This window comes from Oncorhynchus mykiss, chromosome 6, assembly GCF_013265735.2.
Source record: "Oncorhynchus mykiss isolate Arlee chromosome 6, USDA_OmykA_1.1, whole genome shotgun sequence".
Classification (NCBI taxonomy): Eukaryota; Metazoa; Chordata; class Actinopteri; order Salmoniformes; family Salmonidae; genus Oncorhynchus; species Oncorhynchus mykiss.
Window position 1 is genome coordinate 37160171 of NC_048570.1, and position 72089 is coordinate 37232259.

A 72089-nucleotide genomic window follows, 5' to 3' on the forward strand; every position below is an offset into this window, starting at 1 on the left:
TTTGATAGATCAGTGCAATACAAACAACAAAGTTGTTTTGTTCAATGGTTCATCTTACCATTTCTCTCATCCTGGTCTCATAGACACTAAAATTAGTATGATATGTAACGTTTTGTATGGTTCAGTGGAGGCTGGTGGGATGAGCTATAGGAGGATGAGCTCATTGCAATGGCTGGAATGGTATACATGAAACGGAGTCTAACATGTTGTTTCCATATGTTTGATACCGTTCCATTAATTCCATTCCAGTCATTACAACCAGCCTGTCCTCCTATAGCTCCTCCCACAATACTCCACTGGTATGGTTACATAAGACAAAAGGTTAATTAAGGCAAAAATAACGCAAATGTCTAGCAAACCAAAAGTTGCGTTTTCGAATCTCATCATGGACAACGTAAGCATTTGAGCTAATTAGTAACTTTGCAACTACATCCTACTTTCAAATACTTAGCATGTTAGCTAACCCTTCTCCTAACCTTAACCCTTTAACCTAACTCCTAAACCGTAACCCTATAACCTAACTCCTAACCTTAACCCTAACCACTCACCCATAGCCTAGCAAACATTAGCCACCTAGCTAATGTTTGAATTAGCTACCTAGCCACCTAGCTAATGATAGCCACAACAAATTGGAAATCGTAACATATCATACATATTGCAAATTCTTAATATATTGTATGAATTGCAATGGGTAACTTATAACAATTGTAATTCATAACATATCACACGAAATGGATAATAGAAGTCCACAAATGAATACATACATACGAACATACATACGTAACATATTATGCTAAATGGAGTGTCTCGTATAGAATAATTCGAAATGCTCTGAGACCAAGTTGCAGCATTTCTCCCTCCAGCAGCTTGTAAACCACTTCAGCTGCAATAGTTGGATATGTTCAATTGCTTTCATGTGCTGTTTAGCGTGACAGATGTATTCAAAACAAAATGTACAACAGAGACCAACACAGACCACACAAGCCAAGCCATGTGCAGTAGCAGTAAATGAGCAAGTGTTTGTAACGTTGCAGCATGGCAGCGGTAGGCAACTAGATTCAGCCGTGGGACAATTTTTGCCGAAGCGTATGGTTGGAGGCCCGGAACCTAATAATAATAATCTGTATGCTGCAAATTGACCACAACTAAGCCCCAAAAGAGGTTGTATTTGAAAATAGCATTCATTTCATACCTTAATTGTGGGGGGAAATCACTTGTGGACAGGTTTTGGCCCGTGGCTCACCTGTTGCCGACCCCTGCAGTATGAGTTCATCTGGTATGCTTAACAATGACATTTCAAAGAAACAACAAAGTTATACAGAGAACCAACCAAACATAACTGTACTATGTACAAGGAGGTCCACACAAGAGATTAACTGATCCTTCAGCACTGTATCAGAGAGCATTGTGTGTGGCACCCTATTCCCTATGAGCCCTGGTCAAAAGAAATGCACTATATAGGGAATAGGGTGCCATTTGGGGCGCAACTGTGACTGTGGTAAACTACAAGCAGTGTGTGAGCTGCTGTCCAGCAGTACTGCTGTAATCTTTGCTAACCCAGAAGTAAAATCTCACGTGATTTGGTCAGCTGCTTTATAAACTTCTGTGTTCGTGCGTGTTCGAAATGGAGAGTTCCGGCAAAAACAGTCTCCACCCTCGCAAAAGCAAGCTCTCTGTCTTTGCCCAATCCTGATATGTCCAAATGACCAGTGACGAAAAACTGGAACTGATGCTGCTCGGCTCCCACCCATCCCATTCAGTCATGGCAGATTCTCTCGATCTAAACGCATCAAAGCAGTAGCCACTCAGATCACTGTAGCAGAGATAAGCACATCTCATGGTGCGTTGCACCAGCCAGAATCCATCATGTAGATGGTAGGCTCATACATACAGGTAAGTGAAAAACACATCACATCATTAAGGCAAAGGAGAGATCTGCTCGTTTTACCCTGTGTGTGTATGTGTGTCTGTTTGTGTGCATTTGTGTGCATGGATGTGTCTGTATGTGCCTATGTCTTTGTGTGTGCTTCTTTCTGTATGTGTGTGTACAGCTGTTCTGTCTCATTCCATTCCGTCTCTCTCCCCTTGTGGGTAATTAGTGTGATTGGAGAGAGATGGCGTTGATGAGGACATTCACCCAGTTGAGTAGACAGCATGGCGCCAGCTCTCTCCCAACCCACGGGAACAAGGCCAGCCTATTGTCTCCATCACTGCAGTGATCAAAACCAACACTGCTTTCTGAAATAAGCAACCATACATCCTGCAACATTGTCAATTAACAAATATTTTTTGAATGAGGTTGAGTACACATTCAGCTGCCTCTCTTTGGCATAATCTTCTCTTGAACCTGCCATCTGAAATGTAAAAACATTCTATTGAATTTAGACATTGAGTGTTTGGTCTATTTTTGGTTTCAGTATTCATTTCAACTGTATGGGAGCTACCAACCTTTTGGTTTAGGAGGGATGCCTTTTTGGCTAAACTAGTGTCTGCCTGAGAGGGTTTGTTTGGAGAGAAAAATAGGCTATCTGGTTCCCCATGTTAAATGAATCAGTTGCAAGGCGTGTTTCTTGAGGAGAAATGCAATGTCTGAGTGAATCCTGTCCTCCTCCTTACAGACTGTATCCACTGAGACGTGTCTCACTCACTCACTCACTCACTCACTCACACACACACACACACACACACACACACACACACACACACACACACACACACACACACACACACACACACACACACACACACACACACACACACACACACACACACACAATTAACTCTGAATGAATCTTAGACGTCTACCAGACACAGTAACATAGGAGTGGCAAGGCAGAAAGAATAGGTATCTAATTACAACGGGATAGGTAGGTATTCTACACCTCTAATGATTTACGTTTTTGAATTCAGTACTCCCCAGATTCAGATTCAAAACAACATCCTGGTACTTTGCCAACCAGGAAAGGTAGAGGAGGACCGATAAAATCAAACACTCTCTGTGGTGAACAGAAGCTAGCGGTATCAAAGGAGCAGATTCTGTTGGTTTCTGAAGCCATTGTGGTATGTTGAATTTATTGTCTTCCTAGAAATTTGGCTCTAGGGTTTTAATCGTTTGGGCAATAAGCTTAGCCCATTTCTGAAAGCTAATACTCTCCGGAACATGCATGACAGAAGACTGTGTTAGCCCACATAGGCATATGTTCAGGAAGTTAACGTAAAGGATGAATGCAGTACTGTATCTACCATATTGACACTGAATATAAATATAGAATATGGAATTAAATTGAAATTTAATTTTAAAACTTAATGCAATATTCATTCAATTCCGTTTCAAATCATCAAATACAATTTGAATTGATGAATTCAATTATTCAATAAGGCATTACAAATGCAAAAATATTGATCTAAAATGTTAATACAAACGTAAAATTGGGGAATTTAAATACATGTGTGTGAACAGCTGTGGGTGTCTTTGGGTCTGTGTGAGAATGTGTGATTATGTGTGTGCTGAACATCATACATACATAAGTGTACTCGCTAGGTTTCAGATGGTTGCATGGCAAAGGGCACCCTCTGGTCAAAATGCACTATCTAGGCAATAGGGTTCCATCTGAGACCCAGAGGTTTTATACAGAGATAATTGCCTCAAAGCTGCCTCCCTTCCTCCCTCCCTCAGCGCCATTATGCTAAGTATCCAAACCCATGTTCCCTTCGCTAGTTACAAGAACTAACAAAAGCCTCGCAGTGCAGTTTCTCTTTGTTCATGTAATCACACTACACTTCTCCACTGTCGGATGTCCTGCGAAGTACACAGCTGACTAGCACTCTGTTCAGGTCTATCCCACATTATTCCACTGAAGTCATGCTGAAAAGGCCACCAGCTAAACACACATCAGCCCCAGTAGTCTAATTTAGTTTCCCAGTAGTCTAGTTTCCCATGGAGTGCTGGCTTGTTAACCCCGGGCTTCGTTTCAGGGTCTTAGGCTATGCAACCGGAATACCAAGCTTATCATAAACATGTTCATGAGAACTGACTGTGCTCCCAGCAATCACACACTAATGCATCATTCAGAAGTACTGGTGGTAATATGAACATTAGAAGCAACTGATAATATGCTAGGTAAGTTTTAGGTAGATTCTGTTAATTGAAGCTTTGTGGACAGTGTAAAGGTTCTAGGGTTCAGTTAGGGCTGGGTCCTGTATTAAGATTGTTTTCTGTATTGATCAAGTCTTGTGACCCAGTCTTGAACCCAGCCTTTAGCTCTGCGGGCTATAGACGGGTTGGCTGTTTAGCAACAAAACCGACACGTGTGCAACTAATGGGGCAAAACAGACAGGGTTGGTTTCTGACAACATGTAAACTACATTTTGTCTCCAATGTTTATTGAAAACATAAATAAAGTTGCACAATGAGTACATGTTGTCTCTCAAATACATCCTTACATTTCTTGGTTAGCTAGCAGGCGAATTTGAGCCATTTTAGCATAGACGTGACAGCAGTCAAAAACCTCAAAAAAGAAGGTAAAACTGGCTGAAACGAGCCACTCACGATTCCCCACTTGTCATTGTTGCTAGCTACCTGGCCATCCAGAATCCCAACAATACACGGCTTTCTGCCCCATTGAAGCGTGCGCATCGTTTTCGTGACGTTCTCAGCTAACTCGTGTACAGCAGGTACCAGGTAGTGTGGGCTAGGTATGCCTTATGGCCTTAGTGTCTACTGACTCCTGTTTAGTTTGAATCAGGGCACACTGGAAAGCCCTCTGAAGGGGAACCAAACCAAGCCTTAGTCACAGGCGGTAGACTTGATGCCCAACATTCAATGAAAGGACATCATCCACATACATGGACGGAACCCACACACCAACTCAAATGTACACTCACACACAAACACGTTCACGGCCACACACACACAAACACACATGCACACGGTCCCCATTGGCAGATATTGTGAGAGAGTGTTCAGCGGTGCTTGACTCTACTCTCCCCTCCCTACTCAGGCAGGTTGTTGTAGAAGCTGGAGGTCTCCGAAACGGTCTTGGAGATGCTGCGGGACGAAGAGCCATTGGAAGTCAGGTCCAGAGAGGAGCGCCTGGGTGCCGCCGCACACAACCCCACGCCCCCTACGCCAACCCCCCGCGCCCCGGCCTCACACCCGGCCCCAGATAGGGCCCCGAACCTGGGAGGCTCCAAGTCGTCGACCACGTGCGGCACGGCGGACACAGCGGTCTCCATGCGACTGGTCTTATACATGCTGGTCTGGGTCTGTAGGTAACGTGTGGACTTGAGCTCCAGACCCTCGTAAGAGCCAGCGGGAACACAGGGACAGCATCGGAACGCCTGCTTGAAGCCAGCTCGGAACCTAGGGAAGGACAGAGAGACAGATAGCACAGGACAGACAAACAGACAGACAGACAGACAGACAGACAGACAGACAGACAGACAGACAGACAGACAGACGAGAGACCAGGAGGACAGATTTTATTTTAAAGGGGAATGTGAAAAAGCTGAGGATATAGTAAGAAGAAGAGGAAAGAGTTTGATGGAAAATGAGTGGAGGCAGATGCGGAGAGGAGAGGGATGCTGCAGAATGTTTCATGACTTAGACCCTGGCAGTTCTCTAGCAGTGTAACTAACTCTCACATTTTTGTTTTGTACTTTAATGACACTCAGCCATAACCTAGTGTGAAATAGGCATCTTTCAGAGACACTAGACAGCCGGCAGGTGGTTGATAGGAAAACCAATGGGAGGTTGGTTCTTCATAAAATGTACCACCACAGTGAATTAAACATATTTACAATTGCAAGAAATGTAAGATACAGGATTCAAAATTGCCATTTGAATTAAGTATGCTACAGTACTGTAAATTACAGCACATTACACTGTTTTCACATTTGGCAATACACTGGTGCTCTCGTGCATGCTTCAGTGTTGCTTGCCTCGAAGCGAGCATAAAAGGCATTTAGCTCGTCTGTTAGGCTCTTGTCACTGGGCAGCTCACGTTTGGGTTACCCTTTGTAGTCCATAATAGTTTTCAAGCCCTGCCACATCCGACGAGCGTCAGAGCCATTGTAGTAGGATTTAATCTCATGTGTGATCAAAGCTGTGATCATTGAAGACATCTTTCACAATGTAATCAAATGAAAGACACGAAATAAACAATGTTTAGATGCCACTAGTTTGCATCAAGCCTGTCTTGAGCATTTGGCCATAGGTTCTCCTTGAAATTGCAGTAAATATCTTCATTGTTCATGCACTTAGGGAAAAACCTTTTGGCATGGCGAATCCAAACCTGACATAGGTCTGGATTGAAATCTTTGTGTGCCTCAGCGAATACTACAGTAAAGTCTGCAAAAACACTACAGTGAATATTATAGTATTCCTCCCACAGTACACACTATATTATTTTTTCATGTGGGCTTGTCAATATCAGATAAAATAAAAATCATAATAGTCATCATCATAGTATTACGCATCAAGCATATCATACTTTTATGTTTCTACTTTACAGACATACATATTCATGATCTAGCTCTCAAAATCTGCAGTAGACAAGCCAGTTTACATCTATAGGTGTTACCAAATGTGTAAGTGATCATCAGTCAAATGAAGTAATAGTAAAATGTTTTCAAAATAGAAGAGAATCATATCAAAAGTAATGTGAGCATTGCATTGTGAAAGGCAATTACTTTATATGAAAATGTATTGCAACGTCAAACATATATTTCTAGATGAAACACTGATTAAGTTTGGTGAAAAAAGTTTGGTGTGTTTAGAGTTTTGAAACAACTGCCTTTTTGATGATCTGTTTTGAGTTTTGTACCACACAATTGTGAAAATTGCACCAAAGCGATAAAAAAACTGAAACAAGTCACATTATAGCAAGCTGTTGTTGTTCATGCAGGAATTCGTTTTGTTTTTTCATTTTGCCTTCACCACACAAGTAAAGGTTATGAGTAATATGTGATGAATGTTCCTCAACATATAAATAATGCAGTGAATAAATAATCTACCTAATAAAAAACAGGTAAGAGAATTGTAAACCATTTTGATTTACCCATTGTGTGTGTGTGTGTGCCTGCATGCGTGCCTAGGTGCCTGTGTGTGTTCCTCTGTAGTGTACCTACCTGTCGTTGAGACAGCAGTAGATGATTGGGTTGTACATGGTGGAGCTCATGGCCAGCCACATGACAGCCAGGTAGACTTGTTGGATGTAGAGCGTCTCAAACAGGAGGGGGAAGAACAGATGGAGCAGGAAGTACACGTGGTAGGGCAGCCAGCAGATAGCAAACGTGCACACCACCACGATCATCATCTTCACCACCTATCACAGACAGAGTCACAGATCAACCGCAGGATTGGGGTTCATTCAAATTCTAATGACAGAGATCCTATTAAATTAGTTCTGTAATTCCGAGTTCGGTTCAGTCATTTCATGAGGCATTTCCATGGTATACATGGCACTTCTCCATTGTTGAATCAAAATGTAATTTTAGATTGTGGGGTCAAGACAACAGGAAATAAAGTGGAATAGGGTATGTGTGAGAGACATAAGAAAGTTCTCCCTGGCTGGACTTGGAGGTGATGAAGCCAAGTTCAAGTTTTTCTCCCAAATTACACCATGTTCTCTATAAAGTGCGCTGCCTTTGACAAGGGCTCATACAATTGTGCTTTTTTCGAACATTGGGCAAACTATCAGAGTTGGGATGCCTCTGTAAATGCAGCCATAGATATACAGCTAGCCCCATAAACTCCACATACTCTTACTGATACTTGGGTCATTTTGATGTACAGTAGCTAGCAGAGCATGTACACAATAGGTTACCATGGTGTAAACCCATGCATACTTACTGTACTCAATTCTGACATAATCTAATCTTTCCCAGAGCCCCACAGTAAATATTTACCCTACAATACCCCTGATTTGTTAGTGTACAGATATATGATCTTCATTTGAGCCAGTTTGCTACAGCAGGAAAATAATCCTGCAGCAACAGGACATGTGAATTATTATGTGGATTATAATTAATGGACATACAAATTAAAAACTCAAATACACTACAAGTTTAAAATGTCCTGCAACAGGGTGATCAATGAAGATCCTACTGTACCTTGCATCCATGATATAATACTATGGTCAACGCTATTTCTTTAAACCTAGTGTTACTGTATGGTACCTTGTGGTTAGGGTTAGGTTAGGGTTAGTGTTAGGGTTAGGGTGAGCTGGGCTGGTGTAACCCAGGGTTACTGTGCTGTACCTTTAATTATAGTGTGCTGCACCTTTTATTATAGTGTGCTGCACCTTTTATTATGGTGTGCTGCACCTTTTATTATGGTGTGCTGTACCTTTTAATTATAGTGTGCTGTACCTTTTATTATAGTGTGCTGCACCTTTTATTATAGTGTGCTGCACCTTTTATTATGGTGTGCTGCACCTTTTATTATGGTGTGCTGCACCTTTTATTATAGTGTGCTGTACCTTTTATTATAGTGTGCTGCACCTTTTGTTATAGTGTGCTGCACCTTTTATTATAGTGTGCTGTACCTTTTATTATAGTGTGCTGTACCTTTTATTATAGTGTGCTGCACCTTTTATTATAGTGTGCTGTACCTTTTATTATAGTGTGCTGTACCTTTTATTATAGTGTGCTGCACCTTTTATTATAGTGTCCTGCAACTTTTATTATAGTCTGCTGTACCTTTTATTATAGTGTGCTGCACCTTTTATTATAGTGTGCTGTACCTTTTATTATAGTGTGCGGCACCTTTTATTAAAGTGTCCTGCAACTTTTATTATAGTCTGCTGTACCTTTTATTATAGTGTGCTGTACCTTTTATTATAGTGTGCTGTACCTTTTATTATAGTGTGCTGTACCTTTTATTATAGTGTGCTGTACCTTTTATTATAGTGTGCTGCACCTTTTATTATGGTGTGCTGTACCTTTTATTATAGTGTGCTGTACCTTTTATTATAGTGTCCTGCAACTTTTATTATAGTCTGCTGTACCTTTTATTATAGTGTGCTGTACCTTTTATTATAGTGTGCTGTACCTTTTATTATAGTGTCCTGCAACTTTTATTATAGTCTGCTGTACCTTTTATTATAGTGTGCTGTACCTTTTATTATAGTGTACTGCACCTTTTATTATAGTGTGCTGTACCTTGCGTTTGGCAGTGAGCTGCTCTTTGTAGCGATCAGAGGAGTCTCCAGGTATGTTACTGGCCCAGAGAGTGAGGCCCACCACCAGATAGGCACAGCCCATCACCAGTAGAGGCAGGAAGTAGATCAGCACTGTCACGCACATGTAGTACCTACAGGGCACGACAGGGAGGGGAAGACAAGATCAGCATGCAGCACTGCTACAATTGTACCTACAGGAAAGGGGAAGAAGATCGGCACAGTCACACACACATACAGATAACCTCATATAAATATCTTGGAATTTTAATTGATGACGGCCTCTCTTTTAAATGGCATATTCAACAACTTACAAAACAATTGAAGCTGAATTTGGGATTTTATTTTAGGAATAAGGACTGTTTTTCTTTTGAAGCCAGAAGGAGGCTAGTATCAGCTACATGTATGCCTTTACTAGACTATGGGGATATGTTATATACAGTGGGGCAAATAAGTATTTAGTCAGCCACCAATTGTGCAAGTTCTCCCACTTAAATAGATGAGAGAGGCCTGTAATTTTCATCATAGGTACACTTCAACTATGACAGACAAAATTACATTTTTTTCTCCAGAAAATCACATTGTAGGATTTTTAATGAATTGATTTGCAAATTATGGTGGAAAATAAGTATTTGGTCACCTACAAACAAGCAAGAAGTAACTTATTCTTTAAGAGGCTCCTCTGTCCTCCACTAGTTACCTGTATTAATGGCACCTGTTTGAACTTGTTATCAGTATAAAAGACACCTGTCCACAACCTCAAACAGTCACACTCCAAACTCCACTATGGCCAAGACCAAAGAGCTGTCTAAGGACACCAGAAACAAAATTGTAGACCTGCACCAGGCTGGGAAGACTGAATCTGCAATAGGTAAGCAGCTTGGTTTGAAGAAATCAACTGTTGGAGCAATTATTAGGAAATGGAAGATATACAAGACCACTGATAATCTCCCTTGATCTGGGGCTCCACGCAAGATCTCATCCCGTGGGGTCAAAATTATCACAAGAACGGTGAGCAAAAATCCCAGAACCACACGGGGGGACCTAGTGAATGACCTGCAGAAAGCTGGGACCAAAGAAACAAAGCCTACCATCAGTAACACACTACGCCGCAAGGGACTCCTTGCAGTGCAAGACGTGTCCCCCTGCTTAAGCCAGTACATGTCCAGGCCCGTCTGAAGTTTGCTAGAGAGCATTTGGATGATCCAGAAGAAGATTGGGAGAATGTCATATGGTCAGATGAAACCAAAATATAACTTTTTGGTAAAAGCTCTACTCGTCGTGTTTGGAGGACAAAGAATGCTGAGTTGCATCCAAAGAACACCATACCTACTGTGAAGCATGGGGGTGGAAATATCATGCTTTGGGGCTGTTTTTCTGCAAAGGGACCAGGACGACTGATCCGTGTAAAAGAAAGAATGAATGGGGCCATGTATCGTGAGATTTTGAGTGAAAACATTGAAGATTGAAGATGAAACGCATTGAAGATTGAAGATGAAGATGGCATTGAAGATGAAACGTGGCTGGGTCTTTCAGCATCACAATGATCCCAAACACACCGCCCGGGCAACGAAGGAGTGGCTTCGTAAGAAGCATTTCAAGGTCCTGGAGTGGCCTAGCCAGTCTCCAGATCTCAACCCCATAGAAAATCTTTGGAGGGAGTTGAAAGTCCGTGTTGCCCAGCAACAGCCCCAAAACATCACTGCTCTAGAGGACATCTGCATGGAGGAATGGGCCAAAATACCAGCAACAGTGTGTGAAAACCTTGTGAAGACTTACAGAAAACATTTGACCTCTGTCATTGCCAACAAAGGGTATATAACAAAGTATTGAGATAAACTTTTGTTATTGACCAAATACCCATTTTCCACCATAATCTGCAAATAAATTCATTAAAAATCCTACAACGTGATTTTCTTGATTTTTTTGCTAATTTTGTCTGTCATAGTTGAAGTGTACCTATGATGAAAATTACAGGCCTCTCTCATCTTTTTAAGTGGGAGAACTTGCACAATTGGTGGCTGACTAAATACTTTTTTGCCCCACTGTATGAATGCTTCCGCTCAGTGTTTGAGATCAATAGACACCCTTTACCATGGCACTTTGAGATTTATTTTAAACTGCAAAACCCTTACGCACAACTGCACTTTGTATACCAGGGTTGGCTGGCCTTCTCTAGTCACTCATAGACTCAGGCACTGGTATACTTTTATTTTCAAAGCCATTTTGGGTTCACTACCTTTTTATTTGGGCATTTTTATTGTTCAGAAATGTGGTGGGTACTCTCTTCGTTCACTGGACTTTATCCTGCTAACTGTTCCAAATGTCCGAACTGAATTTGGTAAAAGGGCTTTTATGTACTCTGCACCATCGTCTTGGAACGCCTTACAAAATACTTTTAAACTGGAAGAACTTGTCCATATTGGTATTTTTAAATCACTGATGAATGGTCTTGAGACTGATTCCCTGACCTGGCAATGTTTTTAATTTGCTGTTTTTGATTTTGTTATAATCTTGTGAATTCTATGGTTTTTACTAGATTACTGGTAATTTTTCATGTTGTTTGTCTGTAATTTTTGTAATGACTTGGTGCTGTCTATCTTGGCCAGCACGCTCTTGAAAAAGAGATTTTAAATCTCAATGAGCCCTTCCTGGTTAAATAAAGGTTCAATAAAAATAAAATAAAAAATAAAAACTGCCAAAATAATGGAAACACTTTACTAAATCATGAATAGAAAATATATTGAAAGCAGGTGCTTCCACACAGGTGTGGTTCCTGAGTTGATTCAGCAATTTGATGATTTGATGAGCATGATAGCGTTGTAAACCATATGCCATGGCCGTCTCAGTCACCAGATCTCAACCCAATTTAACACTTATGGGAGATCCTGGAGGGGTGCCTGAGACAGCGTTTTCCACCACTATCATTAAAACACTAAATTATAGAACTTATCATGGAAGAATCCCCCCAATAGAGTTTCCCAAACGTGGTGCATGTTCTTGTTTAGGCCCTAGCAATACAAAGCTGATTCAAATAATCAACAAACCATCACTCTTTGATTATTTCAATCAGATGTGTGGTGCTAGGGTGAAAACCAAAACGTGCACCCCTTTGGGAAACACTGATCTATGCCAAGGTGCATTGAAGCTGTTCTGGGTCATGATGGCCCAATGCCATATTAATACACTTTGTGTTGATGTTTCCTTTATTTTGGATGTTACTTGTAAACAACAGGGAGCTGGAAGAAAAGAGGAGACAGGGAGGACATCAGTGAACGATGAAATAAGAGTCAAAAAAAGGGATCAGGTAGGTGTGTGGGTTCGAATGGGATACTTATCAGGTCTTATCAGTATCTTTACGACAGGTGCAACAGTAATAGGGTATGAATAAGGGCCTCCTTATCGAGCAAACATGTCTAATACAACTATTCTGAGAACATTCTTCTATATTTACATGGCAAAGGAACTAACTCCCCCCATAATTAACTTTCCAATAATAAATAACAAATTAAGACAGCTCAGATTCAGTTAATATGAGTTAATGGCTTGGTTATCAGACACAGTAGCCGGTCTCTCCTCCCCAGAGACTTGTTTTTTATTTATTTTTAAACAATGAAAATTCTGACAATTATTATAATCAGATAGAATGCCCAGGAGGACAGAGACACAACACCAGACTTCAGGCCCTCATACCGGCCTACTGAGCAAAATGCAGGTGCACCAGAGGATCAAACCTGGCACACACAGTACACAAGGCATAAGAAATGAGTCCAAAGAGAGAGCAGCTGCAATTCAACCAATTGACTTGAAGGCTTATATTTTTTTTGCATCAATGGTTTTCCTCCCCAAAAGCTCTGTTGTACCTTTTTGTTCTTTAGTGATGCATGCAGTGCTTTAGTTTTTTGGAAATAAAAGGTAAGACGACTGTGGAAAGCATCTGTTTGTGTTTGCTGAGGAACCAAATATTCAAGATATACTTCCGAATTGTGTCAGTGAAGCCGTTTATCTACTTCCCTAGAGTCTGATAAACTCGTGGACACCATTTTTTTTGTCTCTGTGTCCAGTATTAAGGAAGTTATAGGTAGTTTCGCGAATCAATGCTAACTAGCATTATCTCAATGACTGGAAGTCTACAGGAACAGCTAGCATGCTAGCTGTTCCAGTCAACAATAGTTAGCAATTACGCTAACGCAACATAGCAACTTCCTCAGAGAGAGACATAAAAATGGTATCCACGAATTTATCTGACTCTGGGGAAGTAGAAAAAGGGCACTGCCAACATCCTGAAATATCCCTTTAATGGCATTCACAGTCTGTTACCAGTGATTATTACAGTGAAATGTTTGGGAACTGCATGAGAGAGTACATGCAGCAAATTGGTAATGGGTGGGCTCCTGTACAGACTTCCACTGACTTTTTTTGTCTGAGATGTGTGAAATTAACGGTCACAGCTCCCTAATACTGTCACGGTGAGTGAATGAGGACCCAAAAGCGAATTAACTTAACAGAGCTTCTTTAATAACCAAACATCGGTAGGTTCAGACAGACCGGCAGATTCCGACAGGACAGGACAAGGTTACAGCAAACATGACGATAGTCTGGTTCAGGCATGAAACACAACAAACAAGAATCCGACAAGGACAGGAACAGAAACAGAGAGAGATATAGGGACCTAATCAGAGGGAAAAAGGGAACAGGTGGGAAACGGGGTGAATGGGTAGTCAGAGGAGACAAGGAACAGCTGGGGGAAAGCGGGGGAGAAAAGGTAACCTAATACGACCAGCAGAGGGAGAAAGGAAAAGGACAGAAAGACACAACATGACAATACATGACAAATACTTGCTTTTTGTAAATAATATGATAGGAGGAGGGAAATGAATTAAATGCAAAGGAGAACACAGAGGAGCAACATCGCGAGACTGCTGGTAACACGTGTGAAACAGACCAAGCAGACCAGGGCAGGGTTTGAGAAGTATATGAGAGAAGTTAAACAATCTTCCTTACTTGTTCATTTTCTTGGTTCGAGCAAATGTCTTAGTAAACAACCTTGTTAAAGAGATAAACTGATGTCATTTTAGTCAAAAACAACTTTATATCGAAGAAGTGCCTTTGATTTGATGGCCTGACCACACGCAGTTCGGCGCGAGACAACCGTTAGACCCGAAGATGTGTTTCTGCACATGAGCTTAGCAAGCCAATGACGCCATGACATCGCCTACAAGTGTGATTGGGGATTTGTATTGGAGAAGGCGGAGAAGCCGTTTTCTGCCTATCTGCATACTGCACTGTCTTTGGAGAACAGGTAGGCAGTACTTCCTCAGATAAAGTCTTGTTTTATAGTAAAGAGAAATATAAAAGCAACATGTAAATTGTTGGTCCCTTGTTTCATGAGCTGAAATAAAAGATCCCTGAAAATGTCCATATGCACAAAAAGCTTGTTTCGCTCAAATTCTGTGAACACATTTGTTTGCTTCCCTGTTAGTGATGAAACTGTGGGTTTGCACAACCAAATCATTTTGGCAGAAACCGTCTCAGAGAAGCTCATCTACGTGCTTGTCGTCCTCACCAGGGTCTTCACCTGACTGCAGTTCGGCGTTGTAAACAACTTCGATTTCCACTGTACAGAGCAGATAGCGTGTATGGCGTTGTGTGGGTGAGCAGTTTGCTGATGTCAACGTTGTGAACAAAGTGCCCCATGGTGGCGGTGGGGTTATGGTATGGGCAGGCATAAGCTACGGAGCACGAACAAATTGCATTTTATCTTTGGCAATCTGAGTGCACAGAGAGACCAGGACACAATCCTGAGGCCCGTTGTCGTGCCATTCATCCGCCACCATCACCTTATGTTTCAGCATGAAAATGCACGGCTCTATGTCGCAAGGATCTGTACACAATTCCTGGAAGTTGAAAAGGTCCTAGTTCTTCCATGGCCTGAAAACTCACCAGACATGTCACCCATTTCCCACCAATATCCAGCAACTTCACACAGCCATTAAAGAGGAGTGGAACAACATTCCACAGGCCACAATCAACAGCCTGATCAACCTTATGTGAAGGAGACTCTATGCATGTTGCACTGATCCATAGATTAGGGCCTAATGAATTTATTTCAATTGACTGATTTTATTATATGAACTGTAGTTCAGTAAAATCTTTGAAATTGTTGCATGTTGCGTTTATATCTTTGTTCAGTGTATTTGTAACAACAGAGAAACCAATAACAACAGTGCCATATTTTCATCCCTCTCTCTCAACATGAAAGAATTCTCAAATCGCACCCTATGGTGCACTACATAGGGTGCACTACATAGGGAATAGGGTGCCATTTGCGACGCAATCTGAGGGACTTCCAAATACGGACACATAGAAAGAATGTGTATATCAGGCCAGCTTTTCCATTCTTACCTCCCTATGACTCTGTCAGCAAAGCATGTGTTTAATTTCTCTGACAGTTTTCAGGGTTGTTGTTGTCACTAGGATAACTATTTTCTTCAGGGGAATATTTCAAAAGGTAGCAGGGCTTGTCAGTGTGTTGTGTTTTGGCAGGCTGAGGATCTGACTGTTTGCAGGTCCTTATCAGGGTCACTTCACTTGGAGACTGTGAGTCAGACAGCATTTTAGTATTTTGCAACACCCATCACAAGCAGCTGAGGAGCTATCATATGTCGTTGACGCACTCATGCAGACACACTCGCCAGGCAGACCCATGCATTTGACACACATACATGCCATAGACATACACAGAGAAACACACACAAATGCATGCACACAAACTGGCAAACACGTACAGTTACACACATACACTAGTAGAAAAAAAAAGGTGCTATTTACAACCTAAAAGGTTTCTTCAGCTGTCCCAATTGGACAACACTTTGAAGAACCATTTTTGGTTCCAAGTAGAACCATATTGGTTCCAGGTAGAGCCCTTTTTGGTTCAATGTTGAACACAGGAGGTTGGTGGCACCTTAATTGGGAAGGACGGACTCGTGGTAAGGGTTGGAGCGAAATAAATGGAATGGTATTAAACACATGGTTTCCATGTGTTCGATGCCATTCCATTTGCTCCATTCCAGCATTTATTATGAGCAGTCCTCCCCTCAGCAGCCTCCTCTGATGTAGAACCCTTTCGACATGGATCCCAAAAGGGTTCTACCTGGGTTCTACCTGGAAGTGTACAGATGTAAGATCTTTTAGCCAGTTTGCTACAGCAGGAAAATAATCCTGCAGACACAGGAAATGTGAATTATTATGAGGCTTATAATTATTGGACATCTTTGTAGGGGTTGATACATATTTCATAAGGGAAAATTAAGTCTGAGATTACAAAGTGGAAATTAGAAACTTCAGAAGGTCTCCTGCAACAAGGTGATCAAATTAAGATCCTACAAATGAAGATGCTTAAACACACACACACACACACACACACACACACACACACACACACACACAAACACACACACACATGCACAGTTTGGTGGGAGTTTGTAGAAAAATGTACATTTGGTTATAAAAACTATTGTCCGTCTAAAGAACTGTCAGTACTTCCAGGAGAGCCTGTTGTGGGTATAAGGCAATTTACAAAAATCAGTGCGGCCTTGAGCAAACTTCCCCGGAATACGTAATGAGCCCGGTGGCTGCCTGCATCCTGCCTCTCCTCTCCCATCTTCTCATCTCCTCTCCTCCTCTCGTCCCCTCTCCTCTCTCTCTCCCCCATCCTCTCGTCTCCCTTAAGCCTCCTGCCCCCTGCCTCCTGCTCGCTGGGCTAGCAGAAAAGAGAAGTGAGTGTCTGTCACCTAACTGTCACAGCACAGTTATCAATAAACATCCTGCCAAATAAAGTGACACTGGGAGGAATGATACATCAACTTTACAGTTTACAGTTACACCCAGCACATCAAGGTCCAATAGCCCATCCAGAAAATATTCACCATATACAGTACTTGCTGCTCATTATTTTTCTGTCTTCTCTTCCTGCCTGACTGTCCAGCCAAGCTCTAGACTGCATCTCAACGTTTGTCTGTGTTCTGTTGCGCCATGTGTGGGCCGCTGTTGCTGTTCTTTTGACATTGCTGGGAGAAGAGAATGAAGCCTGGGCGTCTGCAGAGGGAGATGAATGTAGTGGCTGAGGTAACATGACACCCTGCACAATGCTGCTGGTTTACTGGCATAGGTCAAAGACAAGCTCTTTAGGTACCCAATTTAGGGGACAGGGGGAACAGAGAGAACGGGATGTGCTTGCGCAGGATGGTCTGTGTGTGTCACTTTGTGTGTGTCTTTTTCTCTTTCTCTATTACTCACCCTCTCTTCCTCTCTCTCTCTCAATGTATGTGTGTGTGTGTGGGGGGGGGGTCACTGTGTGTCTAACTATCTGTGTATGTGTGTGTGGGGGGGGGGGGGGGGGGGGGGGGGGGGTGGGAGGGGGTGTAACTGTGTGTCTATCGCTCTGTATATTAGTGTGTGTATAGAAAAGGTCTGTGCACAGCTGTGTATGCAGCTGTGCTCAAACCCGCACACGGGAGTGTGTGAAGGTCCAGCCTACTTGTCTGAGTGTGTGATCATACTGTTGGAAACTGAATCTTCGGTAAGTTTGTGACGTTGCTATTTATACCCTCCCCGTGGCCTTACTCCCTAATTCCTGCTCACTGAGAGGGGGCCATAGCGACGGTGGCAGAGGGGCAGCATACACACACACAACCACACACTCACACCATCCCACACATTGCTTGGACTGGAGGGTCAGCCATAATCAAATGTGTCAATTACAGCAGCGGACGGGCTGGCTGAATTACAACCACACCAAAGCTCCGCTCACTTAGCCCTCATGTGTCAGTGATTACAGTTTCATTGAAAAAGTAATAAGTGCCACAGCGATTCCTACATGAACATTCTAATTGCCATCGTGCTATTCATGACAAATGGTCACAATGTAGAAGTGTGGGAGCCTGGACAGCCAGACTGAATGACAATGGCATTTGGAGACAAAGAGAGCAACCCAAGAAATGCTGTAGTGTTGATGTGCTGAGAGCAGAGGGGCTGCTGTTGATCAGATCAGAGCTGGAGGCTGTGCGTTTATCAGCTCACTGGATGTCGGAAGGTAACGACTGGAGTCAAACAAATACATTAATGGCCACAGGGGTGGGGAGCACTTTCCCACTGTTAATAGTAAATGTGCCTTACGCGTGCTAGAATCATCCCTTGAATCTCCAGGTCTCAGGCCTCTCTCTTTGTCACTCTCTCTCTATCGCACTCTCTACAGTGTGGCCATCAGAGGATTTCAACCTCCAGCTGAAGCTGCCATACACCTTCATGGCTTTAACACACACACACACACACACACACACACACACACACACACACACACACACACACACACACACACACACACACACACACACACACACACACTGTAATACATTTTCACAGCAGTGGCGGTCGGTGACGTTTACAATTAGGGAGGACGATTTATTTTTGTTATGAGCATGGCCTTATTTCTATTACATTATATTGGATGACTGTCATTCATATTCCATTCACCCAGCTCAATGTTACATCGATGGGTTTAGGCTATGTGCTAAATGTTCCCTATACCCATCATGAGTTGCTACAACCTAGCCTATGAATGAACGTTTACAACGTAGATGCACAGGTCGAAATAATTTTTTTAGTAATCAAGGTGACAGACAGTGACACATTCAATACTGCCTTGCACACTCTTGCCTGCATCTAGCTCATCTAGGCTTTAATTATTAGTCCAACAGTTGCAAACAAGAGGTTCCATTGGACAAATTCAGGTATGTTTATCCCTGTTTTATTCCGTTTGCTTACATTTTAGAAAGGTTTTTAAACAAAATCGGCGGAATTAACACACCTCTTATCACACGCAAACACAGTTCACTTTAATAGCAGCCACATACAAACAGCATGATCATTTTGCTCGTTGTATAATTCCTTCTCGCATCTACTCGCTCTCCTCCTCTAACTTTTCCCCTTCGCTTATGGACTTCAGTGCACAACACATCATCTGTCTGTGGCCAGGCAAAAATAACTTTCCAAGACAAACCTTCATATCATAACCACTAACTGCTACACACAGCCTATATAATTGTCACCATATTAGCACATTACCATATAACGTCATAGTCAACATAACTACTAGAACTAATGCATTAGTAAACCCGCTACAATCACACAGTACAGTCAGCAAGCAGTTTAGCAGTTATACCGGCGGGACCTGGTGGCAATAAATTAATAAAACCAAAAGATTACCTTGACTTGGAAGAGTTCCAGTGTTGGATAGGCATAGCCAGCTAGCTAACATAGCATCCCTCTCTGTTTGAGCCGGGTGTTTGAGTAGGCTAAACTAGCAATTTGCATTCGCTAGCTTAGTGAAACTAAAAGTGAAAAAATAAATGCTACGAAATATCTCTCTCTCTCTCTTTCTTTCGCTCTCTCTCTTGCTTCTCCTTCATTTTTAAAGAAATGTAATTGTTCAAAACTATTGCCTTTCTCTGAGTCACTTACTCACCACATGTTATGCACTGCAGTGCTAGCTAGCTGTAGCTTATGCTTTCAGTACTAGATTCATTCTCTGATCATCTGATTTGATTGACAAAATGTCAGTAAATACTGCAAGAGCTCGGAGGATGTCCTCTGAAAGTTGACATAATTACTGTGTAAGTCTATGGAAGGGGGTGAGAACTATAAGTCTCCTCATTTTTCTATTGAAATCAACGTACCCAGAGGAGCAGGGAAACTAGCTGTCCTCGGGCTACACCATGGTGCTACGCTGCTGAGTGCTGTTGAGGCTGCTGTAGACCTTCATTGCAAAACAGTGTGTTTTAATCAATGATATGGTGATGTAAATATATTTAGCATAGTTTTATCTAATAAGGATAACTTTTAATATTTCACAATTTTTATTTGTGTGAAATTCACTGAGGAGGATGTGCCTCCCCTTCCTATTCTGAGGAGACTCCACTGCTTCACAGCTTTTAGTTTGCCGTACATTATGGGGTGAAGAGAACCAATGAGAGCGTTGGGAAGCGGTCCCGGTGACAGACTTGCTATTCTATTCCCCACCGTACAAATCAAATACAGCATACAATTATAGGCGTGAAGTGCTAATATTATAGGTGTGAAGTGCTAACATTAACTCCTTATATATATAGCACTTCACGCCTATAATTGTATTGTTCATTGAAAAAGGGAAAGGGGATACCTAGTGAGTACAACTGAACGCATTCAACTGAAATGTGTCTTCCTCATTTAACCCAACCCTCTGAATCGGGGTATGACAACCGTAATCTTTCCGTTCTATTTTGGTAACGTAAGGAAGGAAGCAATGTAGAGGAAAGGTTGGGCAGAATATCACTCAGTCAGACACGTGTCTGATGGTGTCACTTTCCTGCTTCATGTTCAACTGTGAAGCACAGCAAAACAGTGTGAAAGATGAGAGTTGAGAGCGGGGCGAATGGAAGAATGAATGCGAGAGGCTCAGATCCAATGATTAAGCAATAACATCTAAACTGCCAAAGCCCCCTACAATACAAATAATAATCTGTTCAATATCTGGCTACCCATATTCACCTGATACTGCAGCTCAGAATGTGTCTACTGGCTTCGCAATCACACCAATAAATAATTCTCAGTTCCCTTCCAACAATGTTTTGTTAAGGTTAGACACAGGGTATGTAGTCTGCATGCACTCTCAGTCCAGTCTGCGTCTCAAGTGGCACCCTCATTCCCTTTATGGTGCACGACTTTCGACCAGAGCTATATGGGCCCTAGTCAAAGGTAGTGGACTATAAAGGGAAAAGGGTGCCATTTGGGATGTTCTCTCAGTCCTTTCAGTTTGTTTATTGCTTTCGATGGATGGAGCTAAGAGGATAATATGAAATCTGCCCTGTGTTTGGACAGCTAGAAGATAATGGAATTGGGCTTTTTATGTTTAACCCAAGCTGCTCTTGAGTGGAGACACAATTCGAGGAATTTGGAATCGATAGTGAAGGTAAATAAAATATTTGATCTGTTAGGCAACAGAATAGTAAACAGCAGAATGTCTTGGTCTATCTTTTATATGCTCTGCTGAAGACATGCGGAAGTCGACACAGGGGGGGGCCTTAACTCTCCGCTGCTTTTGAAAACAGTCATCATTAGCATTGTATTTAAAACAGTCAAACTGCTGCTTTAATAAGCAGTGCGGGAATGGTAAAAGTTACATCGGCTTTAATAAATAGTGAGAGAAGAGTAAACTGTATAGTCATGTCTTCTACTGTTTACATCTGATATTTTCCCTGCACAGGTGTACTTGATAAAAAGCTTTTGGTGTTTTTTTTTCTTTCATCGAGAAACAGAAAAGAAACAAAGCATTTTTGTTCCATGCTGCTTTTATTTACTGGCTAGTGTATACCAGCGACCCTCATGCATTTGTTCTCCATTCAAAGTAATCAGGAGTGTTTAGTTTAGTGATTAGTGGAAATGCCCACGCACACACACACACAAACACACACTCTCGCTCTCTCTCTCTCTTTTTCTCTCTCTCACACATACACACACTTATAAAGGAAACTCACATAATTCTGTAGTCGAAGCCAGAGTATTCGGGCCACTCAATGTAGCAGATGATTCGTCCAGGCAGCTCTTCTGTCACTGAGTAGTAGTACTGAGGGAAGGCCAGGAGCAGAGCCAGCACCCAGATCACTCCAACGATCACCTTGGTCTCTGTGGACGACATACGCTGCTGCAAGGGGTGGATGATGGCCATGTACCTAGGAAAAGAGGAGAGAAAGGAGGGTCAAACACATGTTCAGGAAGATACAAGGGGAAGATCTACACACATACACACACACACACACAGTGGTGTAAAGTACTTCTTTAAAAATACCTTAAAGTACTATTTAAGCATTGTTTTCGGGGGAATCTGTACTTTACATTACTATTTATATTTTTGACTACTTTTACTTTCACTTCACTACATTTCTAAAGAAAATAATGTACTTTTTACTCCATACAATTTCCCTGACACCCAAAAGTACAAGTTAAAATTTGAATGCTTAGCAGTACAGGAAAAAGGTCCAATTCACACACTTATCAAGAGAATGCCCCTGGTCATCCCTACTGCCTCTGATCTGGTGGACTCAATAAACATAAATGCTTCCTTTGTAAATTATGTCTGAGTGCTGGAGTTGCCCCTGGCTGTCAAAAAAAGTTATAAAAAAGGTAATTGTGCCATCTGGCTTGTGAAATATAAGCAATTTGATGTATAGTATTTACTTTAACTTTTTACTTTTACTCAAGTATGACAATTGAGTACTTTTTCCAGCACTGTACTTACTTATAGACTTTTACTCTAGTACTATTTTAGTGGGTTACTTTCACTTTTACTTGAGTCATTTTAGATTAAGGTATCTTTACTATTACTCAATTATGACAATGAAGTATTTTTTCCACCTCTGCACACACACACACACACACACACACACACACACACACACACACACACACACACACACACACACACACACACACACACAAATTGACACTATTGATCAAACTAAAACACAAATGTTTTATTCTTCCCCTCTGAGCATCAGGGTCTACATCAATCAATGTGCATGTTGCAATCCTCCCCTGTCTCAATTTAGTTTGAGTCATAGACTGTATGCCTTTGAAAGAGTAAAAGCTTATCCTCATCTTCTTATAATTAAGGGTGACTCGAGGAGCCCTGGAGATTCTCAAGAAACACTGGAGTTCCACAAGGAACCGTTGCAGTCAATGGGTTTATATTTGAAACTTTGGTTAGTTAAGGGGTTATTTGAGGAACCGTCAATGTTTCAATGTAGCAAGAGTTTTTTGAGCACTTTGAATGTATTTTTCCGTTGAAATTTGTTATGCTGCCAGACTCAGAAGAAGATGGAAAATATGTGGTATTCGGGATGGCTTTAGGGGATAGCTTGCAACTTGTAAACAATGACCCAATTCCTATGAGTACTATTGTAACACTAATGTCGAATAATACATTATATACTGTAATACAGTTGAAGTCAGAAGTTTACATACACCTTAGCCAAATACATTTAAACTCAGTTTTTCACAATTCCTGACATTTAATCCTAGTAAATGTTCCCTGTCTTAGGTCAGATAGGATCACCATTTTATTTTAAGAATGTGAAATGTCAGAATAATAGTAGAGCGAATTATTTATTTCAGCTTTTATTTCTTGCATCACATTCCCAGTGGGTCAGACGTTTACATACACTCAATTAGTATTTGGTAGCATTGCCTTTAAATTGTTTAACTTGGGTCAAACGTTTCAGGTAGACTTCCACAAGCTTCCCACAAAAGTTGGGTGAATTCTGGCCCATTCCTCATGACAGAGCTGATGTAACTGAGTCAGGTTTGTAGGCCTCCTGGCTCGCACATGCTTTTTCAGTTCTGCCCACACATTGTCTATAGGATTTAGGTCAGGGCTTTGTGACGGCCACTCCAATACCTTGACTTTGTTGTCCTTAAGCCATTTTGCCACAACTTTGGAAGTATGCTTCATCATCATTGTTCATTTGGAAGACCCATTTGCGATCAAGCTTTAACTTCCTGACTGATGTTTTGAGATGTTGCTTCAATATATCCACATAATTTGCCTTCCTCAATATGCCATCTATTTTGTGAAGTGCACCAGTCCCTCCTGCAGCAAAGCAGCCCCGCCCCGCAACATGATGCTGCCACCCCCATGCTTCACGGTTGGGATGGCTTGCAAACCTCTCCCTTTTTCCTACAAACATAACGATGGTCATTATGGCCAAACAGTTCCATTTTTGTTTCATCAGACCAGAGGACATTTCTCCAAAAGGTACGATCTTTGTCCCCATGTGCAGTGGCAAAAAGTACAGTCTCGCTTTTTTTTATGCCGGTTTTGGAGCAGTGGCTTCTTCCTTGCTGAGCAGCCTTTCAGGTTATGTCGATATAGGACTCACTTTACTGTGGATATAGATACTTTGTACCTGTTTCCTCCAGCATCTTCACAAGGTCCATTGCTGTTGTTCTGGGATTGATTGGCACTTTTCGCACCAAAGTACATTCAACTCTAGGAGACAACGTGTCTCCTTCCTGAGCGGTATGACGGGTGTGTGGTCCAATGGTGTTTATACTTGCGTACTATTGCTTGTAAAGATGAATGTGGTGCCTTCAGGTGTTTGGAAATTGCTCCCAAGGATGAACCAGACTTATGGAGGTCTACATTTTTTTCTGAGATCAAGCAGAGGCACTGAGTTTGAAGGTATGCCTTGAAATACATCCACGGGAACACCTCCAATTGACTCAACTTATGTCAATTAGCCTATCAGAAGCTTCTAAAGCCATGACATCATTTTCTGGAATTTTCCAAGCTGTTTAAAGGTACAGTGAACGTAGTGTATGTAAACTTCTGACCCACTGGAATTGTGATACAGTGAATTATAAGTGAAATAATCTGTCTGTAAACAATTGTTGGAAAAATGACTTGTGTCACGCACAAAGTTGATGTCCTAACCGACTTGACAAAACTATAGCTCGTTAACAAGACATTTGTGGAGTGGTTGAAAAACAAGTTTTAATGACTCCAACCTAAGTGTACATACAGTTGAAGTCAGAAGTTAACATACACTTAGATTGGAGTCATTAAAACTTGTTTTTCAACCACTCCACAAATTAATTTGAGCAAGTCTTTATTCATATGAAAAATCAGATTTATAGAATTTTCCATGTGGTCTATGTTAAAGGGCACTTAATTTAATATAACAGACTTTTAAAATTCAATATTTGTCCACACTTTCTTCCAGGGGTTGGAACTGAATTATTTTCCATGTTTGATTCTGAACAGAACCATTATTTTTTTCATTCCGTTCCACTGTTCCGACCAAAACAATAACATTCTGAACTGGTTCAAACAATCAAAAAAGTAACGGTTTATCATTCCTTTCTGTTCCTTTTTAAACCTCTGAAATATATTTTTTTACATTTAGCTCAAAATTAACTTACTTCACCAATCAGTGCGGATAGAGCAGCTTGCTGTGGAGCGGGTAAGCGATTGAATCTGTATAAGAAAGTCGATAACTGCATGGTTTAATCATAATGAAAGACAAAACAAACACTGTGCTGCCAGTCAGTGTAGGGCGTGAGATGCAGCTGAAATTTTGAGGGTGAGAGAGAACGAGAGAGGATGGAGGAAGCTTACCTTGAAGTGCTGGGGCATTTTGTTATGACATGCATTATCTGAATTAGGCCCACAGAATTATACATACGGAGGAGCGGCTTCTATGGAGGAATTTTTAATGTCTTTGAACTTCTGAGTCGGTTTAATGTTGGACCAGAGCAAATGACATGCTTGTGTGTGCAGAGCAGCACTAGAATTAAAAATGTCTTACATTTTTGTAGTTAATAAATCCAATGTGAAATCCTATCCTTAACTAGCATTTTAAAAGTAAATCCATTCTTCTCTATGTAGCCCTTTCCTGCAGTCAAATTACCTAGTGGCTTCATGGGGGGAATGTTATTCATATGTTTCATAATTTCATAATTAATCAACGTTATATTATTTGTTATATTTGAGCTTTCTTTAATGTATATAAAGTGTAACATTGGGATGCAAACTCAAAATGCAATACATTTCAATTATATATTTGACATGGTGCAGGTGTCGTCTTTTTTAAGCCCATAAGCATGTGTGTGAGGCGTATACTTTTGTTTCAAAGTAGATTTGTTTAACACTACCAAGAAACACTGTGTGATCCTGATTTAGCCCATTGCAGTAAAAGGTCTCTCCCTAATTTCTGAATTATGCTTGTAACATAGTCAGTAGTCTACAGTATCCTATGCTTCAGAAGGGAGGGGCAGGCAGTCTACACACACAAACAGGCAGACGCTGGAAAAAGTTTCTAAGTGACACAGTGAGGGCTTGCATGGGTGCTTTGTTGTGATTTTTGTGGGACTGGAAATAAATGCCTTGAACGTAAAATAATGTTATTAACCAGTTCCCATGCTTTTAACATAACGTTCTGCTCCAGAACAGTATGGATCACTTTCGTTTTCAGTTCGGGTTCTGTTCCTCAAAAATGTTCGTTATTTTCCCGTTTTCGGTTCTGTTCCCTGAACCGGTTCCAACCTTTTTTATTTCTACTTCAAATATCAAAGGCACATATTTAGTGGAATAACCCTTTAGTCCTAGTCCCAAATTACATCCTATTCCCTATATAGGACCAGTGACTGTTCAAAAGTAGTGCACTATATGGCATAGGTTGCAATTTGGCATGCAACCCCAAGCAAGTCCCATTCCATCAATAGACTACTGACCTAACGATATCTAACACTGTGACAGGATCGTGTCAAGCAGCACTTGAGAGTTCAATGTCTTTAACTTTCAGATTTAATCAACATCGTAATCCACCTAATAGCCCCATTTAATCTTCTATTTGGACATTCTCCCAATAATCTTTAATTTCAAACGTTCTCTGTAGTCCAACACAACTATCTGTCACATCTTGACTATCTGCTATACCTGGCTCATTCCATGAGCACATGGCTCTTGGAATCTCCTATCTTGTTTCAAGTGATACTCACATTGCTGCTTTTCCATGGTATGGGTTTAGTTTAGCTGTGTTTCTGACAACACTCTTTGAAAAGCATATAGAGGCCTGGCTTACAGGGCCACCTGCATACAAATGCATAGATGTACATACTGTATGTTCACATGAACACACAGCAAACCCCTGTATTTCTCTTTATTTTGTATAACCTTACAACGACAGCATGGATTCACAGTTTTGGGAATCCTTTAGTCATTTTTTAAACTAGAAATTCAGTCTGTTTTCTGGATCTACTGTTTTCCCGGAGTGTCGGCGGCAACCCTCTTTGTCTCACTTTCTTTCAAACCTGTTTTACACCGCACTTACTTTCTCGGTTTTCAACCTGGCTTTGTTGCGAATGTCTCTGGGCAATAGCAAACCCCACTGGAAGATGGTATAAATCAGGTATGGGCAACTGGGGCCCGCGGCCCCTCTTTTGAAGAACCTCGGTTAAATCCCCCCCCCCCCCCCCACACAAAAAAAAACTCAGTCGGAGTCTCATTTTACTGTTGCGAGTTAGAATAGTAGAATACACAAGGTGCAATTTCAAAATTTGTTTTTGCATAAGCAGTTTTTCTTTTGTCATGTCAGTCGCTGATAGTCACTCAATTAGCCCATGTCAGCTAACATTTTTTTAGATTGGTAAATTAGTCAAGCCAGCTATCTAAACTCATAGTAATAATTTTCGAATTACCACCCAGGGGCCCCCATTGATTTTGTTAGTCACTCTCACTCAGATATAATATGAAAAACTGCAAACATGTCTCTCCACCCTGTGGCAAAATGTATAGAATTGCAACAGTGGCCCCTCATGATGAGTTCAGATTTTGTGGCCCACACCCCCATCACAGTTGCCTGTCCCTGGTATAAATGAATGAGAGAGGCAAGGGTCTAATGATCCAGCAATGACATCTAAAACACCAAAACCACTTGATACATAAGGAATAACCCAATAAAGACAACAGGCAGATGCTCTGTCCGGGTGCTCTCTTGCTCTATAAGTCTTTAAGGTATAGGCTCCTTCTACAGAGGTGCCAACACAATATTTAACCTTCCCGCGTGCAGTGTTTTTTCTGTTTTGAATTGTTTTGGTTTGAAGGCTGAAATTTGATCAGGAATCTATTTCCCAGCTCATTGTGCTCTCCGGGGGTACTGTTGTTTTGCTGAAGATTACATAAAATCCCCATCAACATTTGGGAGGAAATGAGCCCGGTGGCAGACCTGGGTTGAAATACTATTTGAAATCTTTCAAATACGTTGAGTGTTTGTTGTTGCCTGTCTGGGGTTCCAAATAGGTGGGGTTTACAGTATTGGGACTATACAGTGGTCAATTAAGCGGCATGGTCAATTAAGCACAGATAAAGTAATTGAAATGATTTCAAATAGTATTTGAACCCAGGTCTGACGGGTGAGAGAGGTAATGCTGATTGATAGAGAAGACTTCTATTCCTGCCGGAGACATATACTATATATATATATATATATATATATATATATATATATATATATATGCAGCAGTCCAACGTTGCCAAGCATTGTGTGTGCGTTTGTTTGTGTGCCCTACCCTGCGTTCATTGCTCCAGCAGTCAGCACTTCCCGCTGGACACCAGCCATAGACAACCTAAATCTAATGCTACCCACAGCCCACATCCCACAGCCCACAACCCACAACCTAAACCACTGAAGACAGAGATTTGAAGCAATATATCCTTAATTATTATAATCCAATAGACATACACTACCGTTCAAAAGTTTGGGGTCACTTAGAAATGTCCTTGTTTTGAAAGAAAGGCACATTTTTTGTCCATTAAAATAACAATAAATTGATCAGAAATACAGTGTAGACATTGTTAATGTTGTAAATGACTATTTTAGCTGGAAACTGCAGTTTTTTTAATGGAATATTTACATAGGCGTACAGAGGCCCATTATCAGCAACCATCACTCCTGTGTCCAATGGCACATTGTGTTAGCTAGTGGGCTTTATAATTTAGTTTATAAGTTTATAATTTTAAAAGGCTAATTGATCATTACAAAACTCTTTTTCAATTATGTTAGCACAGCTGAAAACTGGTGTTCTGATTAAAGAAGCAATAATACTCTAGACTAGACTTCTCTAGACTAGTTGAGTATCTGGAGCATCAGCATTTGTTGGTTCGATTACAGGCTCAAAATAGCTAGAAACAAACTTTTTTTTCCTGAAACTCATCAGTCTATTCTTGTTCTGAGAAATGAAGGCTATTCCATGCGAGAAATTGCCAAGAAACTGAAGATCTCGTACAACGCCGTGTACTACTCCCTTCACAGAAAAGCACAAATTGGCTCTAACCAGAATAGAAAGAGGAGTGGGAGGCCCCGGTGCACAACTGAGCAAGAGGACAAGTACATTTGAGTGTCTAGTTTGAGAAACAGATCCCTTACAAGTCCTCAACTGGCAGCTTCATTAAATAGTACCTGCAAAACACCAGTCTCAATGTCAACAGTGAAGAGGCGACTCCGGGATGCTAGCCTTCCTATAGAACATTTGTGGGTAGAACTGAAAAAGCGTGTGCGAGCAAGGAGACCTACAAACCTGACTCAGTTATACCAGCTCTGCCAGGAGGAATGGGCCAAAATTCACCCAACTTATTGTGGGAAGCTTGTGGAAGGCTACCTGAAACGTTTGACCCAAGTTAAACAATTTAAAGGCAATGCTACCAAATACTAATTGAGTGTATGTAAACGTCTGACCCACTGGGAATGTGATGAAAGAAATAAAAGCTGAAATAAATCATTCTCTCTACTATTATTCTGACATTTCACATTTTTAAAATATAGTGGTGATCCTAACTGACCTAAGACAGGGAACATTTACTAGGATTAAATGTCAGGAATTGTGAAAAACTGAGTTTAAATGTATTTGGCTAAGGTGTATGTAAATTTCCGACTTCAAGTGTATGTGTGTGTGTGTGTGCCCACGTATGTTATGTGAGTGTGTCTCCGGACAGATCAGCTGTAGACCTACAGTAAATATAGGCTTTATTTATCAACTCTGTATTGGCGTGTGTGACTGTGTGTGTGCAGATCTCTTATAGGTGAAAGGTGGGAGACGGGGTGTGATGGCCTAACATGACACAGTGCAAATAAATCCAAAGTGAATAGACGGTGTGCCAGAGTCTGGTCTGGATATAGCGCTGCCGTGTTGACCCCAGACTAAATACGTTTGACCCCCAGCAGTGGGGGTTCATTTCCCGCGTACTCCATACATCTCTTTCTTCACAACCCTCTATAACTCTCTCTTTTACTCCCTCACAACTAAATACAGAATTTTGTTGTGCTTTTTTATAAGAAGCAATCAGATGAAGATAGGAGAGAAATATACAGAGATTGGCTGAATCGCTGTGACATCCCCTGAGAGTCAGGAAGAAATTAGAGAAAATTGAATGAACAAAAACAGACACAGTAGTCTTGCTGTCACAGCTGGGAGAGAACGGCATGGCTGCATTAAGATGCTCTGTACTGCAGCAGCACAACGCTGCCAAGCACACACACACAGGCATACACACAGTGTCACACACATGCATGCTCTCTCTCTTTATCGCTCTCTCTCTCACACACACACACACGCACACATACACACACACATACACACACACATACACATAGCGTCACCCCACACGCACACACACAAACACACACACAAACATTGACACGAGGAGGGGGGGGGGGGGGGGGTGACAGAGTCACTACAGGCTTGGTTTTGCGTCTGCCTTGCTGTGAATATGTGTACAGCATAGCATGGGAGTAACATGGAGGTGATGCCTCAAAGCATGAGATGCTGGAACTATGAGAGAGGGAATTAAGTGGAGACGCTCATCACAATCACCTGGCACGTAGCACACTCTACTGCTTTTCTATAGGGCATTAGAGAGACATTTCCCATACAAGGGGAATACATGGAAAGACGCATCATTTGATCTATATAATTGAAGGCATAAACACCTGTTGTTTGTGGTGTTTTTCCTCCATATGTTACACATTAGAGTCTCTGCGCCATGATTATTTCGCTCCCTCTGTTTACTGGAAATGTAGAATAAAAAAAGGATGGACCTTACCAATTACATCTTGCGTACACGATCACTGCTCATTGAGTATGTCAAAAGAATGTGATCATGAGGAGACAGGATTCAATAGGCAGGTTTATAAGAGTGGTTAGATAATGATGAGTGGAGAGATGACTAGAGGCTTAACCCGTTGATAAGTATGGGGTTGAATCAGATCAGTATGTGTTGTTTGAAGTATGTCTTTTAGCGCCTCACAGGATGCCTGTTCTCCCTGCTCTCCCTGCGCTCCCTACTCCAGGTTATCTCAAGGGTAATTAAATATCAAAACAATGCAAAGGTCAAGTACATGCAGACTCTGCTGGGAGAAAAGCAGAGCTATGCATGCATTACAGGTTATTACCTCTGGAGTACCAAGTCAGGGGGTAAGAGGAGAAATCAGACAGCAGCTTTCACATGAGAATGGCTTTATCTCACTAACAGAAACAAAGGTTAATAAGAATAGCATTGTGGGGGTGAGTCTGCTTAAAACAACAGCCTGGATATAAACACAAGAGTGAGGTCACACGCACGCACACACACACACACACACACACACACACACACACACACACACACACACACACACACACACACACACACACACACACGTTATTTATTGATTGGTTTGATGGTGGAGCAGCAACAGCAGCATCACCCCAGAACCAATTAAGTTGAATGAATACATTAGCTATATAACATGTCTATGTAGCCTTGGTAGAAATGTTCTTATCTTAAATGGGCAATCTGCAGTTCAAAGAACAACAAATTGGGCGCCCAGCCAGTGTTTTGGTAAACAGCTGAGGGATAGGGCTGGAGGAATGTAACCACTCTTAAATTCATAGACAGACCTATTTATTCAAGGACTGACCATCGACGATATCAACATTAGGGTAAAGTTTTAACAAGGTTTTGAGGATATACAATGTTTGTTTACAGCTACATTGTGTACAAACAACGGAGTAAAACGAACATATATTTTGACAGTAAGCGACAGTAAGCGATATTCTTCAAGAATCAATGGGTATATATAAGGAAAAAAATTCATCTATCAATTGCTGATTGCCGCTTTGAACCTGTACACTTAAAATCTCAACGGACACAGCCAGAAGAGGACTGGCCACCCCTCAAAGTCTGGTTCCTCTCTAGGTTCCTTCCTAGGTTCCTTTAATTTCATTGATATTACATATTTATTACAAATACATTTGTGACAGGATCCAATTGCATTATTGTTCTGTTTTGCTTATTGTGACCATAGGCAAACATTCTAGCCTATATCCATTGAAACGTCCCCCCAAAACTGAACTCACCTGTCCACCGCTATCGCAGTCATAGAGTAGATACTAGCGAAGACAGCAGCGACGGGGAAGAAGTTGTGAAAGCGGCAGTACATCAGCCCGAAGTACCACTCATTGTGGACGGAATAGACGAAGTTGATAACGGTATTGAAGGCTGACATAGACGCCTCTGCAAACGCCAGGTTCAACAGAAAATAGTTGGTCACAGTTCTCATTCGTTTATGCGCCATAATGATCCATATTACTACGACGTTCCCCACCAGAGACACAGTAACCATGCAACTGTAGGCGAAAGCCCATAGAACAATTCTCCAAACTGGTTGCACAAACTGGTTTCCGTCTAGATCAGTTCCATTGAGCCCTGAAGCGTTGGTCCAATTGCTTAGCAATGTCAAATCAGTCGTGGTGAACAAGGGATCCATTTTGGTGTTATCTTTTTTTTGTGACAAAAATAATGTTGGTCCATGCAATACCTATGACATGTACACTTAACCACTAACAACTGATTGAGTAAATGGTTAGAGATAATCTTGGTGTGTGTTGATGTCTTTCAATTTAAACTTTCTTCATCATTGCCATTCTTCTGATTCATTTGGCACTGCTAAATTAGAATGGTAAAATAATGGAATGATTACTGAAGGCGCAGCTCACACACAGAAAATTGAGAATTGTCGAAGTTATTAAAAATTGAATTTGGATAATACGATGAATATGTATTTAAGTTGACTCCACTCCGTGTGAAATTGAGATGGTCCTTGGTGTGTGGCTCTTCTCCACCGCAGCAAAAAGACATGGGGAACAGCGTCCTCGTCTCCAACGCTGTACTCTGTACTCCGTACCCTATACTCTTGGCTCAGAGAGGTGCTCTCTCTCTCCTCTCACACAATCGACGTGCGCCAACGGGAGCGCAGCCAAGAGCGCGCATACGCGAATATCATAGATGTTCTGCAATAGTGTGTGGTAACTTGAAACGTCCATGGACTGGACAACTTGTTCAGCAAGACCAGCATACTTAAAGTAATTAATGATTGTCCAAATGTAGACAATAGAGAAGTATTTAGCCGTCGAATAAAAGGACTGGTCGGTTTCTGCTATAGCAGATAAGGACTCCTGTAGTGAATGGTGGGTGTATTTCAATGGTGTAATTTATTATAGGCTCTTTACCTAACCATTTCCAATAGCTCACATTTTCTGACAGCATTCTACAAACATTATACAGTTGAATTCCGAAGTTTACATACACTTAGGTTGGAGTCATTAAAACTTGTTTTTCAACCACTCCACAAATTTCTTGTTAACAAACTATAGTTTTGTCAAGTCGGCTACTTTGTGCATGACACAAGTCATTTTCCAGCAATTGTATACAGACAGATTATTTCACTTAGAATTCACTGTATCACCATTCCAGTGGGTCGGAAATGTACATACACTAAGTTGACTGTGCCTTAAAACAGCTTGGAAAATTCCAGAAAAGGATGTCATTGCTTTAGAAGCTTCTGATAGGCTAATTGACATAATTTGAGTCAATTGGAGGTGTACCTGTGGATGTATTTCAAGGCCTACCTTCAAACTCAGTGCCTCTTTGCTTTACATCATGTGAAAATCAAAAGAAATCAGCCAAGACCTCAGAAAAAAATTGGAGACCTTCACAAGTCTGGTTCATCCTTGGGAGCAATTTCCAAACGCATGAAGGTACCACATTCATCTGTACAAACAATAGTACACAAGTATAAACACTATGGGACCACGCAGCTGTCATACCGCTCGGGAAAGAGATGCGCTCTGTCTCCTAGAGATGAACGTAATTTGGTGCGAAAAGTGAAAAGTGCAAATCAATCCCAGAACAATGGCAAAGGACCTTGTGAAGATGCTGGAGGAAACAGGTACAAAAGTATCTATATCCACAGTAAAAACGAGTCCTATATCGACATAACTTGAAAGGGTGCTCAGCAAGGAAGAAGCCACTGCTCCAAAACCGCCATAAAAAGCCAGACTACGGTTTGCAACTGCACATGGGGACAAAGATGGTACTTTTTGGAGAAATGTCCTTTGGTCTGATGAAACAAAAATAGAACAGTTTGGCCATAATGATCATCGTTATGTTTGGAGGAAAAGGGGGAGGCTTGCAAGCCGAAGAACCCCATCCCAACCGTGAAGCACAGGGGCGGCAGCATCATGTTGTGGGGGGGGGTGACAAAAATGGGAAGGGGAGATGCAGTTTAGAGAGAGACTAAAATGATTGTTGCTCTGTTTTCCTCAGTTTCCCCCAAATTGGTGTAAAAGCTTCACATATTTTTATACTGAGGTGGACACCTTTGTGAAAGGATACATTTGGGTCGTTTTAGAGGCCTCTGGGAACTGACATGATGGGCTTCTGTATCATAAGCCATAAAGGGATATGTCAAAGTAAAACATGAATTTCCTAAGAATTGAAAGACAGCATGGGATACACAATTTAACAAGAAGTTGTATTACTCTCTTTGATCCTTATCACAACTGACTATCTGCTACATGTTTCTACTCACTGTCCCCATCTAGTGGTACTTTCTGCCACAGCCACCTACTGCTCTGTGGTGAACTCTGCGCTATAATGGTCATAGCTAAATATCCGAATGAATGTTGTAGCCAAGGAATAGGGGACGGATGGAGAGAGAGAGAACGAGAGAGACTACTGAATGCAAGACTGCTGAATATAGACTGTCAGGGACACATTATTGATTGTTAGCGAGAGCAGCTATAGGAGAAAAGGGAGGAAGCCCTTGTCTGGTGCCGAACTGGACATTTGTATTCCTTTCGCAGTGTTTATGTGGCTGACAGGAGAGATCATATTATGTGCTTGCCACAGGCAGGGTTGGATTGGTTCATTTTCTAAATGTAATCCGTTACAGTTACTAGTTACCTGCCCAAAGTTATAATCAGTAGTGTAACTTTTGAATTACCCAAACTCAGTAACTTAATCTGATTACTTTCAGTAACCTTTGGATTACTTCCCCTTTAAGATGCATTAGAAAAATACAAAAAGGATCAATCGCATTTGGTGTGTCATCATAGTGGTCTCTGAGTTAATGTCATTGAGAAAACAGAAAGGTGTCTATGTATTTTTTTCACAAACATCCTTTCTGAATTTAAAAGTAATCAAAGAAGTAATCATCATTTTTTTCAAGTATCTTTCATCTGATTACAATATTGTTCCAGGTAACGTAACTGGCTACAGGTAAAGTTTTTTTGTAATCAGATTAAATGTAACCGATTACATGTAAAAGCTGAAAAATGAGAGGTTGCAGTAGGATTTGCTAATGACTCTTTACGCTGTTTACATCTCTCCTTTGTGTTCCAGCAGTTAAATTGAAGCCACAGTGCCCTTTTGTAACAAGACCGCCAGATATCGTTTGGATAACTAATGTTGGGTGGCAGAAGTAGAGGCTTCAATGCCATCTTGCTGGTCTCATTTTTGCTCCATCAGTGAGTGTTTTCAGGATGACACCCAGGCTTTTGGACTGAAGGCCAAGAGTTGGTCATGCAATATTTCCCCACTGTCTGCCATACCAGGATAGTTCAGTGCTGCCTTGGCCAGAGCCTTACCTCCCAGCAAACAGAAGAAAGGAACGTTGTTGTTTGCCAATGTTGGTGGCCACTTGATGATCTGTGCCAAGAGTCAACCGTCAGCATCTGATACACCTCCATTATCTTTTATGTTCAATAGTTTAGTGTCATGACTCATGCGGCAATATGTTATTCTCAGAGTCACCTGAATTTTCCTGGATGCTGAAACAAAAAAGATCATCTTTTCACAGTAGCATGCCATGTTATTAGACATTTGTGTATTGAGATTAAATGTGTTGGGATGTTCTGTGCCAGGGAGTATTTTCTGACTGAAAATTAAGTGTGAGTGCTGCCCTTTGCAGAGCTAATATTGACAGTAATTCACAGTTCAACATGTCAATTGTGAACAACTTGCTTCTACATTTTTGCAATTCTCAGTGGAGTTCATGCCTATACCGCTGGTAGTAGTGATTTACTAGAGGTATTTATTGGCTCTTAAACCATGGATAAATGGCTTTTTTCATGTCTGTGTTGCTGGTTTGATACCATGGACAAATAACTTTGTAGCGTATTTGTGTTATCGTGTTATCGTATTACAGATTGCCTTGCTAGCTATTAAAAGGTGTGAAAAGTCTTGATGGATCTTTTCATTTTAAATTGAAGGTAAATGAGGCTCTGGTCTCTATTGCGTCAAAGACAATGCAACCTGGAAGAGAGGGGGCGGGGGGAGGAAGAGAGAGAGGGAGAGAGAAAGAGAGAAAGAGAGACTATTTATTTACTGTCAGAGAGAGCAGCCTATCCGGTATCAAGACAAGACCCAGATGCAGACCGTGTTGAAGTAACAATGCTTATTACAGCGACAGGGGCAAAGGTACAGGACGGCAGGCAGCCAGCGTGGTCAGGCATGTGGGTACAGGGTCAAGGCAGGCAAGGGTGAAAAACCAGGAGGACAAGAAAAGAGAGACTGGGGAAAAGCAGGCGCTGGCACAAAACCGCTGGTTGGCTTGACAAACTGGCAACAGACAGGCAGAGAACACAGGTATAAATACACAGGGGATAATGGGGGAGATGGGCGGCACCTGGAGGGGGGGTGAAGACAATCACAAAGACAGGTGAAACAGATCAGGGTGTGACGCAGCCAGGAAGTAAGGGAGGAAGCACAGTGTCAATGTGGCTGACAGGAGAGGTCATATTACCTAAGGGAAATGTGCATAAAAGCTGGAACTGATGCACACCACTAATAAAGATGGCAGGAATAATAAATACATCTGACAAAAGAGTCACCATCATTACAAACCACGTATGAACATCAGGCTGACCCTGACTGAGGATAGTCCAGGTATACAACCACTACATTAAAGTAGTTTCATCAACAACAGCTTTTGATCTATCATCCACTTTATGAGGGAGAACCGGTAATTAACCAGGTCAGGCCCAGAGATATATTGTTCTGTGTCATTTTCTGTGTCTGAGTGCATCATAATATAATAAAGTATATGCAATTTAGCTGATGCTTTTATCCAAAGCGACTTACAGTCAGTCATGCATTCATAATATTTTTGTGTGGCCCCAGCATTACTCAAATCCATGACCCTGGTGTTACAAGCGCCATGCTCTACCAACTGAGCCACAAAGGACAAATATATATTTTTTGCATATTATTAAAAATATATATATTTGATTTTTTATTAATTTAACCAGGTAGGCTAGTTGAGAACAAGTTCTCATTTACAACATTTACAACTGCGACCTGGCCAAGATAAAGCAAAGCAGTGCAACACAAACAACAACACAGAGTTACACATGGAATAAACAAACATTCAGTCAATAATACAATAGAGAAAAAGTCTATATACAGTGTGTGCAAATTAGGTATGATAAGGGAGGTAAGCAATAAATAGGCCATAGTGGCGAAATAATTACAATTTAGCAATTAAACACTTGGGTGATAGATGTGCAAAAGATGAATGTTCAAATAGAGATACTGGGGTTCAAAGGAGCAAAAAAATGAAAAAATAAAATAAAATAACAGTATGGGGATGAGGAAGTTGGATGAGGAAGTTTTTGCAATTCGTTCCAGCAGAGAACTGGCAGCAGAGAACTGGAAAGGAAGGCGGCCAAAGTAGGAATTGGCTTTGGGGGTGACCAGTAAAATGGGTAGGTGCTGCTATGGTGACCAGTGAGCTGAGATAAGGCGGGGCTTTACTTAGCAAAGACTTATAGATGTCCTGGAGCCATTGGGTTTAGCAACGAATATGAAGCAAGGGCCAGCCAACGAGAGCATACGGGTCGCAGTAGTGGGCTGTGTATGGGGCTTTGGTGACAAAACGGATGGCACTGTGATAGACTGCATCCAATTTGCTGAGTAGAGTGTCGGAGGCTATTTTGTAAATGACATCGCTGAAGTCAAGGATCGGCAGGATAGTCAGTTTTACGAGGGCATATTTGGCAGCATGAGTGAAGGATGCTTTGAGGCGAAATAGGAAGCCGATTCTAGATTTAATTTTAGATTGGAGATGCTTAATGTGATGTCTGGAGGGAGAGTTTACAGTCTAACCAGACACCTAGGTATTTGTTGTTGTCCACATATTCTAAGTCAGAACCGTCCAGAGTAGTGATGCTGGACGGGCGGGCAGATGTGGAAAGCGATCGGTTGAAGAGCATGCATTTAGTTTTATTTGCATTTAAGAGCAGTTGGAGGCCACAAAAGGAGAGTTGTATGGCATTGAAGCTCATCTGGAGGTTAGTTAACACAGTGTCCAAAGAAGGGCCAGAAGTATACAGAATGGTGTCGTCTGCGTAGAGGTGGATCAGAGAATCACCAGCAGCAAGAGCAACATCATTGATGTATACAGAGAAAAGAGTCGTCCCGAGAATTGAACCCTGTGGCACCCCCATAGAGACTGCCAGAGGTCCGGACACACTGATCTCTGTCTGAGAAGTAGTTGGTGAACAAGGCGAGGCAGTCATTTGAGAAACCAAGGCTGTTGAGTCTGCCAATAAAACTGTGGTGATTGATAGAGTCGAAAGCCTTGGCCAGGTTGATGAATACAGCTGCACAGTATTGTCTCTTATTGATGGTGGTTATGATACCATTTATGACCTTGAGCGTGGCTGAGGTGCACCCATGACCAGCTCGGAAACCAGATTGCATAGCGGAGAAGGTATGGTGGGATTCGAAATGGTTGGTGATCTTTTTGTTAACTTGGCTATCGAAGAACTTAGAAAGGCAGGGTAGTATAGATATAGGTCTGTAGCAGTTTGGGTCTAGAGTGTCTCCCCCTTTGAAGATGGGGATGACCGCGGCAGCTTTCCAATCTTTGGGGGATCTCAGACGATACGAAAGAGAGGTTGAACAGGCTAGTAATAGGGATTGCAACAATTTCGGCTGATCATTTCAGAAAGAGAGGGTCCAGATTGTCTAGCCCTGCTGATTTGTAGGGGTCCAGATTTTGCAGATCTTTCAGAACATCATCTATCTGGATTTGGGTGAAGGAGAAATGGGGGAGGCTTCGGCAAGTTTCTGTGAGGGGTGCAGGGGTGTTAACCAGGGTTGGGGTGGCCAGGTGGAAAGCATGGCCAGACGTAGAAGAATGCTTATTGAGATTCTCAATTATTGTGGATTTATCGGAGGTGACAGTGTTTCCTTGTCTCAGTGCAGTGGGCAGCTGGGAGGAAGTGCTCTTATTCTCCATGGACTTTACAGTGTCCCAGAACCTTTTGGAGTTTGTGCTGCAGGATGGACATTTCTGTTTGAAAAAGCTAGCCTTTACTTTCCTAACTGCCTGTGTATATTGGTTCCCTGAAAAGTTGCATGTTGCGGGGGCTATTTGATGCTAATGCTGTATGCCACAGGATGTTTTTGTGCTGGTCAAGGGAAGTCAGGTCTGGAGTGAACCACGGGCTATATCTGTTCCTGGTTCTAATTTTTTTGAATGGATCATGCTTATTTAAGATTGTGAGGAAAGCACTTTTAAAGAATAACCAGGGATTTTCTACTGATTGAATGAGGTCAATATCCTTCCAGGATACCAGTTCGGTCAATTAGGAAGGCCTGCTCGCTGAAGTGTTTTAGGGAGCGTTTGACAGTGATGAGGGGTGGTCGTTTGACCGCAGACCCATTACGGATGCAAGCAATGAGGCAGTGATCGCTTAGATCCTGGTTGAAGACAGCAGAGGTGTATTTGGAGGGCAGGTAGGTTAGGATGATATCTATGAGGGTGCCTGTGTTTACGGATTTGGGGTTGTACCTGGTAGGTTCATTGATCATTTTGTGAGATTGAGGGTATCTAGCTTAGATTGTAGGATGGCCGGGGTGTTAAGCATGTCCCAGTTTAGGTCACCTAACAGCACGAGCTCTGAAGATAGATTGGGGGTAATCAATTCACATATGGTGTCCAGGGCACAACTGGGGGCAGAAGGTGGTCTATAGCAAGCGGCAACGGTGAGATATGTTGGTGTTTCTGGAAAGGTGGATTTTTAAAAGTAGAAGCTCAAATTGTTTGGGCACAGACCTGGATGGTAAGACAGAACTCTGCAGGCTATCTCTGCAGTAGATTGCAACTCTGCCCCCTTTGGCAGTTCTATCTTGTCTGAAAATGTTATAGTTAGGGATGGAAATTTCAGGGTTTTTGGTGGCCTTCCTAAGCCAGGATTCAGACACAGCTAGGACATCCGGGTCAGCACAGTGTGCTAAAGCAGTGAATAAAACAGAACTTAGGGAGAAGGCTTCTAATGTTAACATGCATGAAACCAAGGCTTTTATGGTTACAGAAGTCAACAAATGAGAGGGCTTGGGGATTGGGAGTGGAGCTAGGCACTGCAGGGCCTGGATTAACCTCTACATCACCAGGAGCAGAGGAGTAGGATAAGGGTACGACTAAGGGCTATAAGAACTGGTCGTCTAGTACGTTCAGAACAGAGAGTAAAAGGAGCAGGTTACTGGGCGCGGTAGAAAAGATTCAATGCATAATGTACAGACAAAGGTATGGTAGGATGTGAATACAGTTGAGGTAAACCTAGCCATTGAGTGACGATGAGAGAGGTATTGTCTCTCGAGACATCAATTAAACCAGGTGAGGTCACCGCATGTGTGGGGGGTGGGACAAGAGGGTTAGCTGAGGCATATTGAGCAGGGCTGGAGGCTCTAAAGTGAAATAAGACAATAATCACTAACCAAAACAGCAATGGACAGAGAGGCATGCGTAGCCGAGTGATCATAGGGTCCAATGAGTAGCTGGACGGGCTGTAGACACGGCAATTCAGACAGCTAGCGGGCCAGGGATAGCAGGCTAGCAGAAGGGCCTTAGAGGGATGTCGCGACGGAAGAAGTCAGTTGTTGTAGTCCCTTCGTGCGTTTACGTCTGTAGACCAGTCGTGCTGGATCAGCGCTGTCCGTGTAGTAAAAGGGTCAAGGCCAGTTGGCAAAATAGGAGTAGTAGCCCAATAAATTGACTGATGGGCCACAACAGCTAACAGTCCGGTATGCTCTAGATAGCTAGCGGGCCCCGGCTAGCAGGCTAGCAGATGGGCATTCAGGGGACGTCGCGATGAAGGAGCCAGTTGAAAAAAACCCTCGGGCGGATTACGTTGGTAGTCCAGTCATGATGGGTCGGCGGGGCTCTGTATCGGCAATAAAAGGGGTCCAGGCCAATAGGCAAAATAGGTGTTGTAGCCCAAGGAGTGGCTGATGGTCCTCTCAGCTAGGCGGGAGATGGGCTTAGCATTGGCTAGCTCCAGGCTAATTGGTGCTTGCTTCGGGACAGGGATGTTAGCCAGGAGAAGCCAATCGAATAGCAGCTAGCTAGCTGCGGTGATCCAGGTGAAGAGGTTCAGAGCACATTGGGTGAGGCGGGTTGCAGGAGAGTGTGTTGCAAAGAAAAAATATATACAAAAATATATATAAAGATATATACATGGGACATGACAAGACAAATACAAAAGACGTCTGAATGCTACGCCATCTTGGATCTTGGAACATAATGCTGTGTTCATAACCAAGTTGGAAGGGGGTAATTACCAGTTGTGAAGTCATCAATACCAGTTGGATGCATTCACATGCTTTGAACTCGCTGAGAAAAGTTGATTGCCTAATGACCAACAAGCTGTGCCAACCATAAAATAAAACGATATTTTTTTTTGTTTAACATTTTTTTAATCTAGGCAAGTCAGTTAAGAACATCTTATTTACAATGGCGGCTTACCCCGGCCAAACCCTAACGACGCTGGGCCAATAGGACTCCCAACTCCCGCCCTATGCGATTCCCAATCACAGCCAGTTGTGGTACATCCTGGAATTGAACAAGGGTCTGTAGTGATGCCTCTAGCACTGAGATGCAGTGACTTAAACCGCTGCGCTACTTGGGAGCCCCCAAATTATAGTGTTAAAAAAAACATGCAAATAGTTTGCTTTTCATAAATACTGTTTTGTTGTTGGATTTAACTGCCGAAAATGCTGTTATCATTTTATCAGAGGTCAGCATGTGGGAGAATTCAGAGCTCAGGGATGATTTCCCACTAGTAATTACCAGTTGGAGAAGCGTATAAGTGTATTTTTCCCAGTTATATGTGGTAAATACCCCCTAGTCCCACTTGGTAAGGAACGCAGCAAAAGGGAAATGCCAGCCTCTATCACAGGCTTTCACCAATTGTGAGTGAAGCTTGGGAGGCTTTGCTGTTCTTGGAAAATCTTCTGGGGAATTGAGAAAAGACCACACAATGGTAGCCTGTTGTAGTACAACTAGAATCGTATATACTGTAGTAAACTCCTCACTGAAAATGGAGGTTGATTCATCAGCCTTTATGTACCTACCTATAACATTAGAGAATAATAATTTAAAATAGGATTCCACAAAGAGCCACCATTGACATCCCTGTAGCATAGTTATACATCACTACGCAGTTGGAAGGCCTCAATCATCAATAGGATTGCTTAAAATCTCACAAATGCAGAGTATGCTTATCCCAACACAAGGCGAGACCCAGAAGCAGACACAGGAGGCAGATGGTTTGAGCTCTGGTATTTATTATAATCCAAGGGATAGACAAAAGCCAGGTTGGGGACAGGCAAGCGTTCATAGCCAGAGCAGAGTCCAAAATGGTACAGGGTAGCAGGCAGGCTTGAGGTCAGGGGCAGGCAGAGTGGTAAGGCAGGCGAGCTCAGAGTCTGGACAGGCAAGGGTCAAAACCAGGAGGACGAGAAAACGAGAGACTGGGGAAAACAGGAGCAGGAGAGAAAAATGCTGGTTGACTTGGCAAACAAGACAAACTGGCACAGACAGACAGAAAACACAGGTATAAATACCTAGGGGATAAGTGGGGAAGATGGGCGACACCTGTGGGGGTGGGGGGTGGAGACAAGCACAAGGACAGGGGAAACAGATCAGGGTGTGACAATGCTGCTGTGTAACTGCGGTACCTCCATACAGTACAGTATGTCATTATCTTGAACAATTGTAGGTTTCATGATAATGTGAGCTTCTTTTACTGTATCTCTAAGAGCTATAGACTAATTTATCATTTGAGAGAAAATATTGAATTCATCTAACTACTATGCATAATCTTGGGGACATAATGGTGGTCATGAAATTTGTGGTACATAATATTGCCTAGCCATTAGTAGAGAGTTCTATGGCCCTCTCCATGCTCACACACAGCCTTTATTTTTTGATCACTGTTCTCTCTACTCCCCTCATCCTCTTTTAGAAGATGGCAATCCTGAATTCCATTCTCTCTCAAACAAACATAGTTATTGACTGCTTAAATGACTACCTACCCGTAGCACTCGACTCTGTAGCCATGAAGTGCTTTGAAAAACTGGTCATGGCTCACATCAACACCATCATCCTAGAAACCCTAGACCCACTCCAATTCGCATACCGCCCAAACAGATCCACAGATGACACAAATCTCTATTAGACTCCACACTGATCTTTCCCACCTTGACAAAAGGAATACCTACGTGAGAATGCTGTTCATTGACTACAGCTCAGCTTTCAACAGCATAGTGTCCTCAAAGCTCATCACTAAGCTAAGGACCCTGGGACTAAACACCTCCCTCTGCAACTAGATCCTGGACTTCCTGATAGGCCATCCCCAGGTGGTAAGGGTAGGCAACAACACATTTGTCACGCAGATCCTCAACACGGGGGCCCCTCAGGGGTGCATGCTTAGTTCCCTGCTGTACTCCCTGTTCACCAATGACTGCTTGGCCAAGCACGACTCCAACAACATTATTAAGTTTGCCGCCGACACAACAGTGGTAGGCCTGATCACCGACAACGATGAGACAGCCTATAGGGAGGAGGTCAGATACCTGGCAGTGTGGTGCCAGGACAACAACCTCTCCCTCAATGTGATCTAGACAAAGGAGATGATCATGGACAACAGGAAAAGGAGGGCTGAGCACACCTCCATTCTCATCGACGGGGCTGTAGTGGAGCAGTTTGAGAGCGTCAAGTTCCATGGTGTCCACATCACCAATGAACTATCATGATCCAAACACACCAAGACAGTTGTGAAGAGGGCACGAAAACATCTATTCCCCTTCAGGAGACTAAAGAGATTTTGCATGGGTCCTCAGATCCTCAAAAAGTTCAACAGCTGCACCATCGAGAGCATCCTGACTGTTTGCATCATCAGCTGGTATGGCAACTGCTCAGCCTCCGACTGCAAGTACAGTACAGTACATCACTGGGGCCAAGCTTCCTGCCATCCAGGACCTCAATACCAAGTGGTGTCAGAGGAATGCCCTAAAAATTGCCAAAGATTCCAGCTACCCTAGTCATAGACTGTTCTCTCTGCTACCTCATGGCAAGCGGTACCGGAGCGCCAAGTCTAGGTCCAAAATGCCTCTTAACAGCTTCTACCCCCAAGCCATAAGACTGCTGAACAGCTAATCAAATGGCAACCCGGACTATTTGAATTGACCCCCCTCCCCCTCCCCCCATTTTTTACACTGCTGCTTCTCGCTGCTTATTATCCATGCATAGTCACTTTACCCCTACCTACATGTACAGCACCAGTCAAAAGTTTGGACACACCTACTACATTTTAGAATAATTGAAAATACATCAAAACTGGTATAGAATGTATCTGGTATAGAATGTATCTGGTATAGAATGTATAATGTAGCAGGTGAAAGATGTAGAAGAATAACATTGTTAAGAGCAGTTAAGAAACAAGGCAGGAAGCTCAGCCAATAAGGGTGTAGTCAAAAAGTAATTATAGATTAAAATAAAACAACTATTCAGCATGTGAACCTATTCAACCTTAAACTATATTCAACCTGTGAAGACTTGTCAGCTCCATAATTGACTTGCCTATTCTTCAAACTCAATTTGAATCCTGAAAGGAATCAGTATGAGCATTTGGAAAAGTAAAAAGCTAAGCCAGGTTAGATTCCTCATAGATATTCAGCTCTCTTGTTTCATCATGGTCAGGCCTATACAGCACAATCAGAGGCAAACCTCCATAGCCTGCAATCAGCTCCAAATTCCTCCAACTACCATCCAAATCATGGTAAGAATAATATCTACCCTGAGGGAAAGCACAAGTGTGCATCCCAAATTGCACTCTATTCCCTTTACAGTGCACTAATTCTGACCAGGGCTCTGGTCACAAGTAGTGCACGATATAGCATTAGGGAATAGGATGCCACAAGACAGGATATCCTATTTCTACAACGAGCCCATTTATCTCAGTTGATAACTTGACTCCTTTCTCAAGCCACTACCTCTCAATACAGGGGGAAATTAATTATGAATATCAGTGAATATTCTAATAAATAAATGGGAACTGGGTTTGGTGGTCAGCCCCTGTATCTCAGAGGAGATAAATAACTCTAGAGTCAAATTACTTATATATACATTTTTTTTTTTATTAAACATTGAATTCGCTATTAGCCCATAGAAACGCAGTGTCTGTCCTATATCTGAGAGATATAAGAAAGCTAAGGATTGTTTATTATTTGTTCATTTGTTTTTACCGGGGAATGACCTGTATACGTTTGACCTGGAAATGACCTATTCACTTCCATACATTTCTCATCCCGATACTGGATTACCTTCAGACAAGTCTAGAGTAGAGTAAAACAACAAACATGGATTGTGGTGGTCATACAGCCCAAACCATTTGGACTCTGCAGACATTTTCGTGAGAAGTCCGGTTTTCAGGATGTCTCCCTGTCTGACAAACACTGTAGCTCTGCCACCTTCCAACCCAGATGTGGAAGGCCGACATGGCCGGATACGGTGGATTGAGACGCAACCCATGCAAAAAATAAAACACATATCTCTAGCTTAAACATACAGATTTTGATGGGGATTTGTATATTATGCTAATTCGATTTCCACGAGGGTGCGGACATCGACTCTACGTTTTTTAAAATATGGTGAGGTGATGGAGGAGAGGGTGCTGACCTGCATTCCAAAAAGACCATATACGCATCCAAAATGGAACTCCATTCACTATCTGGTGCACTAGGGCCCTGGTCAAAAGTAGTGCACTAGGGAATAGGGTGCCATTTCGGATGCAGGCCATGTCAATCTTCTGCCCACTCAGTAAATGTTGCAGCATCATTATATTGTGTGAGCAAACTCTCTTCGAGGCAAATTAAATGTTCTTTAATGACACCTGTTGTGTTTTACAATGTAAAGTCATATTGGACGGCAATTAAGCATACCATTTTCATAGATTACAGACAACAAAGACACACAACAAGCAGTGGTGTAGTGGTGCCTGGAGAAGTGGGTATACTCCAATTTTGCCAAAACTTTACTGAATGGCCCGCCCGGCAAAGGAAATGTGCCCTGTGTGAAAAAGTCTATGACAAACAGTAACATACACTCTGAATAACCTAAAATTATCAAACGCATATTTTTCATTCAATCAAGCCAATCCAAGCTGCACTGTGCAAGTAGACTAATAGGAGGCCTACTATTGAAATAGATAAATGAGGCTGTCAACTGAGTCAGAGGTTTCAGATTTTTCCCAAAATGTTCAGGTTTTCCCTCTCAAAGTCACACTTTTGTAATATATTTTTAAAAAGTATGTTATAACTCCACAACAATGCCAGTATACCACTTTTGAGGTCTGGGAAAAATCAAAGATAGATTAGATTTTTTTGTGTTGTTACCCTTTAATTCAACTGAGCAGGCACCTACCACTGTTCAAATCAAATTCAAATCAAATTGTATTGGTCACATACACATGGTTAGCAGATGTTAATACGAGTGTAGCGAAACGCTTGTGCTTCTTGTTCCGACAGTGCAATAAAATCTAACAAGTAATCTAACAATTTCACAACTACCTTATACACATAAGTGTAAAGGTGTCACGACTTCCGCCGAAGTCGGCTCCTCTCCTTGTTCGGACGGCGTTCGGCGGTCGACGTTACCGGCTTTCTAGCCATCGCCGCTCCATTTTTCATGTATCCATTTGTTTTGTCTTGTTGCCTGCACACCTGGTTTTCATTCCCCAATCAATCTACATGCATTTATTCCTTTGTTCCCCATCATGTCTTTGTGTAAGATTGTTTGTGTTACGTGTGCATTGTTGACGCGCCAGACTGGCTTGTTTTTTCCGTGTTATTTTTCATGAAGATGTTTATTGTTAATCATAATTCTTGTGACTGTTTTGTGCGTTTTGCACTTTTGTCTAAATAAAGTGTGCGCCTGTTCACAAATCTCTGCTCTACTGCACCTGACTTCGCTACCAGTACGCACACATTCTGACAAAAGGAATGAATAAGAATATGTACATATAAATATATGGATGAGCGATGGCCGAACGGCATAGGCAAGATGCAGCAGATGGTATAGAGTACAGTATATAAATATGAGATGAGTAATGTAGGGTATGTAAACATTATATGAAGTGCCATTGTTTAAAGTGATTAGTGATACATTTATTTCATCAAATTTTTTATTATTAAAGTGCCTAGAGATTTGAGTCAATATGTTGGCAGCAGCCACTCAATGTTTTTTTTTTGTGTTTTTTTTCAAGGGGTGTAACAGCTTAATATTGCGGACAGAATGTTGCTTCCAATGTAATTGTCTGCATCATTTCCAATGCCCCATATTTTTTTGGTAAATATATATATCCATACATGCATCCATACATACATATACACATATATACATACACATACCTATATAGACATACATACTTTTTTAAAAGAATATACCTTTATTATTATTCCCCGCAAACCCTACCGACGATCCCCCAATTGGAGTAAACTAATAAACACTTCTGCTTTTACCTTCAATTTATATACAGTGCCTTGCGAAAGTATTCGGCCCCCTTGAACTTTGCGACCTTTTGCCACAATTCAGGCTTCAAACATAAAGATATAAAACTGTATTTTTTTGTGAAGAATCAACAACAAGTGGGACACAATCATGAAGTTGAACGACTTTTATTGGATATTTCAAACTTTTTTAACAAATCAAAAACTGAAAAATTGGGCGTGCAAAATTATTCAGCCCCCTTAAGTTAATACTTTGTAGCGCCACCTTTTGCTGCGATTACAGCTGTAAGTCGCTTGGGGTATGTCTCTATCAGTTTTGCACATCGAGAGACTGACATTTTTTCCCATTCCTCCTTGCAAAACAGCTCGAGCTCAGTGAGGTTGGATGGAGAGCATTTGTGAACAGCAGTTTTCAGTTCTTTCCACAGATTCTCGATTGGATTCAGGTCTGGACTTTGACTTGGCCATTCTAACACCTGGATATGTTTATTTTTGAACCATTCCATTGTAGATTTTGCTTTATGTTTTGGATCATTGTCTTGTTGGAAGACAAATCTCCGTCCCAGTCTCAGGTCTTTTGCAGACTCCATCAGGTTCTTCTTCCATAATGGTCCTGTATTTGGCTCCATCCAGCTTCCCATCAATTTTAACTATCTTCCCTATCCCTCCTGAAGAAAAGCAGGCCCAAACCATGATGCTGCCACCACAATGTTTGACAGTGGGGATGGTGTGTTCAGGGTGATGAGCTGTGTTGCTTTTACGCCAAACATAACGTTTTGCATTGTTGCCAAAAAGTTCAATTTTGGTTTCATCTGACCAGAGCACCTTCTTCCACATGTTTGGTGTGTCTCCCAGGTGGCAGGTGGCAAACTTTAAACAACACTTTTTATGGATATCTTTAAGAAATGGCTTTCTTCTTGCCACTCTTCCATAAAGGCCAGATTTGTGCAATATACGACTGATTGTTGTCCTATGGACAGAGTCTCCCACCTCAGCTGTAGATCTCTGCAGTTCATCCAGAGTGATCATGGGCCTCTTGGCTGCATCTCTGATCAGTCTTCTCCTTGTATGAGCTGAAAGTTTAGAGGGACGGCCAGGTCTTGGTAGATTTGCAGTGGTCTGATACTCCTTCCATTTCAATATTATCGCTTGCACAGTGCTCCTTGGGATGTTTAAAGCTTGGGAAATCTTTTTGTATCCAAATCCGGCTTTAAACTTCTTCACAACAGTATCTCGGACCTGCCTGGTGTGTTCCTTGTTCTTCATGATGCTCTCTGCGCTTTTAACGGACCTCTGAGACTATCACAGTGCAGGTGCATTTATACGGAGACTTGATTACACACAGGTGGATTGTATTTATCATCATTAGTCATTTAGGTCAACATTGGATCATTCAGAGATCCTCACTGAACTTCTGGAGAGAGTTTGCTGCACTGAAAGTAAAGGGGCTGAATAATTTTGCACGCCCAATTTTTGGGTTTGAAATATCCAATAAATGTCGTTCCACTTCATGATTGTGTCCCACTTGTTGTTGATTCTTCACAAAAAAATACAGTTTTATATATTTATGTTTGAAGCCTGAAATGTGGCAAAAAGTCGCAAAGTTCAAGGGGGCCGAATACTTTCGCAAGGCACTGTATCTTATACACATTTTACAGACACAGTCTACTTTACAATAGTTCTCTCTTGTTTGTTCTTATTTCTGATGTCCATCCAGTTTGATTTCTATTTGTAACTATGCTATTTCACAAAAGTTCCGAACCTATATACCTTTTACAGATCCCCTATGCTTTACATTGTTTATCTTGTTATTAGTCCCACCCTTCAGCTCCATTCAACCCCTCCCATCTATATCTCAATATCATCCATTTCAGATTTCTATTTGCCAAATATTTTTCAACTGTGCTGTGATGCGTCACAAAATAATTTAACCTTCCTATTCTCATAGCTTATACAGATTGTAAATTAAAAATAAACATTTTTGCTAAAATATTTATTATAATATTGATTGATTGACTATGGCTTTTCAAAACACCCAGTGTTGCTATCTGTAGCGTTAGTTCTAGGCAAATGTTGCAATTCTTCAGCCATTCCTGGACCTGTGACCAAAAACGAGCTACATATGGACAATACCAAAATAAATGATCTAATGACTCTGCCTCCTCACAGCAGAATCTGCAGAGCTGGGAAGATTGTATCCCCCATATATATAACATTATATTAGTTGCAAGAATTTTGTTTAGTAAATTATTTTGAAAAATGTGAAGTTTTGAATCCGGCGTTGTTTTGCGTATCAATTCATAAAAATGTTAGTGATGGCTGTTTAACAGTCTGATGGCAGTCTAACAGTCTAGTTGTCCTGGAGGGCAGGTAGTTTTCCCCCGGTGATGGGCTGTGCAGACCTCACTACCCTCTGGAGAGCCTTACGGTTGTGGGCGGAGCAGTTGCCGTACCAGGCGGTGATACAGCCCGACAGGAGGCTCTTGATTGTGCATCTGTAAAAGTTTGTGAGTGTTTTTGGTGACAAGCCACACTGTCTGTGTGGGTGGACCATTTCAGTTTGTACGTGATGTGTACGCCGAAGAACTTAAAACTGTCCACCTTCTCCACTACTGTCCCGTCGATGTGGATAGGGGGGTGCTCCCTCTGCTGTTTCCTGAAGTACACGATCATCTTCTTTGTTTTGTTGAAGTTGAGTGTGAGGTTATTTTCCTGACTCCACACTCCGAGGGCCCTCACCTCCTCCCTGTAGTCCGTCTTGTCGTTGTTGGTAATCAAGCCTACCACTGTAGTGTCATCTGCAAACTTGATGATTGAGTTGGAGGTGTGCATGGCCATGCAGTCATGGGTGAACAGGGAGTACAGGAGAGGGCTGAGAATGCACCCTTGTGGGGCCCCAGTGTTGAGGATCAGCGGGGTGGAGATGTTGTTTCCTACCCTCACCACTTGGGGGCGGCCCGTCAGGAGGTCCAGGACCCTGTGCACAGGGCGAGGTCGAGACCCAGGGTCTCGAGCTTAATCACGAATTTGGAGGGTACTATGGTGTTAAATGCTGAGCTGTAATTGATGAACAGCATTCTTACATAGGTATTCCTCTTGTCCAGATGGGTTAGGGCAGTGTGATTGTGATTGCGTCGTCTGTGGACCTATTGGGGCGGTAAACAAATCGGAGTAGGTCTAGGCTCTCAAGTAGGGTGGAGGTTATATGATCCTTGACTAGTCTCTCAAAGCACTTCATGATGACTGAAGTGAGTGCTACGGGACGATAGTCGTTTAGCTCAGTTACCTGTTGTTTGGTTAGCTGTGTTTCAGTTCCACACATGAGATTAAGTTTGCATAACAAATGGCCACTGGATTGACGCAAATAATCTTGATATTATTCTGCCAGGTAGGCATAGGTCACTTTGTTGCTTGTTAACGTTTAATAGAGGTTTTTGGCAAAGCCTTTCCATCTATCAGAAGACGGTTTGTTCTATCATTAGCTATATTTTTCCTGTTTCTTAATCGTTTGAAACCTGGATATTTTACTTTATATTATAAAGCATGTCTTACCTTGCTTCAAAGTAACCTAGCCAAAATCCCAGCATAGAAATGTGGAGGAGATTTTTTTTAAATCATAGACTTCTTCATATATACTCTCCTTGTTCTATTGGTTTCCAAATCAACTTTCTTTCATTGTTTAGCAGCCTATGGCATTATCCTAGTCATATTAGCAACCCATGATTGATAGTTGTTGCATCCTTCAGATCTTCCTTCTTTCTAAATTTTGAATGGATATGTCAATCTCTGTCCATGAAACCACTTGCATGTGTGGTGGGCATTTTAGAATGGTGCTTTCAGCTAATTGCATTTTGGAACATTAGCTCGTAGGCCTACCACCATGTGCACACTGATGCACTTAAAATGTGAAGAAATAATAGCTTATCAACATCTTAAGTGAAACATTCTGATCTTTCCATCAGCCTTATTAATTGATACGTTGTATACCTCCACTACACTACTTCGATACACATCATTGGGATTAAGAAGTGAGTATACGCAATGCCCACAAAAAAGTGAGTATATGGTGTTTACCTGCATATATCCACTGCCAGTGGTGTAGTGGTGCCTGGAGAAGAGGGTAAACTCTAGTTTTGGCAAAAATCTATAAAATCTTCAATTGTGCATGTAGCAAGAGACCATAGTAGTGTTAATGTACAATGTATGCCTACAGTCAGGGGCAGACTGAAACCCAACATCCCTAATGTAATTCATAACACACCGGCCCATTTTTGTCATGGAGGCACCCACACCAGCTTATTTTCTTCCCCTTGAGGCCCCCATAATTATCCAGATAATTATAATTTTGCTAAAGAAAACACTAAGTTAGACAAGTCCGCCAGGCAAAACAATTGACCTTTCGGGCAGTCTGCCCCTGTGTGTTGGTAGAGTACAGTATACATGTGATGGAAAAACAATTGCCTTTCCGATTGATACAAATCATGATGATATCATTCTGCCAGGTAGACCTACTTTGCAGTCAACATTAAATTGGGAAGGTTTTGTGGAAAAGTCTTTAACATTTTCATTCAACCAGCACATGATGACTGAATTGCACATTACAAAGATTCAACCAAGACTTCGGACCAAACTTTTTCAATGTCTGGTTTGCATACCCATTGTTGCCTTAGTTAGCAATTACTGGTAGATATCATAAGTTGAAACGTCTTTCTTATCTACCCTACTGGCTACCGATGAGTTTCTCCATGAGACAGCCAGTTGAGAGCTGGGCCCTCTTGCTGCCTGATATTCCGCTGAAACTAGGCTGTGTACAGCATATACCTGCTGTTAAAAATCTCTCTCAAACCCTCTCTATGACCCTGGGACACAGAGGCACAGAGAGAAACTCTCCAACCCAGCAGAACCTACCATCCCCCAGTTTCACACCTTCGGCCCTCTGTTGCTAGGGGCAATGCTTTCCTGACCTGTGTCATGGTCAGACAATCATTGGCCTAGCCAGGGGGCAGGGGAACCCCCAACACAATCTCTGAACTCTTCAGTTGCATTTTGGAGCCCAGGTTGAGCACAGCCTATGTAAACCCCTGGCTTCACACCAACTCATCAGTTGGACCTTTCTTCCACTAGTCTATTATCCTTCCTGTTCACTGTGTGTGTGCCTGTCTTGAGTGTGTCCATAAACGTGTGTTCTGTACACCTGTGTCTTACTGGTCATTTCCATCTTCTTACCGGGACGCTGGGACAGTTGCACCTATAATCTAAACTGGCACCTCTATCAGAGTCCACCACCAGTTGGTGGCGCTTTTTTTCACCTGCGTATAGCCCCCACTACACCACTACATACAGGTAGGTAGGTACGTTGCACCTTATCACAAATCTAAAGTCCAGGAAAAAGTGGGCGCTGTCCTTTTCTAGCAGCTGTGGTGCTGAATCAGGTCCGGGGCGCTGTCCATGGTGCTGAATGGTTGTGCTCTGGTATTAGGGCACAAGATATTCCAACAGGCTCGTTAGATGTGTTCATTCTACCTGCGGCTTCCAATAGTGTGCAACTGCAGCCTACAATTTGGGGCGTTTCTGCATGTGGGCTAGCTTGCTAGTTAGCGACACCATGTGCGAGCTTGCTAGTTAGCTAGCACAAGATTTCACCCCCGCCTCCCGCCTGCTGTGTCCCGCTAGCACAGCAGATGGGAGGTTAGAGCGACACTGTGTACTAGCTAGCTAAATAGTTAGCAACACCCTGTACTAGCTAGTGCATTAATGCCGCCTACTGTACTGATGAGTCTCCGCCTCCCGCCTGTCCTATCTTAAAAATTGACCAATATAAGTATAAAGAGGGGTTCCTGCAGATGCAGGAATGCCCACATGCTGGAATGCCCCAAATTGCAGGCAGCAATTAGACATCATTGCTTCTACACTTTAAGTTACAACAAATATTAGTGACCTAGTAATAGCCTAGTATCCAGCTTCCACATCACGTGTGCCAAAAATATACCAACCAACAACTGATGCAACAAGGAGCAATAGCAGGGATTAATGCCAGTAACAGTGACACTTGTAGGGTAGTGACACAGACTCTTCAGTGGGCTGAGATGTGACCCATTTCCTTTAAGATGTAAAGGAAAGCAAGCATTAGTCTGGATAATGAGAGCCAGATCATTTGTCTACTGTCTCAGCTATCGCACATGATGATACTGTAATCGAGTTTTACTGGATAAATACATATGAAATAGCTGAACGTATTTCACTACTCAGGCCCTTTAAATGACGTCGCCAAAACAGAGCGTGCATGGAACGTGGCCCGGAAGTTGCTATTGTTTGTGAGGGTACATTTAACCTAAGTAAATAAGCTAAACGAAGGCGTTGACGTACTTATGTAAAATCGAGATGTTTTGAAAATTCTATCGGATAATATAGTTAGCTAACTGTGGCTAGCTGAAATAGCTAATTAGGTCAGTGTTGGTATGCGTCTACTAGCATAGATAGCTAACGTTAGCTAAATTGGGTTCTTAGCTTGAAACTAGCTTGCTTCTTCAGCTACCAAGCAACATGCCTTCGTACAAAGCAGTGAGGAAAAGCAACCGTTTCTATTATTTCATCAAATTCACCTTAAATATCTACTCAATGCTCTTCTCGGTAAGTGTTTTAATATTGGCTTGTTGGTTTCAGGGACAAGGTTGGGGACTGGACCACAAACATGTTGGCTTGTGTGACTGTCAGAGAACCACCATCACCTTTGTTTACTACACAGCTAACGTTATATGTTACTAGCCAGCTGTCTAGCTAGCCAGTGCAACAGCTATCTAGTAGCTGCCAGGATCTTCTAAGTTGGCTAGCTAGCTAACTCTGGTGTCAAATTGCTTGCAAGAATAACAAATAATGAAAATACTGCTGTGCACACTTGTCGTTCATTTAGGCTACACTGCTTTTGCTGCTTTGTAGTGCAGGGCGTGCCGTGCCGTGAGACTACTGTGATACAGTTAAAAGTGAAGTGGGAGATTTTCTTTGCCGACAGGAAATGGGATGCTAACTGTAGCCCATTAACACATTTGATTGTTTCAGACTATTCTAGGGCCTTCATATTGCAATATTTGGAAAGAGTAACTAGCTACAGGCCTAAGCCTACCTATTACTCTACATTTGATTAAGCCTAATGAGTCTAATCAGTGTTATAGTCAAATTACCATTTAATGCAGCCTTGTGTTAATGCCTCTTCTTGGTGTTATGAGACATGTGGGACATTTACTACAGTGTTATTACAGCTTTTCAGGGCAGGAGTGGGTTACACAGGTCTAATTCACTTAAAATCAATAACATGCTAGCATACATGACACACATACACTTATGTGTCATGTTGGCTTTAAAGTGGAACTGACAGCATTTTGTCAACATTCTTCAAATCTGTTCATATACACCCACAGGAGGATTGTGGCGTTTTTTTTCTTTTTTCTGACAAGCAAGAATATAGATATGGTCATTTTCATACATTCATAGAATGTTTGGGAATGACTCAGGCATTTGTGATAATGCTATAGCACTATAGAGTGGGAAAGTGTCTGTGCGTTTGGAAAATTTAATAGACACTGCAGCGAATAAAACCTAATTAAAATATCTACTGGCCGGTGAACCATAGCCAATCAGAGCTACAATAGGCTTATATGCAAATAAGCCAATTGCCACATGGGCTTGCCATCAATTACTTTAATCTGGACTGTGTGTTTACAGGCAGTAGCAACATCAAGACTTTAGATCATTAGAAAGATTTGCCATGAGCCACAGAATACACCAGAATGGATTTCTATAAATATGTAAATACCATGGGAGTCCTCTTACATCAAATCAAATTGTATTGGTCACATACGCATGGTTAGCAGATGTTAATGCGAGTGTATCGGAATGCTTGTGCTTCTAGTTCTGACAGTGCATTAATATCTAACAAGTATTCTAACAATTCCCCAACAACTACCTAATACTCACAAATCTAAAGGGGTGAATGAGAATATGTACATATATGGATGGGCGATGGCCAAGCGACATAGGCAAAGTGCAGTAGATGGTATAAAATACACTACATACATATGATATTAATAATGTAAGATATGTAAACATTATTAAAGTGTCATTATTTAAAATGGCATTGTTTAAAGTGACTAGTGATCCATTTATTAAAGTGGCCAGTGATTGGTACTCAATGTAGGCAGCAGACTCTCTGAGTTAGTGATTGCTGTTTAGCAGTCTGATGGCCTTGAGATAGAAGCTGTTTTTCAGTCTCACCACCCTCTGTAGAGCCTTACGGTTGTGGGCGGAGCAGTTGCCGTACCAGGCGGTGGTACAGCCCGACAGGATGCTCTCGATTGTGTATCTGTAAAAGTTTGTCAGGGTTTTGGGTGACAATCCGAATTTCTTCAGCCTCCTGAGGTTGAAGAAGCGCTGCTGCTCCTTCTTCACCACGCTGTCTGTGTGGGTGGGCCAATTCAGTTTGTGTACGCCGAGTGATGTGTACGCCGAGGAACTTAAAACTTACTACCCTCTTCACTACTGTCTCTTCGATGTGGATAGGGGGGCGCTCCCTCTGCTGTTTCCTGAAGTCCACGATCATCTGTTTTGTTGACGTTGAGTGTGAGGTTATTTTCCTGACACCACACTCCGAGGGCCCTCACCTCCTCCCTGTAGCCCGTCTCGCCGTTGTTGGTAATCAAGCCTACCACTGTAGTGTCGTCTGCAAACTTGATGATTAAGTTGGAGACGTGCATGGCCACGTAGTCGTGGGTGAACAGAGAGTACAGGAGAGGGCTCAGAACGCAACCTTGTGGGGCCCCAGTGTCAACGGGGTGGAGATGTTGTTACCTTCCCTCACCACCTGGGGGCGGCCCGTCAGGAAGTCTGGGACCCAGTTGCACAGGGCGGGGTCGAGACTAGAGGTCGACCGATTCATCGGAATGGCCGATTTCAAGTTTTCATATCAATCGGAAATTGGTATTTTTGGATTTTATTTATTTAATTTTTAATTAAAATGTATTTTTATTTTTTGACACCTTTTATTTAGGCAAGTCAGTTAAGAACACATTCTTATTTTCAATGACGGCCTAGGAACGGTGGGTTAACTGCCTTGTTCAGGTGCAGAATGACAGATTTTCACCTTGTCAGCTCTGGGATTCAATCTTGCAACCCTACGGTTAACTAGTCCAACGCTCTAACCACCTGCCTGTTACGTGAATGCAGTAGAAGCCAAGGTAAGTTGCTAGCTAGCATTAAACTTATCTTATAAAAAACAATCAATCAATCAATCATAATCACTAGTTAACTACACATGGTTGATGATATTACTAGTTTATCTAGCGTGTCCTGCGTTGCATATAATCGATGCAACGCTGGGGGATGATTTAACTTCTCTAGGGTAGGGGCAGCATTCGGAATTTTGGATAATTAAACGGCCTGCTACTCGGGCCCAGGAGATATGATATGCATATATAGATTTGGATAGAAAACACTCTAATGTTTCCAAAACTGTTAAAATAGTGTCTGAGTATAACAGAACTGATTTGGCAGGGGAAAACCTGAGAAAAATCCATTCAGGAAGTCGTTTTTTGTTGTTGTTGGTTTTGTAGTTTTCTATTCAATGCCATTACAGTATCCATTGATTTAGGACTCAAATTGCAGTTCCTATGCCTTCCACTAGATGTCAACAGTCTTTAGAAATTGTCTCAGGCTTGTATTCTGATAAATGGAGACCAGTCTGAATGAGTGGACCCTGACGTGTCGCAGAGCTTTTTCATGCGCAATCCCGAGAGAGTGCCTTTCTTGTTTACTTTGTATATTGACAACGTTTTTGTCCAGTTGAAATATTACTGTTTCGCTTTTAGATTTGGAGTAGTTATTCCCCTTGCGCTGCAAGGGCTGCGGCATTTGTGGAGTGATGGGTAACGATGCTTCGAGTGTGGCTGTTGTCGATGTGTTCCTGGTTCGAGCCCAGGCAGGGGTGAGGAGGGGGACGGAAGCTATACTGTTACACTGGCAATACTATAGTGCCTATAAGAACATCCAATAGTCAAAGGTGTTAGAAATACAAATGGTATAGAGAGAAATAGTCCTATAAATACTATATTAACTACAACCTAAAACCCCTTACCTTGGCATATTGAAGTCTCATGTTAAAAGGAACCACCAACTCTCATATGTTCTCATGTTCTGAGCAAGGAACTTAAACGTTAGCTTTTTTACATGGCACACATTTTTACATGGCACATATTACTTTCTTCTCCAACAGTTTGTTTTTGCATTATTTAAACCAAATTGAACATGTTTAATTATTTATTAGAGGCTAAATTGATTTGATTGATGTTTTATATTAACTGTTAATTCAGTATTGTTGTAATTGTCATTATTACAAATAAAAAAATTGGCCGATTTAATCGGTATCGGCTTTTTTGGTCCTCCAATAATCGGTATCGGCGTTGAAAAATCATAATCGGTTGACCTCTAGTCGAGACCCAATGTGGACGTGGCTGGGGATGCCGTCTGGGCCTGCAGCCTTGCGAGAGTTAACACTTTTAAATATTTTACTCACGTCGGCTGCAGTGAAGGAGAGTCCGCAGGTTTTGGTAGCGGACTGTGTCAGTGGCACTGTATTGTCCTCAAAGCAAGCAAAGAAGTTGTTTAGTCTGTCTGGGAACAAGACATCCTGGTCCGCGACGGGGCTGATTTTCTTTTTGTAATCCGTGATTGACTGTAGACCCTGCCACATACCTCTTGTGTCTGAGCTGTTGAATTGCGACTCTACTTTGTCTCTATACTGACGCTTAGCTTGTTTGATTGCCTTGCGAAGGGAATAGCTACACTGTTTGTATTCGGTCATGTTTCCGGTCACCTTGCCATGATTAAAAGCAGTGGTTCGCGCTTTCAATTTCACACAAATGCTGCCATCAATCCACAGTTTCTGGTTTGGGAATGATTTAATAGTTGCTGTGGGTACGACATCGCCGATGCATTTGCTAATTAACTCGCTCATTGAATCAGCGTATTCGTCAATGTTGTTGTTTGACGCAATGCGGAACATATCCCAGTCCACATGATCGAAGCAATCTTGAAGCGTGGAATCCGATTGGTCGGACCAGCATTGAACAGACCTGAGCGCAGGAGCTTCCTTGTTTTAGTTTCTGTCTATAGGCTTGAAGCAACAAAATGGAGTTGTGGTCTGCTTTTCCGAATGTAGGGCGGGGGAGGGCCTTATATGCATCGCGGAAGTTAGAATAACAATGATCCAGGGTTTTACCAGCCCTGGTTGCACAATCGATATGCTGATAGAATTTAGTGAGTCTTGTTTTCAGATTAGCCTTGTTAAAATCCCCTGCTACAATGAATGCAGCCTCAGGATATGTGGTTTCCAGTTTACATAGAGTCAAATGAAATTCGTTCAGGGCCATCAATGTGTCTGCTTGGGGGGGAATATAGGCGGCTGTGATTATAATCGAAGAGAATTCTCTTGGTAGATAATGCGGTCGACATTTGATTGTGAGGATTCAGGTGAACAGAAGGATTTGAGTTCCTGTATGTTGTTATGATCACACCACGTCTCGTTAATCATAAGGCATACACCTCCGCCCTTCTTCTTACCAGAAAGATGCTTGTTTCTGTCAGCGCGATGCGTGAAGAAACCAGCTGGCTGTGAAGCACGGGGGTGGCAGGATCATGTTGCGGGGGTGCTTTGCTGCCGGAGGGACTGGTGCACTTCACAAAATACATGGCATATTGAGGATGGGAAATTATGTGGATATATTGAAGCAACATCTCAAGACATCAGTCAGGAAGTTAAAGCTTGGTCACAAATGGGTCTTCCAAATGGACAATGACCCCAAGCATACTTCCAAAGTTGTGGCAAAATGGCTTAAGGACAACAAAGTTGAGGTATTGGAGTGGCCATCACAAAGCCCTGGCCTCCATCCTATAGAAAATGTGTGGGCAGAACTGAAAAAGCATGTGCGAGCAAGGAGGCCTTCAAACCTGACTCAGTTACACCAGCTCTGTCAGGAGGAAAGAGACAAAATTCACCCAACTTACTGTGGGAAGCTTGTGGAAGGCTACTTGAAACATTTGACCCAAGTTAAACAATTTAAAGACAACGCTACCAAATACTAATTGAGTGTATGTAAACTTCTGACCCACTGGGAATGTGATGAAAGAAATAAAAACTGAAATGAATCATTCTCTCGACTATTATTTTGACATTTCACTTTCTTAAAATAAAGTGGTGATCCTAAGACAGGGAAATTTTACTAGGATTAAACGTCATGAATTGTGAAAAACTAAATTTAAATATATTTGGCTAAGGTGTATGTAAATTTCCGACTTCAACTGTAGGTCCTGGATGGCAGGAAGCATGGCCCCAGTGATGTACCGGGCCGTACGTACTACCCTCTGTAGCGCTTCTTTTCAGTCTCCTGAGGGCAAAAAGGTTTGGCGTCACGACTGTCTTGGTGTGTTAAGATTATGATAGTTCGTTGGTGAGGTGGACACCAAGGAACTTGAATCTCTCGACCCGCAACGCTATAGCCCTATAAATCACATTGGCTACACCTGGCCTGTCTGCAATGAACTTGAAACATTGTATTAAATTGGGCCTGGCCAAAAGCATGCGCTAGCAAGCTTGAGACATTGTATAAAGTATTCTGGACCCTAAGTTTCCCACGCCAGTGAGCTCGGGACAGACGCAGCTGTAGGCTATTTGCGCAAGGGATAATAAGCAGTACTTCACTTGGGCAGGAGCCCACCGAAGCTGACTACCAGCACCTCACATTTTCTACTGCTTGAGCTCCTGTTCCTCTTATGGAATATTAGATCAAAAGTATTGTGGAGCTCCTGCACCTAAATATAAACAGTACCAGCACTCACAATGAGTACTGGAACCTATTTCAATCAAAGTCAAGCACTGATAAGAGGTAATCAGGTAGGCCTATTTTATGATGTTTCTACTGGATCAGAGCATGCCAGTTGAAATAGTGCATCCCGAATAGCTTGAGGAAGTAAACAATGTACCAGGTTGGCTGTGATTTGCAACCTGATAGCAATATTTGTTGGACTACCAAGACGTACTGTATATTGGTGAATTATATTAATCATGCATTGAACTGCATCTATCTATTCAGCCAGAAAAGCCTTACTCTACTTCTTACATTTACTTTACGGCTACTTTTGACAAGGGTCCATATGGCTGTGTTCAGTATGGGCCCTGGTCAAAAGTACTGCACTATATCAGGAATAAGGTGCCATTTCGGAAGCAACTGGTGTGTTGAGATTTATTTTGAGTCTCTTGAGACCGAGGCCTTGAGTGAGAGCAGTGGTCCTGAGAGGGATCAACTGTACACTCTGCTCGGTCTCTGCAGGTGATGCAATATTAACTATAACAGTCTCTACGGTCATCTCACCACCAGGCAGAGAGGAGTGATGCAGCCAGTAACTGTATATATGAATGGACAAAGCCATCGATCACGTGACACTGTTCATTCCTATGTGAAGACTCAATAGCGCATTGAAGCCAAATGAAGTTGGTTAAGATAGAGACATAACATGCCCAGTTTAAGCTACTCCAGGAAGTGACATTGAAGGCTAGATCAGTGCTGCGCCCTCTCACCGAGAGGCAAGTGTCTTCACTGACATTTTCAACCTCCCCCTGTCCGAGTCTGTAATGCCAACATGTTTTAAGCAGATCACCATAGTGCCGGTGCCCAAGAACACCAAGGTAACCTGCCTAAATGGCTACCGACCCGTAGCACTCACGTCTGTAGCCATGAAGTGCTTTGAAAGGCTGGTCATGGCTCACATCAACACCATTATCCTAGAAACCCTAGACCCACTCCAATTTGCATACTGCCCCAACAGACAGCCCAGCGTTCAACACCATAGTGCCCTCAAAGCTCATCAATAAGCTAAGGACGCTGGGACTAAACACCTCCCTCTGCAACTGGATCCTGGACTTCCTGACGGGCCGTCCCCAGGTAGTAAGGATGGGTAACAACACATCCGCCACGCTGATCCTCAACACAGGGGCCCCTCAGTGGTGCGTGCTCAGTCCCCTCCTGTACTCCCTGTTCACTCATGACTGCACGACTCCAACACCATCATTCAATTTGCCGATGACACAACAGTGATCAGCGACGTAGCCTGAACAGCGACGAGACAGCCTATAGGAAGGAGGTCAGAGACCTGGCCGTGAGGTGCTAGGACAACAACCTCTTCCCTCAACGTGATCAAGACAAAGGAGATGATTGTAGACTACAGGAAAAAGAGGACCGAGCACACCCCCATTCTCATCGACGGAGCTGCAGTGGAGCAGGTTGAGAGCTTCAAGTTCCTCGGTGTCCACATCAACAACAAACTATCATGGTCCATGCACACCAAGACAGTCGTGAAGAGGGCATGACAAAACCTTTTCTCCCTCAGGAGACTGAAAAGATTTGGCATGGGTCCTCAGATCCAGGTGCTACAGCTGCACCGTCAAGAGCATCCTGACTGGTTGCATCACTGCTTGGTATGGCAACGGCTCGGCCTCCGACTGCAAGGCACTACAGAGGGTGGTGCGAACGGGCCAAGACATCACTGGGGCCAAGCTTCCTGCCATCCAGGAACTCTATACCAGGTGGTGTCAGTGGAAGGCCCTAAAAATGGTCAGACTCCAGCCCCCCTAGTCATAGACTATTCTCTCTGCTACCGCACGGCAAGCGATACCGGAGCTCCAAGTCTAGGTCCAAGAGGCTTCTAAACAGCTTCTGCCTCCAAGCCATAAGACTCCTGAACATCTAGTCCCCCCCCCCCCCCCCCCACTGCTACTCTCTGTTGTCATCTATGCATAGTCACTTTAATATCTCTTCCTACATGTACATACTACCTCAACTAACCGGTGCCCCCGTACATTGATTCTGTATCGGTATCCCCCCTGTATATACAGTGCCTTGCGAAAGTATTCGGCCCCCTTGAACTTTGCGACCTTTTGCCACATTTCAGGCTTCAAACATAAAGATATAAAACTGTATTTTTTTGTGAAGAATCAACAACAAGTGGGACACAATCATGAAGTGGAACGACATTTATTGGATATTTCAAACTTTTTCAACAAATCAAAAACTGAAAAATTGGGCGTGCAAAATTATTCAGCCCCCTTAAGTTAATACTTTGTAGCGCCACCTTTTGCTGCGATTACAGCTGTACGTCGCTTGGGGTATGTCTCTATCAGTTTTGCACATCGAGAGACTGAATTTTTTTCCCATTCCTCCTTGCAAAACAGCTCGAGCTCAGTGAGGTTGAATGGAGAGCGTTTGTGAACAGCAGTTTTCAGTTCTTTCCACAGATTCTCGATTGGATTCAGGTCTGGACTTTGACTTGGCCATTCTAACACCTGGATATGTTTATTTTTGAACCATTCCATTGTAGATTTTGCTTTATGTTTTGGATCATTGTCTTGTTGGAAGACAAATCTCCGTCCCAGTCTCAGGTCTTTTGCAGACTCATCAGGTTTTCTTCCAGAATGGTCCTGTATTTGGCTCCATCCATCTTCCCATCAATTTTAACCATCTCCCCTGTCCCTGCTGAAGAAAAGCAGGCCCAAACCATGATGCTGCCACCACCATGTTTGACAGTGGGGATGGTGTGTTCAGGGTGATGAGCTGTGTTGCTTTTACGCCAAACATAACGTTTTGCATTGTTGCCAAAAAGTTCAATTTTGGTTTCATCTGACCAGAGCACCTTCTTCCACATGTTTGGTGTGTCTCCCAGGTGGCTTGTGGCAAACTTTAAACGACACTTTTTATGGATATCTTTAAGAAATGGCTTTCTTCTTGCCACTCTTCCATAAAGGCCAGATTTGTGCAATATACGACTGATTGTTGTCCTATGGACAGAGTCTCCCACCTCAGCTGTAGATCTCTGCAGTTCATCCAGAGTGATCATGGGCCTCTTGGCTGCATCTCTGATCAGTCTTCTCCTTGTATGAGCTGAAAGTTTAGAGGGACGGCCAGGTCTTGGTAGATTTGCAGTGGTCTGATACTCCTTCCATTTCAATATTATCGCTTGCACAGTGCTCCTTGGGATGTTTAAAGCTTGGGAAATCTTTTTGTATCCAAATCCGGCTTTAAACTTCTTCACAACAGTATCTCGGACCTGCCTGGTGTGTTCCTTGTTCTTCATGATGCTCTCTGCGTTTTTAACGGACCTCTGAGACTATCACAGTGCAGGTGCATTTATACGGAGACTTGATTACACACAGGTGGATTGTATTTATCATCATTAGTCATTTAGGTCAACATTGGATCATTCAGAGATCCTCACTGAACTTCTGGAGAGAGTTTGCTGCACTGAAAGTAAAGGGGCTGAATAATTTTGCACGCCCAATTTTTCCGTTTTTGATTTGTTAAAAAAGTTTGAAATATCCAATAAATGTCGTTCCACTTCATGATTGTGTCCCACTTGTTGTTGATTCTTCACAAAAAATACAGTTTTATATCTTTATGTTTGAAGCCTGAAATGTGGCAAAAGGTCGCAAAGTTCAAGGGGGCCGAATACTTTCGCAAGGCACTGTAGTCTTGCTATTGTAATTTTACTGCTGCTCTTTAATTGCTTGCTACTTTTATCTCTTCTTCTTATCCATATTTCTTTGGAACTGCATTGTTGGTTAGGTGCTCGTAAGTAAGCATTTCACTGTAAGGTCTACCTACACCCGTTCTATTCGGCGCATGTGACTAATAACATTTGATTTGAACTCAAGTTGAAGGCCACCGGGAAACTGCAGGCTGAATTAGCAACTCAATTATCCTCATAACTTCTTCTTTGTGCCATTTTTTTTAAACAATTGGTTCAAGGACATACATCTGGTGTAATTAGAAGAACTTACTGGTACCACGATTGTCTTTGAATTTTGTATTTATTTACTCAAATTGACCATGAAGATTGCCATTTTTCCATTCACTATAATAGAAGGGGGGTCATGTTTTCTGCTAACAGTCGTTTCCCCCTGCATGCAGCTGAAAGAGAGGATGAAGGGAACTGGGGGAAGATTGTATGAGATATGGATGAGTGACTTTGGCCATGACTTTCAAGTGGTTTTCTTGGGTAGTGAGTAGTGACTCAGTGTTTAGGCATATGGTGACGTCTTTATACATTTATATGTGTGCCTATGGGAAAATCGCCAATATCTGACTCACCGTAGACAACCTTTGAGTGCCATTGAATAATTCCATTTTTTTTTTGTGTGTGTTCTTATGTAGTTATTAACCTAGGTGTTGGTGCGCTGCCTGGAAAGTGTTGAGACTAGAATGTCTAGTATAGGCTAGTGCTCTCTGACACTTTTTGTTTGTTGTTGTCATATTTGAATTGCAAACCCTATCCTAGGCTAATGGATGAGTCAGCCAATTTTGATAAAGTAAATGGATGAGTAAAATACTCTATCAGTTAAATGTAACCATGCCCCTTCCATCACTCTCTCTTTCCACCACCATTTTTTGTGAATACTCGTCTTCCTGGAATCAATCAGTGGGTATAATGAATCTCTCTCTCTCTCTCTCTCTCTGCTTTCTCTCTGCTTTCTCTCTCTCTCTCTCTCTCTCTCTCTCTCTCTCTCTCTCTCTCTCTCTCTCTCTGCTTTCTCTCTCTCTCTGCTTTCTCACCCTCTCTCACTCCATGACTCACTCCATGACTCTCCTTCTAACCTCAAAGGAAATTGCATTCGTTTTCATGTTCAATTTGCACAATCTTTTCTCTCTCTCTCTCACTCTCAAACTATAATACCGCATTTCCACTGAGGATTTACCCCGGTGTTTTACCCAAAAGGCTCAGACTTTTCTGTTTCCATCTATGCAGGCCGGCACCCATGTCTCACTTGGCCATGGACCTACTCGATTGTGGAGACTATTCTCATTGGCCAACATTTAAGGAGTGGCAGCCCGACGAGATTGCAATTGACATAATATGTACATAAACTTTTCAAATTATATTACATCCTTGCCTTACCTTTCATTGTGGCTGACAAGTGACATTCTTGCTCTGCAAATTGCAAGACCGTAACACAGCTAGCCAGCTAACAGTGCTAGCTAGTAACGTTAGCATATCAAAGATGAATATAAAATCTATAACCCCTCCAATATAAATAGAAACTTACATTTTTTTACTTATTCAAGTTATTTTTTTAAACATAGTAGGCTTCATTCGAACATTACCTTCGAATTCAGGTGATAAGGAGCCAAGGCAAGGCACAGCCCATGTTACTTTTCAGCTGGCATTTACATAACAATGGCTAACTTGAACACCTTCTCACAAACCAAAAGTCTTGAATGACGTGGAGGTTGTTGGTTCTGCTCACCACAAGTCTTTAGTGTCACACTCCTGACGGAAACACAATAACACTAGACCTACTTTAACATAAAACACTGGCGGCCCACTGGTATGGGGGTAAGTCTCAATGGGAAAAAGCACCATCAGTGACTTCATTTGCGTGGATTTTTATTTTATCTCCTTCTTTCCAGTCTTTCTTACTTCTCCTTTCTTCCTCTCACCTTCCTTTCAGCTCCCACTCTTCCGTGTTGAGATTTAGTGCCTTGGCTTGTGTTCCTCCCAGAGCGTCCCTGGCCCACAGCCAGCCATGCAGGGGCTCTCGTAGTTAATTAATGCTGTTTCTTCCCCTTGTCTCTTCAATCTGTTTAATGTAATTTCACACACAGTTTTGCGGGAATCCGTATGACGTGCGTGCATAAGTGTGTGTGTGTGTGTGTGTGTAGGTTTTTTTGGGGGGGGAAGGAGAGAGTCAGGCAACTAATCCTTTAAGAGTGTGTACCCTATTTGCATAGCTTCTTATCCGTCTGAGGTTTGGTCATTTTAGGATATTTGTCTCTCGGTCTCAGTGTGTAGCCTACTTTTCAGTCCACTTCGGCTACACGACAGTGGGAGACAGAATAAATAAGAAAGGAACTCTGCTGTAAGAGACTTGAATTAGGCCCATAACTTTGAAAAAAAGAGCCTTTAATACATTTTCCGATGTTGGGCGGGGTGGTGGTGGCTGTCCGTAGTGAATGGACTAAAGTAGGTAAAGAGCGAAGAGGCTTGCTCTCTTAGTGCAGAGTGCCTTTCTCTGTAATTGAGAATCAATAGGTAGGCCTAGGTGGTGGCAATTGTTGGTTGTTTTTCTTTTCTTTTTTTGCGAGCGTTGCAGAAAGAATGAACTATCATTGAGTCAAAGCTTGTGTTCCGAATGGCACCCTATTCCCTATGTTGCGTTTTTATAGTTCCTTTTAATTCACTATAAAGGGAATAGGGTGCCATTTGGGATGTTACCTAAGTGAACAAGCAGCCCACCCTGCCCAGGTTTTGAAAGCTCCCAAATGGCACTCTAGGAGCTAGTCAAGTGGGTTGTTTTATACTAACGAGGGTGATGTCGCAGCAAGACAGGAGCTAGGCCCACCATTTTCTGTCCTCTCCTGTCTCCGTCATCTTCTGTTCCCTATTTGCTAACTTTATTTTGGGCAGCAGGGTGTGCGTAGGAGCACTAGGGTCTTTAGGCTCTGGTCAAAAGTAGTGCACTATTGGGAATAGGGTACCATTTGGGGCTCATTGATGCTCTTTTAAAGATGTCCTTGTAATTTGAAATTGGCTATATTTATAATCCAATCCACGGTAGCTTTGAACATAACAGTTGGTGCTGAGCAATTAGTGCTTTTTGTGGTTGGTTTTATTTTTTACATGAAATGCTCTATGCATTATGTGGGTTTAATTATGTAACAACAGAATAAAACAATGAATAAAAGTCCCATGAAGGCAGTGACTACCCATTACTGCTTATCACTTATTAACCATGATTTATTCACATTACTTTAATAAAATGTGTTTTATTTGAGGACATTATTATTTAATTCCAAGTCCTCATCTCTCTGCTATGCTGTCTGACAAAATCAGCATTTTTGTAGTTCTTCCAAGTAAATAAGGCATACTTTTATGACTGCTGAATACCAACTATCAATCACTTTGATTATGTATTTTCAGGTAGGGATGCCTCGCGAAGAAACAGCTGTCCATCCCTCTCGATCGTGCGTTCTCTCTTATTTTTGTGTCGTGTCTGCTCCACACAGAACGGACAAGTAGACAGACGCACGATGGATTATAAACTATTTAGAATATTAGCCTGTTGGAGACTCGCTACTACATCGCACAGTTCGGGCGTGATAGGATTTATCTCTACAGAAACTGCGCATCCAGCTCACAGGGAAAAAAAACAACTACATGGAATTCAAATAATTGAACTGACGTTGGTCAAACATTTGTTTAAAAAATGAAAATGAAGACATTTTGGTTAATCGCTCAGCACTAATGGCAAAAGCATTTAATGTTCCTCGCTTGGTTAGGCTATGCTCTCTATGCACGCTGCTGTCATAAAATCCTGTTATTTGCAGTGATGCTAATTCATAAAGATGGCACTCTGCAGCGTTCTGACCTTCTCACCCCAACCCGCTCTCCCTCTCTCCCATCTCCTTTCTCTCCTCCACTGCCCTCTCTCCTCCCTATCTCTCTCTGTCTTTCTCCTTTCTCCCTGCCTTACCCCTCTTCTCTAACGACTCCCATCTCACTGGTCTCGCCGCTTCTACCCCCACCCACCCTCTCTCTTCCTTCCCCTCTTGCCCTGCCCCTCCACTCTCTCCCTGCCTCCCCTACCCCCTCTCCCCTCCTACAGCTCCTGGGCCTGTGTGTGCTGTGTGTGGGGGTGTACGCGGAGGTGGAGCGCCAGAATAACCGTACCCTGGAGGGGGTGTTCCTGGCCCCCGCTGTGGTGCTCATCCTGCTGGGCCTGGTGATGTTCACCGTCTCCCTGGTGGGCATGGTGGGCTCCCTCAGGGACAACAAGACCCTGCTACACATGGTGAGAGCGGGGAGGGATGGAGCGATGGGGAGGAGAGGGAGAAAGGGAGGGAGGAGAAAGGAGATCCTGCTACACATGGTTAGAGATGGGAGCGGGAGGAGGAATGGAGAGGCAGATGAGAGCGGGAGGAAAGGAGGGAGGGGAAAGGTATGTAGGCGGAAGCACATGGTGAGATTAAAGGGATTGGGATAGATGAGAGAGGGAGGTCATGGAGAAGAGTAGGTAACTCCCCCCCCTTCAAAGGGCTTTATTGACATGGGAAACATATGTTTACATTGCCAAAGAAAATGGAATATACAATAACCTAAAGGGAAATAAACAAGGGAAATTAACATCTCTTTTTCTCTCCTCTCCACCAGTTCTTGTGTGTTCTGTGTGTCCTACTGTTCCTGCAAGTTGTGGCTCTCATCGTTGCACTCATCTTTGAGAAGAAGGTCAGTTCTCTAATTTCTGGCACCTACACACATGCATGTTCATGTGTATCATGTTCACATGGTACAGCAGTGTCCCCTCTGGCATAGCCTCCAGCCACGAAAATATCACATCACAGCAGCATTCAATGTGATGGATGATGACTTCCATCGCTCATCATCCCCACCCCTTTCTCTTTACTCTTCCTCCTCTCTCGTTCTCCCTGTAGACATCAGCCTTGTTCCAAAGCAGCATACGAGAGGGAATTAAACACTATTACGATGATCTGGACTTCAAAAACATCTTGGACTTTGTGCAACAGAAGGTAAGGGAGGACTCGCTTTACATTAACGGAAGCAACAGACAGGATATAGGTCTGGGTGTGTGTGTGTAGGTCTGGGTGTGTGTGTGTGTGTGTTGAATGTAGGATACACTGAGATGGATAGAGTATGATTGATTGAAAAAACAACAGACTGAACCCATTTATATATCATTATTAAATCCTCCCCCACTACACACACACTAGCCTTTTGAGAGGTTGGCTAATTTTGGAATTTTATCTCTGCCATTCATCCTGGTTAATTAATTAACCAGACCACACATATATATTTATTTATTTATTTAACTAGGCAACTAGACATTTAACTAGGCAACTAATAAGCCTCACTGCTGTAGGCATTCAATCCTTTCATTGGCCAACCATTGTTCCCACCTCTCAAAGCTCTAATTTCCACCTGTGTAACAAATGGCGCACACTATTCTCTACACAGTCTGCTACTTTCGACAGAGCCATATGATTCCCGGTCAAAAGTAGTGCTCTATATAGGGAATAGGGTGTCATTTGGGAAACGGCTGTTGTCATTTGCACACCTACTAGAGTGCCTCTATCTCAATCAGCAGTGGAGTATAAAGCTTTTGAGCCCCACAAAGAGAACCAAAACAATAACAAGCTGCTGCTGCCACTATAATACCAAAAGATACCAAAAGCGTTGACCTGCTGTCGTTTCTCTACTTTTCTCTCTACGCTGATATCAACATGCTAGGTTATCCATCTGATTTCCTACAGCCTGCACGAGTTTAAAGTGTAGTCTTTATTTGAGTGTCAAAAGTCCCGGTTTACCTGGGGCCCTTGCTCCCTATCTGGCAATCTCGATATCGATTTGCTGGGGGAAATGGGTTGTGAGATTAAAGTCAATGGATGAAGCCAGCCCTGCTTTGGGTTGAAAGGATAAAAAATTGGGTGCTTTCCAAATGGCTATTATCTGCAGTTGAAGTCCGATGTTTACATACACTTAGGTTGGAGTCATTAAAACTAGTTTTTAAACCACTCCACAAATTTCTTGTTAACAAACTATATGGTTTTGGCAAGTCAGTTAGGACATCTACTTTGTGCATGACACAAGTCATTTTTCCAACAATTATTTCACTTATAATTCACTCTATAACAATTCCAGTGGGTCAGAAGTTTACATACACTATGTTGACTGTGCCTTTAAACAGCTTGGAAAATTCCAGAAAATTGTGTCATGGCTTTAGAAGCTTCTGATAGGCTAATTTACATAATTTGAGTCAATTGTGTTCCTGTGGATGTATTTCAAGACATACCTTCAAACTCCGTGCCTCTTTGATTTTCACATGATGTCAAGCAAAATAAATTGGCCGAGACCTCAGAAAAAATATTGTAGCCCTCCACAAGTCTGGTTCATCCTTGGGAGCAATTTCCAAATGCCTGAAGGTACCACGTTCTTCTGTACAAACAATAGTACGCAAGTATAAACACCATGGGACCACGCAGCCGTCATACCGCTCAGGAAGGAGATGCATTCTGTCTCCTAGAGATGAACGTACTTTGGTGCGAAAAGTAGCCAATCAATCTCAGAACCATGATAAAGTACCTTGTGAAGATGCTGGAGGAAACAGGTACAAAATTATCTATATCCACAGTAAAACAAGTCCTATATCGACATAACCTGAAATGCCACTCAGCAAGGAAGAAGCCACTGCTCCAAAACCGCCATAAAAAAGCCAGACTACGGTTTGCAACTGCACATGCGGACAAAGATCGTACTTTTTGGAAATGTCCTCTGGTCTGATAAGAAAGGGGAGGCTTGCAAGCCGAAGAACACCATCCCAACCGTGAAGCATGGGGTGGCAGCATCATGTTGTGGGGTGCTTTGCTGCCGGAGGGACTGGTGCACTTCACAAAATAGATGGCATCATGAGGTGGGGAAATTATATGGATATATTGAAGCAACTTCTCAAGACATCAGTGAGGAAGTTAAAGTTTGGTCGCAAATGGGTCTTCCAAATGGACAATGACCCCAAGCATACTTCCAAAGTTGTGGCAAAATGGCTTAAGGACAACAAAGTCAAGGTATTGGAGTGACCATCACAAAGCCCTGACCTCAATCCTATAGAAAATGTATGGGCAGAACTGAAAAAGCATGTGCGAGCAAGGAGGCCGACAAACCTGACTCGGCTACTCCAGCTCTGCCAGGAGGAATGGGCCAAAATTCACCCAACTTATTGTGGGAAGCTTGTGGAAGGCTGCCTGAAATGTTTGACCCAAGTTAAACAATTTAAAGACAATGCTATTAAATACCAATTGAGTGTATGTAAACATCTGACCCACTGGGAATGTGATGAAAGAAATAAAAGCTCAAATAAATAATTTTCTCTTCTAGTATTCTGAAATTTCACATTCATAAAATAAAGTGGTGATCCTAACTGACAGGGAATTTTTACTAGGATTAAATGTCAAGGAATTGTGAAAAATGTAGTTTAAATGTATTTGACCTAGGTGTATGTAAACTTCCGACTTCAACTGTATGTGTGTGTGTGTGCGCACGTGTGT

At 42.3% G+C, this 72089-nt stretch overlaps 2 protein-coding genes across 2 annotated transcripts in view; one reads left to right on the forward strand and one right to left on the reverse strand.

Annotated features, from left to right (window-relative positions):
- Positions 1-208: 208 nt before the first annotated feature.
- LOC110525881 (substance-P receptor-like) lies at positions 209-32982 on the reverse strand. Its single transcript, XM_021606365.2, has 5 exons — positions 32166-32982; positions 21752-21946; positions 9163-9313; positions 7129-7325; positions 209-5362 (listed from the first exon to the last, which is right to left on the reverse strand). Exons 1-5 carry the CDS (start codon positions 32573-32575, stop codon positions 4993-4995), a joined length of 1323 nt encoding a protein of 440 aa, XP_021462040.2. The 5' UTR covers positions 32576-32982; the 3' UTR covers positions 209-4992.
- A 21223-nt stretch (positions 32983-54205) lies between these two features.
- zgc:110329 (tetraspanin) overlaps positions 54206-72089 on the forward strand; it is a 24017-nt gene continuing 6133 nt past the window's right edge. Inside the window, exons 1-4 of the mRNA XM_036980053.1 lie at positions 54206-54573; positions 68639-68824; positions 69184-69258; positions 69465-69560. Coding sequence (XP_036835948.1) covers positions 54487-54573; positions 68639-68824; positions 69184-69258; positions 69465-69560 — 444 coding nt within the window. The 5' untranslated portion in view covers positions 54206-54486. The remainder of the gene's footprint in view (positions 54574-68638; positions 68825-69183; positions 69259-69464; positions 69561-72089) is intronic.

What these genes read in the sequence shown, in the direction of transcription:
- LOC110525881 (XM_021606365.2), bottom strand. Translation starts at nt 32,575, where the DNA reads ATGGATCCCTTGTTCACCACGACTGATTTGACATTGCTAAGCAATTGG. An exon ending in ACTGCGATAGCGGTGGACAG is followed by an intron (nt 21,947 to 32,165) that starts GTGAGTTCAGTT and finishes CTCTTTTCCTAG; the next exon opens with GTACATGGCCATCATCCACC. An exon ending in TACTGCTGTCTCAACGACAG is followed by an intron (nt 5,363 to 7,128) that starts GTAGGTACACTA and finishes GTCCTTCCCTAG; the next exon opens with GTTCCGAGCTGGCTTCAAGC.